Source organism: Solea solea, chromosome 12, assembly GCF_958295425.1.
Source record: "Solea solea chromosome 12, fSolSol10.1, whole genome shotgun sequence".
Taxonomy (NCBI): Eukaryota; Metazoa; Chordata; class Actinopteri; order Pleuronectiformes; family Soleidae; genus Solea; species Solea solea.
In genome coordinates, this window is record NC_081145.1 from 2,707,819 (window position 1) to 2,779,487 (window position 71,669).

Sequence of the window (71,669 nt, forward strand, 5' to 3'; positions counted from 1 at the left end):
GACACTGCAAAGCCAGGAGTGTTAACCACTACACCAACCGTGTGGCCCGCTCATCATCATCATCATCATCATCATCTTCTGTCCCTCAGTCCTGGGACAGACCCTGAACTCTGTGTGTCCTTCAGTCCAGGACAAAGTGTTTATTTACCATCATAAAGAGAGATGAATTGAATGTTGCTCAGAGAAGCCACTAACCTCAACATTGAGACTGCAACACAACAGATAAGATACTTTCACTACTTTTACTACTTCACCCCACGGAGTGAAGTGACCCTGACGTGGATTTGAACACACAACTGTCTAATGGACACATGCAGTTGTCCATTAGGTCTCTTATGTCTCTGGAAGTGTCTCACATGTTGTAACTCCAGTTCACTGACACGACCTAAAGACACTGTGTATCGATGTAAAAACCTCTATAATAAGTGAACACATATTCAACAGCTGTACTTTTCATTAGATGTAAATGTCCACACAGTTCCACTGTTACATAATAAATATGCATGAGAGGAATCAGAGAGCTTATCATGAACATATGTCACTCATACTGTTCAATGATTGTAATCACAGTGTTCTGTGTGATGTCTTTGCTGGTCAAACACCAGCTGCTGTCACTGATACATGCTTTTGTCGTCCTTGTGTAATCAGTGTGAGGCTCCGCCCCCTTTTATAAACCACGTTGCCTTTCTCTCTCCACTGCTGGAAGCTTCACTCTCACTCAGTACCTCACACAGCTGCAAGTCAGTGTCACATTTCACTACCAGACCACGCCCCTCGACCCTCCCCCCCCCCCCTTCCTCACTCAGCTCTCAGCCTACTTCTTTGCATTTTTCAAAATGACTGGGCGGAGTTAGGCTCAGAAGAGACGGTTTATTTACAAAGGTTCTATATGAACAGCTATACAAACCTGAACAGGAGCATCAAATCATTACATCCTGCAAAGAAACAGGAAGTTGCTTTGGGCCCCAAGATGCAGGGGCCTCAAAGAGCAGTTTTTTCAGAGGGTGACGTACTGAGGGCTGTAGTAACCAAGGACTTAGCTGAATAATATAGTCTTTTTTATTTGTTATCTTGGCCCTAAACCTAACCTCACTTCCTCTCCATGCCTAACCCTAAACCCCTGAGTTGTTTCTTGTACGTGATAAACTTAGAAGCCTGCTCTTCTTCCACTTTTATGAGATTTCTCTCAAAATCCTCTATTGTAGTGAAAACGTCAGACTTCTAGCTCGGGGAATAGTTGCCAGCGCCGGCTTTTCATTAGCAGCTGGTCCTCAGTACGTCACATCCAGCAACACAGACCTTCCAAAAATCCTCAACCCAGTTGCAATGACATCATACCATGGATGTATTATAACAACTGGATGTAGCTCCGCCCCCTCTGCCTTGAAGACAATGTTGTCATGGTGGCCACTCGTGGTACTGCAACAAAAAATACTCATGCTGCCCAAAAAGCAATTTTCCCATTGAGCACAATAGTAAAATAAACATGTGTCAAAGTGTCCACAGGACACCTGGAGACATGGACACAGGCATGTATAGATGTTTATATTCTTTATATATATATATATATATCTATATATATATATGTATATATATGTAAAGGCCCAGTAAAAATCTTATTTCCCAGAGTGACGTCACAGCTGTGTGGTCATGTGACGTCTCTGTATGGCTGCTGTCAGGGAACCGCATGAAAACTTTATGACAAAATGTGAATAAATGAAGGCGATGAGCGGTTTTCTTTTATATTTTTAAAAATATTACGACAAAGCTGGTTTTAGTTATTTATTCGTGGATGTATTAACGAGCTGCTGAGTGGATTGATTGATGGGAGGAGACTTTGTTCACTGTGACACTGATGACGGTGTGATGACCTGACACCTGCGCTCACTTCACCCCTGATGTCTTATCGTCTGATAAATGTGATGAACACATGAATTAGAGTTGAAGATGAACATGTTGAGTGAAAGAATCTGGAGTTATAAAACTACTTTGAACACGTCAGTATTGTTCTTAATAATATCATCCTGACTTTATTTTAATATTTTATGATTATTATATTCACCATAATAGTAATTATACGATAAGTTAGCTTTATTTGTAAACCAACTACAAAAACAGTTAAACATTTGAACTTTGAAATTTAAACCAAAATACAAAGCATAAAAGTGGTGAATGTTGTCAGTATTTTCTTGGACATTAATATTCTGAGTTCTGTGACAGTTATTATCATACAGTTTATGAGTGAATGGAAGAAAACAACACATATAAACTAATATTCACAGTCAATGAAATGAACCATTGAAGTCATCATTTGAACCTGTAATGACGTCATTATACTTTATTCACTGTCGTTGACATTCATTAATAAATCCATGGTTTAAAGAAGCTAACGTCACATCGGTATTCATGAAGTCCGCTACTACTTTACTCGTCACTGTGTGTGTGTGTGTGTGTAAAACGGAATTCACAGCAGTTTCATGTGCAGTAATGACTCCGCCCACTTTGAGGAGGTACTATATTGTAGTGGAAAACCAACCGAACCATGCTGTGCAGTGAGGAGACGAGCTGGGACTGAGGTGGAAAAGTGGCTCTTGTTGTGTGTGTGTGAATGTAATGTTGTTTTTGTCAGGCTTCCTTCTTCTTCTGAACGATAGGTGATGAGTTGATGATGCAGGAGAAGACCCCACTGACACAGGACTCGTACCGAACAAAGGGATTTTATTTAGTCACAAGTCAGGCGTCAGAACCAAGCTCTGCAGCAGCTCAGGAGAATGTGTTCTTGCCGAATCTCCGAACAATTCTGCCTCAGAAAAGCAAAACTAACATTATATAGATTCTCTAGCCTTCCTATTTGCGGGAATCACATGTTTGGACCCCCGCCTTTCTCCTGTTTCCATAATGCAACAGACTTGTAGAACAAGTCGGGTCCAGATATACCATACTGTCCCATGATCTTTAAATTGGACAATATCACCATTTAGTCAAACAAGAGACATCTATATTTCCTAACTAACCATATATCCAAGACAGACCCTCACGCTTCCTGTCCTATACAGGATGCCTATTGTACAACGTATGGTCTGACTTGTCATGTGTCCCAGAGACCCTCTTGTCTCATGTTTACTTATTAATGTCAATCATCAATACATTTAAGTATTAAACTTTAGCTGTGTTAATATGTTCTTCTTAGTTCATATACTTCAACAACAAACAAACAAACAAATAAACAAACAAACAAACACTGCTCATCGAAACTGTTATAGCTTGACTTTGTGCTCGGACAGTAAACCTGTCTGTCTCACTCACACCGGGGTGCAGATGGAGAGTCTGGCCGGACGCTGCTCCTTTAAGACCTCGCGTGGTCAGCAGCTCCTCATCCCGCTCTCCGTCTGCCAGCGTCTGTCAGTGCACGCGTTCAAACTTTGACTGGGGAACACAGAGGCAGCAGTGGAAGAGGCTGCTGCAGCTGCTGCGCCCCGCCGGGAAACACGAGACGGAGGAGCGGCGCGGAGCAGCGTGGACCAGCGCGGTGCGGAGCGGTGCGGAGCGGAGCGGAGCGGCGAGCATCATCTGCAGGCGGCGGCGGCAGCGGTGGGGGGGAGTGTTCGGCTTCTGATCACAAGATGAGAACAAAAGGAAAAGATGAGTTAGCAACTTAGATATAAGCAGGTGAATGTAACACAGTGGGGAACGGCTGCAGCCTCCTCCTCCTCCTCCTCCTCCTCTTCTTCAGCCATGCCGCTTGTCATGCGCACGCTGCTGTTCGGCTTTGTTACACTGGTTCTGGTTCTGATCATTGATGATATCGCACAAGTGGAGGAAGAAACAGCGTGAGTACAAATGTAGTCCTTACTTATGTGTGTGTGTGTGTGTGTGTGTGTGTGTTTGATGACTTCTCTTTTCTTCTGTCTGTGAAGAGAAAATAAATGTGATTTCATTTTAAACTTTCGGCCTGAATGTGTGTGTCTGTGTGTGTGTAGGTAGGTGTGTGTGTGTGTGTGTGTGTTCCACGTATAACATTATAACACTGTGGTACTGCAGTAGCAGCTGTTCAGGCTGTAGCCTCTCCAGAGTCTCCAAGGAATAGACTGATTACACTGAGAGGGGGGAGAGGGGGGGGGGGGGGGGCAACAACAACAACAACAAAAGAGAACAAAAGATGTTTAGATGTTTCTTTTCTTTTTGTTTAAACACATTCAAATGTTGACCAGAAACACACACACACACACACACACACAGAGGTTTGAACAGCCTAAACAAAGCGTTATTTCTAACCAGTTCATGTCCAACCATAACCTTACCCTAACCTAAAGTAAAATCTTAGCCCTGAACTTAACTGAACCAGTTCCTCAGAAATACGGTTCTGAGTTTTGGTCTGTCTGTGGTCTCATCCTGGTCTGGTCTGGTCCTGACAAGGTCAGTGTGTTTATTAACCTACATAACACGTAAGAACATACAGAAGTTAATTTGACCCACAAACAGTAGCAGTAAAATACCGACACAGAAACAGCTTTCATGTATCATACTGTTACCTGTGGGTCTCTCTAATGAGGTCACATTGCTCTGTGATTCACCGTGAGGGAAGAACAACAGCCAACTGCAACACAAATTAAACTATATATCCACATGTAAGCAGGTCTGCAGAATAAAGGAGAGTAGCATAGCTGTCCATTAGAGCAGCTTCTCATGAGTCCATCAGAGTGAACATAAGTGAATAAGTGACTGATGCTCACCTGCATGTGAAAGGAAACACTCTTGAATAATGGGGCTTCATTAGGCCACATTTCTCCTCATGACATCAGCAAATGGCCCACAGTGGATTGCTCTAAAATACCTCCATGGATGCCGTTCACCTTCATTGTTTATTTAAAGAAGGACGTGCAGCATGTATTTGTTATTAAGTTTTATTTAGTAAATATATGATTACAGCAAGGGTTTCAAGCTGAATTGTGTGATTCGTAATTATGTCTAAATCCTTTCTTCCAGGAATACTGGACATTCAAAGCACTCACAGAGGCCGATGCCCAAACCACACAGGTCTGAAATCCAATTATCTTCACACACACACAGAGTACATAGAGCCCACCAGTGGGGAGATAACTGGTTCCTCCAGTTGCTACTGGTCATTAGCTTCCTTTGTAGCCTTGATAGCACAATGAGTCATTCACAGTCAATGTATAGCTGCTATAAATACACATGATTGTGGTGGTATCATGTCACAGGAACACTTGCCATGAGAATACAGTTACAATTAGGGATGTCCCGACTTTTTCACTTCCGATACAATACCGATATTACAGCCTTGAGTATTGGCCGATACCGATATCGATCTGATACGATATCAGCACGAATCATACATACTTTAATTACATATTTATAATAGTATGAGAAAAACTGAACAATTTATTATTAACCAATGGTTACATCAATTTTAACCTTCAACAGAAGAATATTGGATTTTTTGCCATGTTCATTTCATACAGTCTATGGTTCATTTCATCAGGAGGAAAGTACCAAGTGCTAATGGGGGTGTTTTCAGAGCAGCCGTGTTTCACAGGTAACAGCGTGTCTTCAGAGAACACCCCCCCCTTGTTTTCACTATTTTGGATTAGCCCAGCCCACACAGAGTGAGTGACTCTGGTTTATGAAATAATGTTGTTTTAGCAGATCGCCTCAGGATGGGCTAGCATGGTGCTAATGGCTAGCTTAGCCTCTGATTTTAGAGGTTAAATAAAAAGGTTTAACCTCTGAAATAGCAGTTGTTGTGATCATGTGATCTACATGCATCCAACACGCAGAGCCCACGTGATCACAACGGGCGCTGCTGGATGGAAGAGCTGGAGCGGAATGGACTGGAGATTTTAGAGGCAGTCCAATATAATCCGATACTGTTTTTTGGCCGATATCGGACTGATATCAATATCAATATCAGATCGGGACATCCCTAGTTACATTAAAAATGTCTGCATCAAATGATCACTGTCTTTATTAAATGTAAATCAGTTCATACTTCACTCATGTCCAGACCATGAAAGTCATACTGTGTCTTCATCTTTTCAGAAAGGCTGCAGCTCATGTGGAAACCACAGCTTTGACAAGTGTGAGCACAAAGAAAAATCCTCACCGTCCATCGTACAGGAACACTGCCAACCTCTCATCAAGCACCTGGACCTTCAACAAGACTCTCTCCAACGTCATCAGGCACAGTCCCATTTCTCTACAGTCGTCTATGATGCAGGTCATCACTCTGTCATATTTAGTCTTCAGCTTGTGTTTCTACAGGAAAAACATCCTGAGATTCCTGGACCCAGAGAGAGACATCTCAATACTGAAGGGCACTCTGAAGCCAGGAGACGTCATCCACTATGTTTTTGATCGACAAAGCACAACAACCATCTCTGAAAACCTCTACCGTCTGTTGCCAGCTGTCTCTCCCATGAAGAACCAACATCATGGACGTTGTGCCATTGTGGGAAATTCTGGGATCCTTCTGAACAGCAGCTGTGGACCCGAGATTGACTCGCATGACTTTGTTATCAGGTATTTCTTTTTATTCCTCCATAGAAAGAGCAAACGTAATGTTAGGGTCAGGACGGTTATTTCTCAGCACATTTTTTCAAAAATACTTCCCTCTATTCCAGTAATACAAAGCTAAATGCTAATCCGTGAAGTGTTCCTTTAAGTGGAATGAAATGATGGTACATCAGTTTCACTTAAGCTTTATTTCACTGTCAGCAATAGTTCTAACAATTCTAACATTGGAATGACAATCACTTTAGATTCATTCATGTTAGGACTTAATAGAATAGAATAGAATAGAAATACTTTATTCATCCCTAAGGGGAAATTGTTTTAACATAGCAGCAATACAAACAAATATTATAAACATAAAATGTCAAATGTGCAACAGTGGGGAAAAAAAATGGCATACCGTATGTCACGAAGAGAAAAATGTGCATTGTGCAAATGAGCATTTTTTTTTTGTTTGTTTTCTTAATGCTAATGAATTGATATCACTTTTCCACTTGATCATTTTAAGTTGAAAGCAAACTCCCAGAAGAAGAGCAATTAAATGCTCTTTAATTAAAATGTAGATTCATTGACATGAGCCACAGAGTTGATGTGGTGGTTAGCGTGTTCTCTGTGTGTGTGTGTGTGTGTGTGTGTGTGGGTTCTCCAGTTTCCTCCCACAGTCCAAAAACATGCAGAGGTTAATCAGACACTCTAAATCAACCATAGGTGTGAGAGTGTGTTTGTCTCTGTGAGGCCTGGCGATGGTTTCAGATGGGATTAGACCAGTGGCCCCGCGACCCTCATGTGGATTAAGTGGTAGAAGATGGATGTGTGTGTGTGTGTGTGTTTTCAAACGTGTTTGGTTGTTGCGATGCCGCAGTAGCAGTCTGTGGCGGCACCTCGTCCAGCTGATGGATGGATCACTGAACAGACTTCAGGGTGGTGCTGTCTCTGTGTCACAGTGCAAGCTCATGCTGATGAGCAGAGGTCAGGATTTATAGACCTGAGTTGGGCCACAGCGCTAATGTTTGGGTGAAGTGAGACAACAGGGGATGTGGCATTTTGAGAAGTGGAGGAATTTGCTGTGGCATTCACGTACGTGATGGGGAGATAATGTCTCAGCTAAATATAGTTCTCTGCCTTGTGCTCGGTTTCCACAAAGACAGTGTGTGCTGCAATTATAGATGATTTTGAGCTCAGTGCCACAATAATGTCAAAAATGTGGGCTAATGGTGATTTGTCCCAGTTTCAACTCAATGTTTCCTCGTTGAATACAGGCTGCTTGACTTTGATGCTGAGGAGTTGCTAGTTTAATATTACATTTCTCTTTTTCATTGACATTCCATACACTGCTGTATAACACCATAGTGGGATTAAGACATACATGTTTATTCTTAATGGTTTCGCCACAGCTGATCATCTGCCCTGTCCCTCATGTCCTCTTCTGTTACACTAACTGTCCTCATGTCCTCCTTCACAACATCCATGAGCCTTCTCTGTGGGCGTCCTCATTCCCTCTTCACCATCCTCTGACCATCTCAACCTTGACTCTCTTCATTTATTTCCATACTGTTCAGCCTGAGCTGTCATTTCTAAGCCTGTCCATCCTGGTCACACCCAATGAAAATCTCAGCATCTTCAGCTCCTCCTCCTGTTTTTGAGACAGTGTCACCGTCTCAAAGCCATACATCACAGCAGGTCTCACTATCGTCTTTAGGGATGTCCCGATCCAATATTGATATCGGATATCGGTCCGAAAAAAGTAACGGATTATATTGGACTGCCTCTAAAATCTCCAGTCCATTCCGCTCCAGCTCTTCCATCCAGCAGCACCCGTTGTGATCACGTGGGCTCTGCGTGTTGGATCACATGATCACAACAACATGGTTAAACGTAGCCTCTGAACTCAGAGGCTACGAAACCACACAGCGAGCACGAGCTAGCCGTTAGCACCATGCTAGCTCATCCTGAGGCAAGTTGTGAAAACAACATTATTTCATAAACCAGCGCCACCTGTTGACGAGTCACTCACCCTGTGTGGGTTGGGCTAATCCAAAATAGTGAAAACAAGGGGGGTGTTCTCTGAAGACACGCTGTTACCTGTGAAACATGGCTGCTCTGAAAACACCCCCATTAGCACTTGGTACTTTCCTCCTGATGAAATGAACCATAGACTGTATGAAATGAACATGGCAAAAAATCCAATATTCTTATGTTGAAGGTTAAAATTGATGTTACCATTCGTTAATAATAAATGGGTCAGTTTGTCTCATACTATTGTTCTCTGTTGAAGTAATATCACTTGATCAAGCCTATTCTAACGTTCCACACTACAAAATAAGTCATTAAAGTATGTATGATGTGTGCTGATATCGTATCAGATCGATATCGGTATCGGCCAATACTCCAGGCTAACCGTCTTGTAGACATTCCCTTGTTTTTCAAAAAACAATGTTGCGTGGTGGTGATTCAGCTTCTCTCTGAGCTGAAACTTAATGACGCTGGAGTCCTGTGTGGATTTGTCGGCCATTTTCATGTGTACATACACACTGTAACTAAAACACCATTTTACATAATGATCGTGTTTCCTTGTTCAGAATCGATGTAACTGAGCCTGAAATGCAGGTGATTCAATATTCATAACTTTATTGTTTTATGAAATGTCTATATTTGCAATTGATTCCAATGTAATTGAAATAGAACAAAAGTGCTAAATGAATTATACATTATATTCATTAATGATATGATATATTACACCTGAGCTGCTTTGAATGATTAAAAAGAATCTATGTCAGTATCAACATTTGGGATTGTTGTTCTGGTTGAAACTCATCTTTACATCTTTACCCCTCGTTTCTACAAAAAAAGGCAAAGGAAACAGATTCTACTCTTTGTGTTTAGACTCTTACATTTATTGGGGCTCCAGTCTGCTGTAAAAGGCACAAATGTTCTTCTAATTGTTTTAAATTAGCACAGAGAAATGTCAGGCTCTGCATTTTCATGTGTCTTAATTAAGTTCACTCAATAAATAAAAACCTGGAGTAGAGTTAGGATCGTAAAAGTCTTTAATGGCGTCCAGTAGTGACCTCACAACTAAAAGAAGAAGGTCCCTGGTTCAAAGGATAAAGCGCTTCTTACAATTGAAATCATGTCATGATCCGTGTGTAATTACCGTGGCAGTGGTCTAAAGTGTCTGTAGGTGTGATTGTTTGTTTCTGTATGAGACTGACGGCAGCTTCCCTCATAAGCAGAAGACAGTAGATTAAGATCCTTTGTCCCAAATAGTCTTAACTATGAATGAATATGGATAATTATGTAGTTGAGCTGTTGTCACTAATAATAAAATAGTTGTCCGTGCGTCAGACGGTTTAAAGCTGAGTTGGCTGAGGAAACTCAGTAACCAACGCTTGTTCTTCCTCAGGTGTAATCTGGCTCCAGTGGAGGAATTCTCTCAGGATGTGGGGACACAGACCAACCTGGTGACCATGAACCCCTCGGTAGTGCAGCGGGCCTTCCAGGACCTGGTCAGTAAAGAGTGGAGGGATCGCTTCCTGCGTCGGCTGCAGAGCCTCCGTGGCAGCGTGCTGTGGATCCCAGCCTTCATGGCCAAGGGGGGGGAGGAGCGCGTGGAGTGGGCCCTCCGTCTCATCCTGCTGCACACTGTGGACGTACGCACCGCCTTTCCCTCACTGCGCCTTCTCCATGCTGTCAGAGGGTAAGATTTAAGCTCAGGCTGACAGCCGCAGCTGTGACAGGCTTAACCGAGGGTCTGCAGCGCAAGTGGCTATTTTTAAAAGGAGAATTAGAGCTAATCACCGGAGGCAGCCAGCGCCGGGAAGCTGCTCTCGTCTTCCTGCTCCACTTATTTCATTTAATATAGTAGTTTTTCTAAAATGAATGCTTTTGTTTGCAGACCACGATCATTTATCTCTCTTTAAGGACCAGTGTGACATTTTGAAAAACAAACTTATTCATTATAGTAGAAAATGAGATGAAGAGACCAACACAACTAACCATTGCTTTAAGGGAAAAACAGGCCGGACGTGTTGTAAGTCCTCGTGTTTCACGTTAGTTACAAGCTAACTTCTTCAAATAACCTCAAGCACGTTTCCATGGTTACTCACACCTTCATTGTCTCTTTTGACAAAAACAAGAGCGCCACCAACAGGTGATAGACGATGGATCCGTCTGGAACTCGTTCCCCAAGTTTTCCCCGTCAACGTCCGACAAAATAATTGTAAATATGAGATTATAGATTTGTGAGATTATAAACGTTAGATATTTACAATTATTTTGTCGGACGTCGACTCCAAGCCTGTGACGACTTCTGGCCGTTGAACTGTCACTCTAAAACTGCAGCCAATCAGCAGGCAGCTTCCCAAGGCCCGCCCACAAACAAAAAACAACAGTGCAAAGAAAGTGTATTTTCAAACAATAAAATACAATATTCTTGAATCATTAAATCGATATTTTTTGCTTCTTAAAAAGTTTTTGAAAATATTGACACAAATCTAATTCCATACGTGCTTTAGCTGTTTAGTTAATTACATTATCATATACATTAAAAGCCCAGTGTACAGACACCGTCTCATGTCTCTAATCACAAGAAGAAAATGAATAGTCAATAAAGTTCAAGTAATAATTCAATAAATAACCGATAAATAAATCCAGAGGAAATAGTAGCACTGTCTGAGGGGAGGTATGAGAGGAGGCTGCGAGCATCGTGCTGACTCTCCTGTTGGAGTAGACGTGGTTACCTGTGGTGATCTGATGATTTCACAGACGCCGCTGTGAGACCAGCAGAGGGAGTCAGAGATATGTTAAACTCTGATGATGAAGGTCACCAGTCGGTACGTCTCTCCTGGTACTCCGGCCTCCCACAGCCCTTAAACATGCACACATGAGATTTGGTTCATGTGACTAAACTGACCGCAGGTGTGAGAGTGAAAAGGATTATTTTCATAATCAATTCATTTGCCGATTATTTTCCTGATTAATCAGTTGAAAATGTTGAAAAATGTGGATCAGACCCTGAAATGATGAGTTGTTTTGTCCACGAAGCAAACAGTGTTCATGATTTTGTAGTTCCACGGAGCAGAGAGCTCATTTTAATGATAACAAACATGGTGACCAACATAGTGATCAATTAATCATGGATTATTTGAGTAACTCAGGGATTGTTGTTTCTTTTCCTGTTGTCCTTGAATCTTTATCTGCTTTGTATCTGCTGGACAGCGTTGGCCTGTGAATCACCTGCTGGTTAGAGACCTGCTCAGTATGTGTGTCACATGACACATGAGCAGCTTTAAATAGAACAACCTCTGCATCTCAGCACTGAACACAGAAGAGCCTGAGGAACAGCAGCACACTGCATCAACACAGCATTTGTGATGATTCTGTGGCATATCGAATATTTATTATTGCATAATTATGAAAATCTTAGTCTTTGATTCATTAGATTAGAAATTAACCGATCGTTTGAGTTGAGATGTTTTTCCTTGAATTCTTTCTTTGTTCCTGAGATGTTTGAAGTGCATTTTGACTTATTATCACACGTTATCGTAAACTCTTGACAAAGTCTGTATTACTTTCATATTTCATACAAAAGTGAAATGTTTGTTTTTCTGATGAACTGTTTCATGTTTATTCTGTAAATGCATGATTGTATGACGTGCACCACACTGCAGCTTAGATTAGATTATTAAACTGTACACAAACAGATCAGATGTGGACCGGGGAAAACTCCCTTCCCATGTAGTTAACGCTCTGTTCTTGTCTGGTCTGGTCTCAGGTACTGGTTAACCAACGATGTCCACATCAAGCGTCCGACCACAGGCCTCCTCATGTACACGCTGGCCACTCGTTTCTGTGACGAGATCCATCTTTATGGTTTCTGGCCCTTTTCTCTCGACCCCGATGGGAAACCTGTCAAATATCACTACTACGATGCTCTGAAATACGAGTACACGTCCAGGTCGAGTCCACACACTATGCCTTTAGAGTTCAGAACGCTGAGCACGTTGCATAGACAGGGGGCGCTGCAGCTCCACACCGGCAGCTGTGGTGCAGACAGGAAACCTCAGGACTAACAGCAGGAAGCCTCAGTCCTGGGTGGTCGACTGAGACGTTTCTCTACTTTTATAAAACTTGAAGTAACTTCTCTTTTTGTCGATTTCAAACTCATTTCTCATGATGAAATTTCTATGGCAAATATTGCAGCCAGTTTTTGAATAAGTACTCTTATAGTGTTTTATAAGATTTGAGGATAAAAGCCCAGATTTCTGTTTTTAGATTTGTTATCAAACACTGGAAACTGTTTTTTCATTTTATTTTTTGTTTTTATGCAGAATGTCAGCGTTTAGAGCTCCTGAATGTAAAAAGCTTAATGTGAGTCAGCATTTAATCCAGGGACAGAATTAAATGTGGCTCAGCTTTTTAAACCATTTAACTTTAATATGATGAACCCTTTTGAATGTGCTCTTTTTGTTAGAGCTGATGATACTGATGATACTGATGATACTAATGATACTGATGATACTGATGATACTAATGATACTGATGATACTGGTGATACTGATGATACTGATGATACTGGTGATACTAATGATACTGATGATACTAATGATACTGATGATACTAATGATAATGATGATACTGGTGATACTGATGATACTAATGATAATGATGATACTGATGATACTGGTGATACTAATGATACTGATGATACTAATGATACTGGTGATACTAATGATACTGGTGATACTGATGATACTGGTGATACTGGTGATACTAATGATACTGATGATACTGGTGATACTGATGATACTAATGATACTGGTGATACTGGTGATACTAATGATACTGGTGATACTAATGATACTGGTGATACTGATGCTACTAATGATACTGGTGATACTAATGATACTGGTGATACTGATGATACTGGTGATACTAATGATACTGGTGATACTGGTGATACTAATGATACTGGTGATACTAATGATACTGATGATACTGGTGATACTAATGATACTGGTGATACTAATGATACTGATGATACTGAGGATACTAATGATACTGGTGATACTGATGATACTGGTGATACTGGTGATACTGATGATACTAATGATACTGATGATAATGATGATACGGGTGATACTAATGATACTGATGATACTGATACTAATGATAATGATGATACTGGTGATACTAATGATACTGATGATACTGGTGATACTGATACTGGTGATACTAATGATAATGATGATACTGGTGATACAGATGATACCGATTATACTGGTGATAATGATGATAATGATACTTTTTCACTGACTGAGAAAATTGGACCAGGTTATTCATGAGTGAAAAAGTCCAGTACAACAGTGTTGCCATGTGATAATGTCAGGTTTCCAGGGCAGCTGAAGGAAGAAATGGAACTATGTTTAAGTGTCCTGGATGTTAAGTATGTTTATATAGACTTAGCAAACTTTGTGCACTGGAAATGTTAATGCTATGGTGGTAGTAAGAACTGAATGTACGTTCATGTGCTTCAAATTTGTTTCAGTAGTCGCTCTTAGCAATGCTTTCAGTGCAATACTTAGAGGAGGAGGAGCTTGTATACCATGATTCATACTTGTAGAGTTTGTTTAGGTTCATGTTTGTAGATTTGGAAAAAGAAAAGTAAATCTTGTTAATAATTGTAATAACTTATAGCGACCCATAAAGAAACCTAAAGACAATGTGGAAAAAGACTTGTTTTGTGTAAATGTGCCTTTATTATCGATTATCAGTTTAACACTGGTTTATATTTCTGTACGTTTGTCAGTTCAGTTGATTCTTCAACTATTGTAGGTTTGTGAAAAATAAAAACACATTTCTTAATGTTTTACTTTTGTCACACTTACCTGACACCCACAGGAACATAGAAAAAATTAATTAGAGGTCAATCATCATTTTCATTATCTAACACATGGCCTTTCATGTATGGTTTTTGCTATATTTCCAGATGTTTCTGGTGGAGTCATCACTGCACAGCTGCATGAAACTGCCCGACTTCCTTTTACACACACACACACACACACACACAAACGAGTGACTAGTGACTTGTAAAGCAGTTGTTTTCAGTTAGAATCAGTTCATTAAAAACATTTGTTCAGTTCTTCCTCCAGGACCGGAGTCACTGGACAGAAATACAGCGTCAGGGTTTGTGTGACATTGTTTCCTGTGACCAGCTCCTCATTGAAGCAGCAGCTGCTCCTGTGAGCCGAGGTGCACGATCAAATAACAGAAGGTCACCTACAAAACACACACTCACAATCTACATGCACTCAGTGCTGTTCTGTAATCACGTGTGAGTGCACACAACGTTTGTGGATTGTTGGTGGGTTTTTTAAAGCACATGAAAGAATGACATTCTTTGACTTTTTACTTGTGCTATATTCTTTGTGAGGGTTTGTCAGGCTGCTTTCACAGCTTCTAAAGTAAAGTAAAACATTCAATATATACAAACCGAGAATAATCACGGTTGATGAAAATGACGTGGTGGTTTCTTTTAATATTCAAAGTTGCACCAAATGACTGGAGAGACTCTTTACCACACGTGTGTAACAGGGATCATGTTAAATATGATGGGGATGTTCTGTCATTGAGTGTTTTGACAGCACATGCTGTTGATACACTGCAGCATTCACATTCACAGCATGTTTGGCTTACCAATAATTTAATAATAATAATACTTTACACTTGTATACAATAGAAATATATACTGATGATGAAGTTTTTATCAACATTTGAAAAATGACCAGAGATCGCAGCAAAATAGGAAAGTAAAACGACACAGAAAGACTTCCCACAACAAAGTGCTTAGTAGATGAAGATACTGTATATCTGCTGTTACGTTGTAATGATCCATGTTTACACTGGAAAACGGTCTTTTCACAATATTTATTGCATGTTTTTGCTCAACTGACGACTGATTTCCGAGGCCACAGAGAGGCGGATCACAGGCTACAGAAACTGTACAGACCAACATACTTTTTGGCTTAAGCTCAAAAGAAAACAATATTTGGAACATGAACCTTGAGAAAGTCTAAAGAATAAAATGTTAAATGAATTCTTGTGAAGACGAGTGAACTCCACCGTAACAGCTGAATGACTTTGGAGAAGTCACGACAGGAAACAGCAAACGATGACATCCATGCGGCTCAAAGGCATGCACGTGTAGCATTTCATGTCACTGAATACAGGAGATCACACAGATGTTGACGTCAACGCTGGAATTCACCTGCAAAAAACAAACTCGGCGTTACTCTACAAAGATAAATCAGCTTTAAGTTGAGGAAACAGTCAAGACAGTCGAGTTCAACAGGACAGAAAATGCTTGTGTGTCGAAGAACAACTGAAAACCTAGCGTCAATATTTACCACATTCAGGTTTTAAAAGCTCACTAAAATGCTATTATTCCTATTCTATCTATAATTCTATCTACAATACAATCAGTGGGGTTTCATAGTCAAAACAGTACACATGTGTTTTCATAAGCAAATGAAGGTTTCGTTTCAAACTGTCAGACTTGTAATAAAATATCATTAAAGGTTGTTTCTACACAAACAGACAAATATGAGAACATTCATGTGAAAGTGTGAATTCCAGGATCTCCACTGTTAACTGAACGCACAGGGAATGTTGTCAGGTAGGTGTCGAGGCGTCTCAGTACTGTCTAAGTCATGGTCACTGTCACACCAATGAAAAGACAAACCTGTATTTGACATCAAACAGAACGGAGTCATCCTCATCGTCATGCTCCTCATTCAGTGGAGCCATCTCAACGCGCTCTGCTGGTGTTGTTATGATGTCATATTTCCGTGTTTTTCTGATCTTTCTCCCAGATCTGTGGGGATTAAAGACAAGAAAGAGAAGCATTAGTCGCTTTAAAACAGTTATTTACTCGTCAACTACTTATCAATCAATCGTTGAAGACTTAGTTATATTACATTACTCAATGTGGCTGCAACCTGTGTTCTCTGATTTCAGCTTTTCAAATGTAAGAGTGTCATTTTTTTGTATTACATTTTGTTTTATAAATTAATAAAATAAAATACTTTTTTTCTGGGAAGGACGTTCTCTAATCCGAATGGATACAATGAGTCCTGATATACAACGAGTCTGTGTTCTCTCACACTTCACCTCACATACGACACAAAAACACAATCAAATAGAACGGAATAAATGACAGTGGACAGTGCTGTGTGGTCATTGGGAGGTCAGGGGTCAGAGGTCAGAGGTGATGATGCTCCATGAGTGACAGTGAGCTGCATCTGAGGGTGAAAGGAGCCGTGGAGCTGCTGTGGGAGCGGCGGGATGTGATGGATGGAGTTCGTGAGATGAGTTCTGAACCAGCTGCAGTTTATGGAGGGTCATGGTGTCATGGTGTCACGTGATCATCGATAAAAACATGGGATTAAACAGGATTGTCTCTCATCGCGAGGCCCAGACTTTTGCGTCACATAACAACCAAACCAAAACACAACAAATTCACTGACCACAGTGACGTCACTGCACGATGATGATGATGATGATGATATTATTTGGTCGTGTGTTTACCTGAGCACTCTGGTGAGCAGACACGTGATGAGAGCAGCTGTTAACACGCAGATGAAGAGCACGATGTTTTTCAGCGCGGGCAGATGCGTCATGAAGGATGATGACACGTGAGATCCCAGCGCAGCAGCATCTGTCACGTTCGTGCCTTCGCGGTCACTGATGATGGAGGAGGACGGTGTGGAGCTCACGTGCAGCGCGACAGAGGGAAGAGTCTGCGGCTCCCCGATGATCCGAGAAACTACCGCGAGAATCAAACTTAAAACCAGAGTGCACTTCAACATGGTGATGCAGATAAACATGGAAGTAACAGAGAAACAAAGGCTGGATCTTCAGTTTGTCCAAACACGACGACAGCTGTCACATGACACAACTATCCATGTCTGTCCTCGTGCTTCTCCTCTGCTCAGGTGACCAAAGCTGCGCCTTCCTGAGAGCAGATGGAGGATTATGAGCTTACTTTGCTGCTCTGCTGCTCCGCTCTTCCTTCCTTCATCCTGCGGTTGTGTGTGTGTGTGTGTGTGTGAGGCTGCTGTTGCCTTCATGCAGCCTCGTAATTCCTACCATTCCCACCAGTACAGCTTGAAGCCATGGTTCTCAAACTGTGGTACACGTGTACCACTAGTGTTACGTGAGCTTCCTCTGGTGGTACTGAAATGGAAAATCAGAAATAGTGTTGTACTGTATGAACCAGGACATGTGATCATGTGGAGTGGAGCTGAGAAATGAAACAAATAAAAAAATGAAATAAGAAAAGTCACCTTATGTCTCGCTCCATCTTCATCTCATGTCACTGCACCATATGTGAGGAAGAGGAGGATGAGAGTGAGGAACAGATCTGTCTGCTGTGAAAAGTCGGCATGGATGGACGAATGGACGAATGGATGGATGGATGATGGATGATGGATGAATGGATGGATGGGTGGATGGGTGGATGGGTCTGCAGCGGCACAAAAGTATAGGAAAACAAATGTGTGCCTTTACAAACACATTTACACTTGAGGCCGTCAGGCAGTGCATAAGATTGTTGTTGTTCTTCTTTGTAAAGAGAAACAATGTGAGACTTTGGTGCTACACAAATAAAATTAGGCTCTGTCAGGCAATACTATCAGGCTTGAATGAGGGAGCATTAGAGTGTGTACAGTGGCAGAGCAGGAGCATTTATCTATATAGTTTGTAACATTCAGATGAAACTCTTCATGAACGAGTCTTCGATCATAACTCAGCCTGATTTCAGTCATCTTGCATCTCAACTAGCAGTGGAGAAATTTCCAACAGCATTTGAAGGTAGCATTTCCCATGGACCAGCAGATAATTATGAGCTCTGAAATGATCAGTGAAAGTTTTACTCATTCAACAAATACAAACCCTGCTCTCTCTCTCTCTCTCTCTCTCTTCATTAAACATTATAGATTTATCCTTGTCACTCGATATAATGGCTTTATATTTTCCAGAAGCATAGATTAAAAAGTATACAAACACATAGTTATGCATTTACAACACTGTAATCCATTTGGCCAGTGAGTTAGTCAACGTGCCTTTATAACCATGTCAGACTAAATCATCCTTTAATGCAATGTTAACCTGCTTGTTAGTGTTGACCTTCAACTGCTATTTATTTGGATTATAAAGACCGATATGGTTTGATGAAAGGCCACCAGATGGCAGCACTAAATAACAGTAGAGGCGAAACATAGAGTTTGAAAAAGGTCTGTGACTGTTTGACTGTAGATGTGTAAAACTGCAGCTAACCCTTGTTCTGTTGAACGTATCCTCTTTCAGTCGTGAGCTTGCAGATTGATGAGATATTTCCACGTCTGCGTTGAGCTTAAGTGCAAACAGTGGAGATTTTCCCTCTGTAAGTCATGAGTTTGTTGACACATTATCCTGCAAGTCTTTAGCTAAAGGGGGTTTGCCACATTCTGAGAGGACGGGCTGACCTTTATGCAGAGAAACAGCTCCGACTATGATCAAGTTACTCTGGTTTCCACAGGCTGACATAGCGCCATTTGCTTTTCATGCTTCAGGCTCAGTTTACTTATGCAAATCTACATTTTAAAATGAGTTTAGACTTGGAATTCAAATGTAAACATCTCATAATTTGGTCACATTGGATATGTTGAGTGGAATGTGCGAGCATTTTCTCTTCAAAATACAAACGGTAGAGACTTAAATCTAAAGTCACGGTGAAGGTAAATATCAGGACACAGTCTTTGTGTGCTTGTGTCAACCATCGGCTTATTTTCACTTCAGCATGATGTTGAGTGAATGGGTGAATGTAAACCTACCGGTTGTCGGTGCTATCTCAGCGTTGTGTTACGGCACACCCTGAGGCACACCCTTGAACAACATCGTTGTTTGCTCTTCGCCTTTAAAGGAAAAAACATGGCTGAACTTCTTCCTTCCTAATCTGACTGACACATTGCATCATACAATAGACAGACTGTCTTGCAGCGCAGGGCTTTGGTCCACACATCAACAATAACACAATAACACAATAACACAATAACTCAAACATCAACAGACAAAACCAACATTTCTATAAGCAGCTGCGGACTGACAGAGGGTGACATGTGACTTTTGATTCAGAACTGCTGATCATCCTCATTTTACTGCATGTTTAACCATGCTTACAGAGTTGAGGGGGGTTTGTTTATAAAAGAGAGGGGGTATCATGTCTGTGAAGGGGGTCAAATGTTGACTAGAGGGAACTATTTCTAATGAGGAGGTAAGATAAGGTAAGATAATGCCAACAGTTCACTGGCAGTTGTCTTTGTTGATGATGTCGCGACACACAAAAACTCTTTCAATCAAAATCACAAAGTACTTTATGAGTTATTTTGGATTGCATGGTGTCTTGTTACAAATATATAAATCATCCTGAATCCACTGTCATAATAAGTGCGTGTGATAGTGCAGCATACACAGAGGCCATATTCTGTAAATAAACAACACTTTTGTTTACGTGTATTTAGCACATGCAGAAATGAACTGTTTTTCCTTGCATGGAACACCATGAACAGCTGATGCACAACGGTGCTGTTCATATGTTGATGTTTTGAAACAACATGAATCTGATGTACAAGCGCTTCCTTATTCAAACCTGTTCAGTATCATGTTATGCCTGCACTTGAAGGCCACTCCTGTTGCTAGGCTGAGGATCTTTTTAAAGAAACCTTCCACTGCACTGCGCAGGCGCTGCTTTGGCAAGCACCTCATTGAATCATGATGAGGGTGGAGTGCAGAGCACATACTTACCACAGAGGCTCCATACAGACAATGTGGAACAACAGCTGCTGCGTTTGAATAAGCTCATACTGGCAAATCTGCTGGCCCCCAACAGATTTATGTTTCTATTTTCTCACCTACGGTAAATAATAGGAGATAAACAATATCATTTTAAGAGTCATTTAGCCTTCTTGATGTCTTGGACAGGACAAGGTAATCCTTTATTAGGGGAAGTTGCCAGATTATACCTGGAAGAAAGAAATATAAAAACATTAAATATTAGACATAATACAATTTAATAACATGTATAGAAACATTTTATGTTAGAAAGCTTCTCTGCTTTAATTTGAAAAGTAAACACTATATTAACATTAATTGAATACAAAAAATATTTGTGCATGAACAAGGTTGTCCATTTATTTACATATAATAGCAAACACTACACATCATATCATAGATACAAACGTACAAACTTTTGTATTTTATCTTAAACTAAATTGGGATTAGTGAATCCTGCACAGAACAAAATGTCATGATGACATTTAATATGAACATGAAATACAGAAACATTAAATATTAGACAGAATACAATTTAATAACGTGTATAGAAACATTTTATGTTAGAAAGCTTCTCTGCTTTAATTTGAAAAGTAAACACTATATTAACATTAATTGAATACAAAAAATATTTGTGCATGAACAAGGTTGTCCATTTATTTACATATAATAGCAAACACTACATATCATATCATAGATACAAACGTACAAACTTTGTATTTTATCTAAATTGTCAAAACCAAGGGATTAGTGAATCCTGCACAGAACAAAATGTCATAAGGACATTTAAAATGAACATGAAATACAGAAACATTAAATATTAGACATAATACAATTTAATAACGTGTATAATGTGCATATATGTACAACATGATATTATGTACACAGTGAACAGAGTAAGAGTTAGAGCACTAATTTCATAAAGAAGCATTAATACAAGCACACACTGGTTAAAATTTGAAATACTGCAGTAATAACAGTTTGTATCACTATGTTGTTTTAATTGCACATACTTATTTTAGTAAACTATTTTCTTTCGTGCGGAATTTTCAGCACAGTAATCTAAAAAAAATTGTCTTTTATTCTTTGGTGCAACAATATTGAAGTTCACGAGTATATTCCTCATTATGAATGTCTCAAAACATGTTCAATATAAATGTGTACAAACAGTTCGACACACGCAGTATGTAGCACTGTGTTATTGCTGTTTGATTGAATTGTACACACTTATTTTCCTTAACTTTCCGTTCACCAACATTCATTAACCTCAACATCACAATGTTCGTCGGCTGCTAACGTTAGCTCAGCGTTAGCTCTAATATGGGGCTGGAGAGGAAGTGGAGAGGAGGGCTTACGTGGAGACGAAAGTGGGCAGAGCCGCTGAAGGATATGAGCGGAGGCACAAGCAGCGAGGAAGGAGAAGAGGGCGAACACCGCGGACGGAGAACACTGATGTCGAGAGAACGGAGAGCCGGGAGGATGAAAGCGCCACCAAAACGGCCAAAACCCAGCAAAAACACCATGTCCAGCACCGCAGACGACGGGGGATAGACACGGCGTGCACCCTGGGTAAGAAACTGCGAGTAATCATACGTTAAGAGCTTTTAAATAGAATTCGGGACGGAGTCAATATGGTGGAAAGAACGACAGTAAGACGCAGCGTTGTAAAAATGGCCATGGTGTGATGTCAGCGAAAAAAGGAAAACGGCTTTCGGAGCGTAAAATGTATGAATTTGTGTTCAACTTGATGGATTTCACTTGTTTGCTGCCTTTGTTTCGATTTAGCTTGGTTTATGTGTGAAGAAGTACATTTGTTCCCGACCCTTTAAGGAGATATTTCTACCTACGCATTTAAAATGTGCTTTGTCCTTGAAAGGACAAATGCCCCTGTCTGAATTTGTTCGACAAAAACGACTAAACTAAACAAATGATTCGTTTTTAAGGGATGTTTTGACATTGTATAATATCACCACCTTAAACTTGAGCATATTTTATTCAATTATCACTATATTCATTTATGTGGCTTTTCACTAAATTATAAATTCAAAAATGTATTAAAAAGCTGTTTAAGTTCCATCATTACTCCACTCCAGTGTGCAGATGTAGGCAATTACACACTTTAGTGAAATGTACATTAAAACCTTTGACTTTTAAAAAAATAATGTTAAATTAAATGTGACAAATTGTTAAAATGCTAAAATGTGACTGTTTTCAATTATTCTTGCACCATAGACTTAAGATTCAAACTATACAACTATTATTTGTCAATTAAAAGAAATATATGTTACATAAGGTTAGATATACTTCGAAAAACATTTTAGGGTGTTGGCTTTTAACCCTATGAGGTACTGAGTGGAGGACACATTTAAATGCGTGCATTGTTGTTTTTCCATGTTACATTAAGTATAGATGTACATGTATAGAAACATTATGTTAGAAAGCTTCTCTGCTTTCATTTGAAAAGTAAACACTATATTAACATTAATTGAATACAAAAAAATTCATAATATCAAAGTGTCATGAACAAGGTTGTCCATTTATTTACATATAATGGCAAACACTACACTACACATCATATCATAGATACAAACTTACAAACTTTTGTATTTTATCTTAAACTAAATTGTCAAAACCAAGAGATTAGTGAATCCTGCACAGAACAAAATGTCCTCTCTACGCTATACTCAATCGGATGTTTCTGTTAAACATTAGTTTATTTGCACTTTGAGTTGCCGAAACATGCAAAAAGATAAATAAATCTAGACTTATTACACAACTAATTTCACATTCTCTTAATATATTAATAAACTCTCAAATGTAGTCTGACTACTCACGAAACCAACCCATTAACATCTGTCATCATTCCAGTAAAAAATTTGCATTTCTTGTATGACTTAAGAAATGACGATTTCTCAAAAAATATTTTGCAGGAATTCCCGTCGATGTTTCTCAGATTTCGTCTAAGAAGATTGGAGATCAACTTACGCTTAAATGGTATGTCTTTATATCAACCAATCTTGTATATTTTACACTCTTACTAGCTTGCCTGTCATACATATGTCGCCAGTAGGATGTGCTGTTGTCATGTTTTTTTCTCTTAAACTTAACTTTTCTGTTTTTAAAGGGTTGACATTTAGTCGTTGTGGTGTCATGAAGTGTCTGATTCGGACGACTCTACTGCATTGGGGATATGTAAGTATATTTCTTGAGATATCGTTAAAGTCAACACATTAGCTTAGTATTGAACTCTTTCAATGAGTCTAATCGAATTATCCGTTTTACTGACAACACAAACATAGCAGTTAAAAAAAAAAAGCAGAGTTAATAGTATATTATCTCACTGCTATGTCCTTTTTGATGATGGTCTGCCCCCTACTGTGTAATATTGTAACATGCCGAAATATGCTAATGCATAACTTGAGGTAAGATGATATGTAAAGTTAAAAGTCTCTGGGCCCGTACAAACGCAATAACACGTGAAAGAGTATCCGCTAACTTTTTGTATCCTTTCAGATTTTTATCCACACAAAATTGGCATTTCAGGAGCCTTAAAATGCTATTTTGGGAAAACGGAATCCCTGCGTTTTTGGGTGTACAACCAATACTTATTATTAATATTTCCATTATTAAAATGATGATGTCATAGCCCCACCTATCTCGCATTCGCTGTTGCTGTTTTGTCATCGTGTTCTTGTGGTTTATAATTTGTCTAATCGCGTTATTAAAGATTGGCATTTTAAGAAAAAATGCTTTTCAAGTACTCATTAGGATTATCCGCTGAATATTCTTAGCTTCAGTGCATGAGAGCTAATGGAAATAATACAGGGTTCTTATTGTGTTGAGCTACAAGGCTAACAGGATGCATTCAAAGACCCTAGTACATTTCCTGTTCCACCTCTGTGGGATCTACTGCGTGTTGAGTTTAGATGAGCAGCTTCAAGATGCATTCAAGGAACCTCTCAAACAAATGCTGCTGCTGCCACCTCATAGTAATAGATGCACCACCAATTGAGCAGTCATTGCTGACTCGCTGTCTTTTTAATTAGTAATTTATGTGCTTGTATACATATTCAAATAAAGCTTTATTTAAAAAAAAAAAAAAAAAAAAAGAAAGGAAAAAATAGTGTGTACACAGTGCACATGGTCCATGTCTTCTTCATTTATGTATTTCTGTGGCAGCGTTATAGCACCACATACGGGCCTGACATATGTACTACAGCGTTAAGAGTTGTTTTAGTTACATGTTAATGAAGACATTTCTTGTAGTGACGCTGTGTTTGTAGAAGACTCATTGTGCAGGTAAAGTTCTGCTTTCATATGGATAATGCTGTAGTTGCCACATGGGCTATGTTCCATCAGGTTCAGCTCCAACAAAACAGGTGTTCCATCACCCAAGAAATTTTTACTTTGCAATTCCTTCATTAGCAAGTTTTATTAAATAATGACAAGTTGGCATACCGTGAGACCCATACTTATAAGGGGTTCTCATATGGAAACCTCTTGTGAATGAGTATTCCTTCATTAATATAGATATTGACATTCCGAATAGAATTTTTTAGGTTGAGCGATTTAAAAACATTCAAAGGTGTGTTTTGGTTTGTTTATTTGTAGAGCACATTTCTCTCACATTAACATTTGGATTTGTTGTGTCTTTCTAGCTAGCTAGCTAGCCATTTCCAAATGCTTACAAGCCATACAGAAATATTTAAAATCGGAGAAACTTTTCAGTCATTCATGGAACTAGCATTTGGTAGTTTATTATCCTTAAATATAGTATCTGTTATTTTTATGTCCTAGCGAGTCCTTTTGTTCAAACTGACTTTTTGCGACTTAGATGTTGTGTGTCCTTTCTTAATGAGAGTCCAACTTCTAGAGTTGCACTTTTCCAAAAAAAAATTAAAATAGAAGTCTTAAGTCAAACAAAACGGTTAGGAACACGATTCGTAATTTACATTTCTTGTGATTTGTGTTCTAGAAATATGACCATCATCAGACCCATTTAGCACTGCTAAATTTTGATACCCCCTTCCGTACTAGGCGTCAGGCATGGCCACTGTTAAAAGGTATGCATAGATGTGAGGGCACGGGTTGAGACTTACCCATTATCAATATTGTTCTGCGACCTTTTTTGCTTTACACGTTCTCCCAAATATTGTTAATCCACTGATGGTATAAAACATGAGACTTCTAATAATCTGAATACAGTGTTCAGTGCAAAGGACATGAGCCACTAATCAATTGTTATAGCTTAAGGTTTGAAAATGAATTTATGAAAGCAGCCATACTGTAACTCAAAGGGATTGTCTGCTGGAATCAGTCCTCTCGTCAGCTGTTTGCTGCATTGAAAATAAGCTGTCTCGGGCACTTAATACGAGATAAATCTACCCAAACTGAGTGGTCAATTTGTTTATTTTTTTGTGGGTCTAATGTTGTATTATCTCTTTACAGTGCGGACATGCATCTGCGAAACAAAGATTTTCAATTTATGATGGGAGAGAAGACAGCTCTGTAAGTTTTTTTGTACATTTGACCACAAGTATTTACTTACCTCCTTTCTGAGCCTGTAATGTATAACTTTATAGAGATTATATGTTATGTTTATGCCAAATGGTTTGCTAAATGGATGGAATATTTCTCTTTCCTATTTTTTTATATTACTTAAATGATGTATTCACTTGGAATATTAATTGCTGACATTTGCAGCTAGGTGTAAAACCTAGCTGAAGAGTTAGATGTTAGCAAGTTAAGGGTAAGTTTGGAAAACGAATCGCAACAATTTCAAAGAGTAGCAATTTTCGTTATATGGATTTGATACAAAACACAGTGTGTGATTATATGGACATTGGCCAGATTGTTATATTACAGCAATTACAAAATACATGTTTTTCAAGAATTGGTATATTTTCCATTTTAAGCTGTAAATCTCTTACATTTTGGCCTCTGACATAGAGCTCAATTTATGTATAACTCTCGGCAATACCAATCACACTGTCCTTATCTGTCATATTGCAACTCTTAAAGACCTATGACAATTCTCTGGCTGTTCAGTAAATTACCATTGAGGATTTGCGGTAATGGATTGTAGCATTTATATTGTTCGTTTGTGGGTCCGTCTTGCCTTGGAAACCGGTAATTTGTTTAAGGCGATGGATTTTGTTTTGGATTCAGCAGTGTTTGTTCACATGTCTGTGTTTTGTTCTCAATTTTGTGACATCACTACTAGACGTTTTAACATTACACATAATCTGAATTAAGATAACTGGACTCAACATACCTCTGGTGGTCGGCTTTAAGACAATATTTACATGCCTTTGATCCTAAAATAAGAAAGATACAACGTTGATTGCAGTCATTGTTGGTTTGATATTAACTTGGTAATGAATGTTAATAGCAACTTGGCTAAAAAAAAAAACGTTTCTAAAATCTTTTCAAACAATTGTGTACTTATTATCAGTGTTCAAAACAGTGCTAGCTAGCTAACACAAGCATAGACTAGCTTTATATGTCACAAAATTGTGTTAATTTTAGTCTAGCTTAGCATGCCTTATCTGCTGGACAGTTATTACCGATTACCGTTACGTTGTGGGCTTACAAATTTTCCTTCTTTTTTTTATCCTATCAAGACCCCATTGAACCGGATATTGCTGAAGTGGAGACAACGTTGTTTAACGTGAAGATGGCAAGCAATGTGGCATTTTGGCAAATTTTGACAAGATGAAACTCCTTTTTTGTGAATGGACTTTGGATTTTATTTTTAACAACATGGACACTGGAACACCATCGTCGGACTTGTTAAAAGTTACAGTGTTTTTTGGGAAACAAAACCAGCTTCTGTACATTTGATATTCAAATGTTATTTTTAAATAAAGTGTATGTACTCATATTATTTTTCCACTGGCTTTGTGTCATTAGCTAATTAACCAAAGAGCAAATTTGGCCAAATCGGTTCTACAGCCCTGCAGCTGGGTTTTATTATTTTACAGATGTTTTGGATTGCATTGATTTGGTGTCACTAATCATGTGTTTGCCCATGTAATTGTACGCTAGCTTAAGTTCTTACGCTATTCATTGGTTTTGGTGAAATGTCAATATTTCTCCCTGTATGGGGTTTTGCTCCTCAAAGATATGATGAAACAATACTTTGCTTTCGAAAATATTTTGCGGTTTAATCCGTATAATCGAAAACTCAGGTCCAACTCGGGTCCACGCTGTCGGATAACACATTAATTGTGCATATGTGGTGATTTCAGTGTGGCCGAAATGGTTTCCAAATGGTTTCCAAAGGCTTTCTAAAATGGCTTCTGGTTGTCCTTCTTCCTGTCTGAGCAGGAAGTGATGCAATTGCTACAATAACTATACTTTTAACACTTCTACTTGGTCCAAAGTAATTTCTGACTTGGAAAATACGGGTTCACTGTTGTGTTGGTGTCCTTGGACTGATAACATTTGTTGGTTAATTTAAAGTAATTTTGAAACATAATAAAAGGGGAGGGACTTAGCATCACCTGAGTGTGGAGTAAATGGAAATAACGTCAATCAAAGGCAAAGCTTTCAGAGCTAGGAAGGAGCTCTAGATGGCGGCTGAACCTCAGGAAGGGAGCCGTTGGCTGTCGTTAGACCGTCTGTGTTGCTTGTTTTTCGGCTGAGATCGCTTGAATTTGATAGAAATTGAGCAGCTGTGGTCGCGGGATCGTTGTTTTAAATGGTATTTAGTCGTTTTGTGTGGTTTTCGGGCTGATTTGTCGAGTTTATGGAGCCGTCTGTGGCCGGGGAGTGCTTGTCGTTGTTTTCTATACTGGGCACTGGCAGCCATGGAGCGCCTCCATTTTTAGTGCTGCTCGCCTCTGTCGCTCTTGAGACTGACAGTAGAGGAAGACTTTAAGGGCCTGGAAGCTTTTTCAAACTAAATATTTTTTGTTATTAACTGTTAAATTTGTATTTTGTCTGTAGTTTGTTCCTATTTGAGTCAGATACACGTTTTAAATACTATTGCGAACGTGAATCTAATCTTTCATTTTTAGGCTTCCACCTTTATTCAGCTGGAATTGGCATGTTTACATTATGTATTTCATGAGCAAGTGCTTTTGTCATCTTTAAATCTTATTTTCCTTATCGTCTTTCTGATGACGCAGTTAGAATTAATTGTATGCGGCTTGATCCGTGGACTGTATTGAAAAGCATGCGTTGGATATTAAAGCTATTGTAACAATACCGGATAGTTTTCTCGCGTATATCGAAATTAGCGATGTTTTTTATGGTATCAAAGTCTTAAGATTTAATGCCCTTTTCCTTCATCGTGTCGCATCGCCTGGGTTTTAACTGCCACCTGAGCAATATTGCTGGACCTTTATGATAGTTCATGCATCCCGTAACTTTTTGACAGTGAATACCAGGACAAAAACAACATCTCATCAGCGACTTTCAGGATAATACAATGATGAAGAATAAAAGTAAAAAAGAGGATGAAGGATCGACTCAAAGCAATGCATCAAGGTATGGTCTTTATGCTCTTTTGCACCTTTTGCTTATGTGTTTCGATTGTTTTCCTTGTCAGGCATGGTTGATCACTTGTGCATTTATTAGAGACCTGTGTGTTTTTAAAGAAGTACAACGCTGTCATGAATGACCTTGCTTTTGTTTAATAGCCACACCCTGATTTTCCTTCCATTTCTTAACTCGATGCTAAGGTTTCAGGCCTCTGTTTAGAAATCATTTCCCACAAGAAGCGTGTGTTCTATCACAGACAAGTGTCGTTTATTTTGCATTATGTTCTAAATGAATGGTCTCGAAGGATTCATGTGTTGTCGCTGTAATGTAACATGACCTTGTCTTTACTAGTTGGTACTGCATTGCACCATTTTATCAACGTTGTTGTTTTGGTTTTATTGTAAATGAAAACATTGATTTTCATTTAATTTCATTTAGTTAGTAATATGTAAAGCTGTTTAATTGTGTTACAGACACACACACAATACCGTTGGTTCTTTAACCTGACAGCACTTCAAAAATAAACAAGTCTTTTTTGCTATTTTTAAATTTGTGACCACGTTATCAGAGACTGTAGTCCAATCAAACTCCTAATCCCTGCTCTTTAAAAACCTCAAGATTTGAATGCCTTGTCATTACATGTTTGTGGCATTAGATGCTTAATTAAACCTTCTGAAAACTATTATTTTGTGTGTATTAACTATGTCAGTGTTTTACATGAAATATTGTTGTCTTTCAGCTTTGCTTTTGTGGTCAAGCAGTTTATTTCTTTCTTACTTTCCATTGTGAAGGCTGCACATTTACTTGAATATTCCCTTGGTTGCCTTAACCTTTCAAGCAGTATTTATCAGCATTTAAAAGAACGGTGACCTCGGTCACATACATTTACCATCATCAGAGGTTAAATATGTACTTTTTGTTAATCACATTTGGGCTATATGGTGATTGGAGATGAAGTATTTCTTATGATCTGAATAAATGAATATTATATTTTGGCCACATTTGTATGACATATCAGGTCAATTATAAAGCTCATATGGCCTCGAATTTGCACACTTGACATGTGGTTTGTTGACAGTTTGAACATGTCTGCCTCTCTAATGAAATGTTAACATGTGTATGTCATCCTCATTGTTTTGATCAATAAAGATGAATTACAACTTACATCAGACAATTTGCATGGTGTGAGGACAATGCAGGAATGCATAAGCAAGTAGCTGACAAAAAACAAACATGTTCTAATGCACTAATGCTGCTCATAGTATTATTTTTACAAAAAGATAAAACAGCCTTGATCTATGGACTGTGATTGTAGAGACATTAGAGCACTCTCCCCACACATGAGTGCTTTCTCTGCATGCAGAGGGTTACATCACACTTGTCTGGTCTTATGGCAGCCATTTTAGTGTTTTTAGCTTGGAGTGGAATATGTCCGTCGCCACTGACGGCACCACTACTTATTTAATTTTTTTTATTTTTTTTACAGAGTATGATGAGCAAAGTGAGCATGCAGCGCAGAATGAGCGTCAGTAAATGTGAGGAGTCTGTGAAACGCCACATGTTGTACATGTTGTAGTTTACACACTCGCTCTCCCGAGTCGCAAAATGGCCCTGGCGTTGTTTGCCCAGCGTGTTCACGGCTCTGTATTAAAGCTCCGCTCAGAAACACGCGGAGGAGGAGGAACACGAAGCATTTAGACCTCGGAGAGACAGCAGCTGCACTCATAGGCTACATGTCAACACAGCCGCTGCACTCATAGGCTACATGTCAACACAGCAACATGTCGACCAATAGTAATGCCAGGTCATTCACACGCCCCGCCCACATTTGACCTCACTTAAAGAGAAACGAACCAGTTACTTCCGAGTTTGGTCGTTGAACCTGTGGTGTCAGCAGAGCGGAAATATTATGTCTCTTTATCAAATGTTATGTTACTGTATGAAAGAAGTGTTCAATAAAATAAAAGTATTATTTTACAATAGACATAATATTTATACAGTTGTGTAAATACATACATTTAATGAGGCAATTCACATATATATATATATATATATATATATATATATATATATATATATATATATATATATATATATATATATATGTGTATATAATTTAACCTTTACCCTGAAAGTAATGTTCACAACACTGCTTATGAATTAGTAAAGTGACAAAGACACAAACCACTATGTCTCTGTAAGCAGTGATTTCTGGATCTTCATTTCATGTTGATGTAGCGCCCTCATGGGCACAGACTGAGAAGTGCATGCAGAAAAGGCCAGAGGAGATGTCCCCACAATCAAGATATTTAAGCCACACATGTTGTTTATACAGAGTTCATTGCATTGAATTTAATTGATTTACCAATTTGTTTTTTAAATGGTGGCAAAAATGTTTCTGTGCCACTATGACATGTGGCAATTGTTCCAAACCAGGTTGAATTAGACAAATCTAATCTGAGGAGATTAAAAGATTATTCAACTGATTTAGTTTACCTGCTTGGACATTACTTCCTGTCTCACCTTTGGTGGTGTTGCTATTGCAAGTGTTTTAATCTCTAGTTATTGATTATAAGAGTCACTCCTCCAAAAATGTGTTTGTTTGTTTTTTTAAGCTTAATGTGAATATTTGTTTGCTTTCTTTTTGAAGTCTACGTGTGTGGCATTCATTTATTATGACTACATTGTAGTATTTTCTTATTTTTTTTCAGTTCTTAAATTTGAAAGTTATTCAAAATGACTGAGTCAAGATTTAGCCGAGTCAGGAACATGGTGCGTGATGTAATGAGGTTTCAGATTCCTCTCAGTCATGATTTACTTGTTTATGAAGCTCCTGTAGTTTCTCTGTGACTGATAGAGCGCATGTACACTGTTATTACTGATGTATTTATTTGTCAACTCACATTTTGTAGTTGGGTGTATGGCATTGCATAAGCATTAGCATTAGAATAAAAAGAAAAATGAAAATGTTCTTGTTTCTGTAGCAATTCAGCTTCTGAGGAATTCAACCACTCTGCATCGGAGTCGGGGAGTCAGTCAGAGAGCGAGCATGGCAGCGAGAGGAGGAGATCCCACAACTCTGAGTCCAACAGCTCCTCAGAGTCAGAGAGTCACTCAGGGTCAGAGAGTGAATCTGCCAGATCTCAGCAAACCACAGCAGAGGTCAAAGACAAGCCAGTCAGGAAGAAAGAACGTTTGGCAGATGTAAAGAAGGTAAAGGTCGCCGAAGCAGCTTCCAACGCAGCTTCAAAGACTTTCTTTAATCTTAATGTTATTTACTGGGGTTTAACATGTGGGACAGTGATAGTCCCACATCCACACTTACGCAGCATTGACTTAAACCATTGTTTAATTGCACAATGGCAAAATACATATCCAGCAAACAAAAGCATCTATTATATAAAATAAACATTAAATCCCACATATATTGCAGAACAAAATACTTCACTCTCGTTGAAGTAAGACACCAAAAAAGTCATCTAAAGAAAAGAATCTGCAGAATAATTGATAATAAAAATGATCTAATTATTGCCCTGGAGCACATAGGGATAATGAAATCTGTGGTAATCTGAAAACAGCTTCTCTTTGCAGATGTGGGAAGAACATCCAGATGTGTACGGTGTCAGGAGGTCAAATCGCAGCAGACAGGAGCCAGCTCGTTTGAACATAGGAGCTGGGGTAAGCACATGAGCCTCACGTTCACACACTGACGCAAACAAAGGCTTTGTTTTTAGCAGCTTCTTTAAAACCAGTATCGAGTGCCATCTAGTGGACATTTGGTGGAAGTGCTGGTGCGTTTGAAAAGTAAACGGCAGTTCTTTCTCGTGTGCTGACTGTTCACAGGGCAGCAGTGAGTCTGAGAGTGAAAGTCCCAAGAGGAAAAGTTCTCGTACTAAGAAAAAGGAGTAAGTATGAAAGAGAAGAATATTGTTGTGGACTTTTTGTTATTTTCTCATTGTTATTATATTCATTTCTAATTTATTTGGTGGTTAATTTCTGACATGCTTGGAAAGTCGATGCATGCAGTAGTCTCTCACTGTTCATATTAGTGTCATGTGGTGTACATTGTGTTTTCATGTTCACATCATGTACAGCTTGTTTTTAAATGGGTATCTGTTTGGCTCAGAATAGGCTCAGCCAGGTGTTACTCAAACAAAGTCCATGGGTCAGATCAGTGGCTTCTCCCTGATTGAACTGGGTTGTGCTCAGCACCCTCTGGCCAGCATGAAATCATGATACGTTATAGCAGTGATGGGCCCTGAGGGTGAACTTGTGGCATTTCTTTGTTGTAAGAAATATCTGGAAAGATGATGACTCAAATGAAGACGAGGAGGAGGAGGAGGAGGCTTCCGACAGTACAGACAGTGAGCAGGAAGAGAAAAAAGTTAGATCCAGACGACTTCCTGCTAGAAGGTAAGAGTGTAGCGAAGCCTGGCCATCAGACAGCTACCCACTGGTCATCCCCAAAACATTCTATATTGTTTGATCATTAGTTTGATGACATTTTTCAATTTACTCTTGTGTGACAATGATGCTGGAGAGGGTTCTTTAATAGTTTGAATGTGCGCGCGCTCGTCTGTGTGTTTTACAGACCTCAGACCAAATCATCTACGGTCAAAAAGCAGGTTTCCCAGAAAGCAAGAAAGTCCAGGAAACCAGAGTCATCAGCTGACGACGATGATGACGACGAAGACGACGATGACGACGACGACGGCGACGGCGACGACACTCCAAAGAGGCAGACCCGAAGAAGGGGTGCAACAAAAGTCAAAAGGTCAAAAGGTTTTTGGATGAATGAGTGAATTTAGTGTCAGGATTTCAAGCATCAGCTCACCTGTAGCTCACCTGCAGCTCACCTGTAGCTCACCTGTCCCGCCCTTGTCATGATGTTGTGTTACAGTTACAAAGAGGACCAACACGACTTTGAAACGGACTCTGATGACTTGATTGAAATGACAGGGGACGCAGGCGAGGAGCTGCAGAACGACGACGCGGAGACCATCGAGAAGGTCATGGACAACAGAATAGGCAAAAAAGAAGGTGATGCATTTTTTCAGAGTTTTATTATCAAAATATATTGAGGCTCAATCAAATAAAAGAAATGTTTCTGCTGTTTTAGCCATTGGGGCTTCCACTACTGGGTATGCTGTAGAAGAGAATGGAGACCCATGTGAAGGCTTTGACCCAGAGAACCACGAGGGGGAGACTCAGTATCTCATCAAATGGAAGGGCTGGTCCTACATTCACAACACGTGGGAGAGCATGGACTCTCTGAACCTGCAGAAGGTCAAGGGACTGAAGAAACTGGACAATTACAAGAAGAAAAATGACGAGCTCACTTCATGGTGAACATCGCTGTCTCTGCATCAACTTTTTATTTGCACATTTAAAGTCTTTTGAGGAAGTCTGACTGTTTCTTCCACCTCTGTTTTCAGGCTGAATAAAGCGTCTCCTGAGGATGTAGAATATCATAACTGCCAGCAGGAGCTCATCTCAGATTTGAACAAGCAGTTTCAAATTGTGGAACGTATCATCGGTAATGAAATATGTTTATATTTGCTGTCAGTGCTGCAGATATTCATACAGTTCTTTGAAGATGTACTAAAACATGTCAATGTCAACAGCAACAAAAACAGGAAAAACACCAGGAACCTCTGACTTCCCCTGTGAGTCCCTCTCTCATGCATGCGTGTGTGTGTGTGTGTTCTTACTGTCATCATCATGTTCTCATCATTTGTCTGTGTTTTTTTTCAACAGCTCACAGTCACAAGACCCCATCGTCCAATGAGCCAGAGTATCTATGTAAGTGGATGGGCTTACCGTATTCAGAGTGTAGCTGGGAAGATGGAGCTTTGGTGAGGAAGAAGTTTCAGCACTGCATCGACAGCTTCATGTACCGCAACTCAAGCAAAACTGTTCCTTCTAAAGAGTGCAAGGTAAAATCCATTGAATTCCACACACCGTGAGGTGCTTCTGCTCATAACTGAACAAATGTCTCACCACTCATCATTTCAGGTGTTAAAGCAAAGGCCGAGGTTTGTGGCTCTGAAGAAACAACCCTCATACATTGGAGACGAGCACCTTCAGCTGAGAGATTATCAGTTGGATGGAGTAAACTGGTTGGCTCACTCCTGGTGCAGGTACCACATTAACAAGTCAAATAATCTGAGTTGTTAGAATGGCTTTAGACCGTAAAGCCACCGTCACCGTCTCTCTCCTCAGGTGTAACAGCGTCATCCTCGCTGATGAGATGGGACTGGGAAAAACCATCCAGACCATCTCCTTCCTGTCCTATGTTTTCCACCAGCATCAGCTGTACGGACCCTTCTTACTGGTCGTTCCTCTGTCCACGCTCACCTCTTGGCAGAGAGAGTTTGAAATTTGGGCCCCAGATATGAACGTGGTCGTTTACCTCGGCGATGTCATGAGCAGGAAAACAGTAAGTTGGAGATTTCCTTTTTTGACTATTTTATGCCAGTCACAGACACTTCTGGGTTGACTATGTCTCAAGGGAATTCTTTTACATTTGAAAATGTAACAATTAAGCATTTAGCTTTTATCCAGAGTGACTTACAAGAGAGGAATAAACTACATAGAAGAACTCCGCTCGATAGGAACAGTGGACTGATAGAGAAAGAGAGTGCTGAGGTGGATGCAAGTGCAGAGGAGGGGCTGGGGTTGTTTTCGTTTTGTGCCATTTTCTTTCTGCAGCTCTGAGGCTGGTGCACAGCGACCGGAGGGTATCAGGAAACCATGGGTGGAGATAGTCAGTGGCATCATTAACCTCCAGGGAGGAGAATGTGCTGGAGGGTTGAAGAGTGGAGGCTACAAGGGAGGAGACTTGGGTGGGAGACAGGTTGCGGTGGAAGAAAACCATGGGGGTAGAAGCAGAACTTTGTTCTGGGAGACCCACAGTGAACTGAATGACGTAGTGTAAAGGTGTGACCGTGAGGGTAGAATGAGATCAAGCTCTCTCACAGCAACGTGGAGCATCTTTGCAGTCTCTTGTGCGTACCATAAACTGGTCCTCCAGTGTTCCCAGGCATTGCAAACATGTTCTGATGTCTGCGTTGTGCTGCAGACACACACGCACACACTGCCTGTAATAATGTAAATAATGATACAGGAATGCAGCGTGTTGAATCTCTGGCAAAAACCTTTCATATCTGCTATATGAGGGGCCTCACTTACTTGAAGGGCTGGAGTTTAACCAGCTCTCAGTGTAATTTATCAAGCATATTTCTGGCTTTATGATATTCAAGAATGGCATTAGTGACACATTTTATAATGAAATAAAATGATATGAAACAATTCTACTCTGTGCAGAGTTAGTAACATAACTTGCTTCTGTTTTCTTCAGATTCGTGACTATGAGTGGGTGAACCATCAAACTAAAAGAATTCGTTTCAGCGCACTATTAACCACTTATGAGATTTTACTTAAAGATAAGGTAAGTGAAAATGATACATTATTTCTTTATTAAAGTGTATTTTTATGACAGTCTTTATGAAAGAGAATGAGTAGCTAATAATTCCTGGTCATTTGTCTCCAGGGTGTGCTGGGGAACATAAACTGGGCCTTCCTGGGTGTGGATGAAGCTCACAGGCTGAAGAATGACGACTCTCTGCTGTATAAAACCTTAATGGAGTTCAGGTCCAACCACAGACTCCTTATAACTGGCACTCCGCTGCAGAACTCCCTGAAAGAGCTGTGGTCCCTGTTGCATTTCCTCATGCCTGATAAGTATGTCTTGGTTTAGTTGTAGAAAGTGACGCAGAAACGAAAGCATCAGTGTGATGGGAGCCATGTGTCGTGTTCCCGCCAGGTTTGACTCCTGGGAGAATTTTGAGGACGAACACGGGAAAGGGAGGGACAATGGTTATCAGAGTCTTCACAAGGTCCTCGAACCGTTCCTCCTGCGACGTGTTAAGAAAGATGTGGAGAAATCTCTGCCTGCCAAGGTGGAACAAATCCTCCGCGTAGACATGAGTGCACAGCAGAAACAATTTTACAAGTATGAGCTCATTTCTGCTTTTTTAAAATAACCATTTAATGATTGCTTCTCCTTTTTTTAAAACAAGCCACTCGTGCAGTGGCTGAATTTCTTCTTTCTTTTAATTTAATTTAATTTGTTCCTAAACATTTTTAGGTGGATTTTAACAAGGAACTACCGAGCTCTTTCCAAAGGCACTCGCGGCAGCTCCTCCGGCTTCCTGAACATAGTTATGGAGCTGAAAAAGTGTTGCAACCACAGTTTCCTCATTAAACATCCTGAGGAGGGAGACAGTGAAACACAACAGGAACACTTGCAGGTAAGAATCACCGTGAAGCATCACCTCAGGAAACTCAGAGGACTTAAAGTTATGACTTAAAGGAATACCATGCAATCAAAGTGGTGCCTTTGTTATTCTTTGATTGGAAACGGGACTGGTGAGCGGACAGGAACACAGTGACAAGCGTGACAATGAATGATTGTGTCCAGCAGAAGCCACATACAAGAAAACATCGTCGTTCCAACATCAGTTCCATGGTTGTACATCTTTGCTTGTTACAGAATCTCGTGCGAGGCAGCGGGAAGCTGGTCCTGCTCGACAAACTCCTGACCAGACTCCGAGAGAGAGGCAGCCGAGTCCTCATCTTCTCCCAGATGGTCAGGATGTTGGACATTCTGGCTGAATACCTGGCCAACAAGCGCTACACGTTCCAGGTCAGTTTTATTCACTCATTCCTGTTTCATTACAGATCATCTAAGTGATGCTGAGACTCCCAACTAATGACTTTAACGTTGTCTCTGTGTTAGCAGAGTGTGACATGTGACATTTCATGGTTATTGAGGTCAACAAGGCAGTTGATGTGGACTCTGAGTATCTCTCTCGCCTAGTTCATCATAAAAACATGTAGAGCTAAAACAATTAATTAACTATTTAGATAATCGATTAATCAGTTTGAAGCTTTTTTCATGATTAAAATAAGATTTCCGATTGTTTAAGCTCCTTAAATGCGAGTATTTTCTTCATTTCTTTGCTCTGGAGAACAAAGAAATCATTAAAAGTCAATCATTTTGGTTTGAGGACAAAACAAGACATTTGAGAACATCATCATTTCCAAGTTTGATGAACACCGATCAACATTTTCTAAGGTTTTCTGACATTTTATGAACCAAACGATTAATCGATCATGAAAATAGTCGTTAGTTGCAGCTCTAAAAACATGTGTATCTGGCCTCATCCTTTCCCTGTCAGGACATTTTCATACGTGGGCTGTAATACAATTCACGGAAGATACTTTTTTATTATAAAAACTACAAATTACAGCGAGAACATGCGTGTTATAGATAATGTGATGCAGATGAGAATGCTGAGCCAGCAGAGTTCTCATGTCGCTGCATTGACGTGTGATGTCCACTTGTTCATAGGTCAGAGAAGACAGAGACGCTGAGACTCATCTGTTGTGATGCATGTTGTCAGTAAAGCGAGCATCTTAAAACGTTCCTGCCTCAGGATTTGATGTGTCAGCCCCGTCAGTGTGTGTGAGTTTGCTGTGTCACAGCCACAGAAACACTGTGTGAAAGAGGCTGACAGTGAAAACGAGTTCTCATGCTGTTAGTGTGATCTGTCGCCTCCATGTTTATTCATGTCATTCGTCATAGGTCGTTCATCATTACACCTCCAGTGTTGTTCAAATGAAGGGGACTTTGGGGTGGTCATGTTGGGCGGGAGTGAGTCCAGTGAGGATCAGGTGTCAGTGTTGATGAACACAGAGTTCATGTGGTTATTTTTATCAACTTTTTTTTCCAAATGAAGAGCAGCTTGACTCCTGAAGTCACTCTCCTGAGGTTGTTTTTGCTGACGTAGCGCTGGGATCAGTCTTAGCATATGGACATATTTATATGGACAGTATAGAATGGCATGTTAAGCAGAGAGGTGCCAAATTAATGGCAGACATTTACTCAGGAAATCTTTTGAATGTTAAATCTCTCTCCTCCTCAGCGACTAGATGGTTCCATAAAGGGAGAAATCCGAAAGCAAGCACTTGACCACTTTAATGCAGAAGGCTCAGAGGTATGTATTATTATTATTATTATTATTTTTATTATTATTATTATCATTATTGTTATTATTGTTATTATTATCATTGTTATTATTATTGTTAATATCATTATTATAATAATAATAATAATTAATTAATGCTACTAACTGATACTAACAGTTAGTAGCAAGTCTGGTTCTAAGTATTATTTAAGTTTGCACAAATTAAATTATGTTACTTATTAATTACTATTAATATCTTTAAATTAATTTCCATAGTTTTATGTTTTTTGCAACGTTAAAAATACATGATACGTGATAATCAAAGCTAAAGGCTGTTAGTGTGTGTGTGTAAAGTGTATAAAGAATTGCTCAACATGAGGATAAATGTACAGCACATCACATCAGACATGGCAGTTCTACACATCCTCCTGTTCCCTCTGTTTTGTAGGACTTCTGCTTCCTCTTGTCCACCAGAGCTGGAGGATTAGGGATTAACTTGGCGTCAGCTGACACTGTGGTCATCTTTGACTCTGACTGGAACCCTCAGAACGACCTGCAGGCACAAGCCAGAGCTCATAGGATTGGCCAGAAAAAGCAGGTGAGCTCATGTCCGTGTCACTCATCATAGATATGCTGCCTAATTAGTGAGATTCACGAGTTCAGTTTTTCTTTTCATAGGTGAACATATATCGGCTGGTCACCAAAGGCACAGTGGAGGAGGACATCATTGAGAGGGCAAAGAAGAAGATGGTTTTGGACCATCTTGTCATTCAGAGAATGGACACCACTGGTAGAACGGTATTGGACAGCAACTCAGGGACCACCAAGTAAGAAGTCACAGATATATATATATATATATATATATATATATATATATATATATATACATATAAGTACATTTGATATTGTTTAAGGGGGCGTTGTGTTCAGTTTTCGTTTATTCTTCACAGTTCAAACCCATTCAACAAAGAAGAGCTGACTGCTATTCTTAAGTTTGGTGCAGAGGAGCTTTTCAAAGAGGCAGAGGGGGAGGAGTCTGAACCACAGGTATGAAGAGGAGTCAAAATACTCGTTTAGTGAGAAGAACTTTGGATTAAGAACGTGGAACAGTGACGGACCTCTTAGAGAACAGCCTGCCAGGAATGACTGTTATTTCTTTGTTTCTGTAGGAGATGGATATCGATGAGATCCTGAGGTTGGCTGAAACCAGAGAAAGTGACCCGGGCTCAAGTGCAACGGACGAACTTCTTTCTCAGTTTAAGGTTAGTACACATTTACTTATGTGTTCAATGACAGTTCACTATCTAAAATCCAGTCTCTGACATCCTCCTCATTCCTTTCACTCTGTGCCTCTGAAGGTGGCTAACTTCTCCAGCATGGAGGAGAGTAATCCAGAGTTAGAGGAGAAACAAATTCAGGAATGGGAGGAAATCATCCCTCAGGAGCAGCGACGCAAAATTGAGGAGGAGGAGAAGCAGCGTGAGATGGAGGGTATCTTCATGCTTCCTAGAAGCAGGAGCTCCAACAAGAGGGTGAGAGGAGAATGAACAGCTGATGTGAGAGTGAGATGAAACAGTGAAAATGTGCTGGTGACTCAGTGCAGGTGTCTGTGCCTTTCAGGCTCAGGCCAATGACAGTGACAGTGATGTGGGCTCGAAGCTGAAGAACCGCTCGTCAGGCTCTGAGAGTGAGACGGACGACAGCGACGACGATAAGAAGCCGAAGAAGAGGGGCAGACCTCGAGCTCGCAAAAACAACGTGGAGGGCTTTACTGACGCTGAGATCCGCAGGTGAAGTTTGCCTCTGCTTTAATGAAGCACTCTTGCATTTCTTATACTGTCATTTTATAAGTCATTATTATAATCAACAGGTTTGTCAAGGCGTACAAGAAATTTGGCTCTCCACTTGAAAGGTAGGAATATTAGATTTATATGAATAAAAACACTGTTCCATGGGGGACGCATTACACTGCTGCACCGCGCACACACACACACACACACACACACACACACACACACAGCACTTATCGTTTGATTGAGCGTGTTTGACGCGTGATGATGATTTGAACGATGGTCGTTCTGTCCTCAGGTTAGAAGCGATTGCCCGAGACTCTGAGCTGGTGGACAAATCCATCGCAGACCTGAAGAGACTCGGGGAGCTGATTCACAGCAGCTGTGTGACTGCAGTGCAGGAGCACGAGGAACACCTCAAAGAGAACCCCGTTGAAGGTTCGTTCATGTCACTTGTTGCCTGCAGTTCTCTGATCTTTGTCATTTTCGCGGCCCAAGAACGTGACACGTGTGGTTCTTTCAGCCAAAGGTCCTGGGAAACGAAGAGGAATCAACATCAAGATCTCAGGAGTGCAGGTCAATGCAAAGTCCATCATCCAGCACGAGGAAGAGTTTGAGCCTCTGCACAAAGCCGTGCCCTCCAACCCCGCGGAGAGAAACAAGTAAGACACTTCTTTAGATGGCAGTGTTGATCACATGCTCAGGATAAGTCTGACGATGCGCGCTTTCCCACAGGTTCAGGTTGACATGCAGGGTCAAGGTGGCCCACTTTGATGTGGACTGGGATCTGGAGGATGACATCCAGCTGTTGCTTGGCACCTATGAGCACGGCTTTGGCAACTGGGATCTGATTAAGACAGACAATGACCTTAAACTGTCTGAGAAGGTCATTATTTATCGTCTGACACTTAGATGAAGAAATAAAACACTACAGATTTAAATGTTGGACTAAACTTATCTGTAAATCTGCTCCATGACTAACCAAACTTGACTTGTCTCTGTGCAGATTCTCCCCGACGACCCGAGCAAGAAACCTCAGGCCAAGCAGTTGCAGGCGAGAGCCGAGTATCTCCTGAAACTGCTGAAAAAAGAGCAAGACAACAGTGATGCTTCTAAAACAGGGCAGGAGGTACAGTAGCCTGCTGTCAGTGATGACGTCGTCCTTTCACACCACATCACATCGACTAAACTCACGTCCTCTGTTCTTCTGCAGATCAAAGTGAAAAAGAGAAAACCTCGGACGAAAAAGGACAAGATGCTGAAGGACGAGCAGGGCAACAGCATCTCCTCCCCCCGCCTGTCTGACAACCCTTCAGAGGAGGGGGAAGTCAAGGTCAGACATTAGAGGAGGAGTTCTTCTTCTGTGGAAGCTCTATTTTATTTCTTAGGCCTTTCTTATGCTTCACCTGAAAATGCCTACGGTGTATATTCAAGTGCAAGAGATCAATAATGTCCTGATAGTGTTGTGTTGTGTTGTGTTGTGTATGTGCAGGACGATGGGAAGGATAAGTCCCCAACCAAAAAGAGACAAAAGAAAAAGGACAACAAAGAAAACAAAGACAGACAGGCAACGTCGAAAAAGGAGAAGGATGGGGACAAAGAAAAGAAGGGCACTAAGGTCAGAAAAGAAAAGGTATTTTTATCATAGTGAGACCCTGCACAGCAACATAATCATCATCATAATAATAATGATAATAATAATAATAAGAATAAGAAGAAGAAGAAGAAAAAGAATGAATAGAAAGTCAAGGACTTGTGTTGTATTTGTACCTGTCAGTAACACAGGTGTGCGTTACCTCTGTTGTGTCAGGCTAAAGGAGTCAAAGGGAAGAAAACACAAGGTCCAGTTCACATCACAGCTGGTTCTGAGCCCGTTCCCATCGAAGGAAAGGAGGACGACGAGCTGGACCAGGAAACCTTCAGTATTGTGAGTTTCTCATCTCATGCCAGTCTCTCTGTGTGTGTGTGTGTTATTTAACCTGGCGTGTGTGTGTGTGTTATTTAACCTTGTGTGTGTGTGTGTTGTTTAACCTGGTGTGTGTGTGTGTGTTGTTTAACCTGGTGTGTGTGTTGTTTAACCTGGTGTGTGTGTGTGTGTGTGTGATTTAACCTGGTGTGTGTGTGTGTGTGTGTGTGTGTGTGTGTGCGTGTGTGTGTGTGTTATTTAACCTGGTGTGTGTGTGTGTGTATTATTTAACCTGTTGTGTGCGTGTGTGTGTGTTATTTAACCTGGTGTGTGTGTGTGTGTGTGTGTGCGTGTGTGTGTGTTATTTAACCTGGTGTGTGTGTGTGTGTGTGTGTGTGTGTGTGTGTGTGTGTGTGTGTGTGTGTGCGTGTGTGTGTGTGTTATTTAACCTGGTGTGTGTGTGTGTGTATTATTTAACCTGGTGTGTGTGTGTGTGTGTGTTATTTAACCTGGTGTGTGTGTGTGTGTATTATTTAACCTGTTGTGTGCGTGTGTGTGTGTTATTTAACCTGGTGTGTGTGTGTGTGTGTGTTATTTAACCTGGTGTGTGTGTGTGTGTTGTTTAACCTGGTGTGTGTGTTGTTTAACCTGGTGTGTGTGTGTGTGTGTGTGTGTGTGTGTGTGTGTTATTTAACCTGGTGTGTGTGTGTGTGTGTGTGTGTGTGTGTGTTATTTAACCTGGTGTGTGTGTGTGTTGTTTAACCTGGTGTGTGTGTGTGTGTGTGTGTGTGTTATTTAACCTGGTATGTGTGTGTGTGTGTGTGTGTGTGTGTGTTATTTAACCTGGTGTGTGTGTGTGTGTGTTGTTTAACCTGGTGTGTGTGTGTGTGTGTGTGTGTGTGTGTGTTGTTTAACCTGGTGTGTGTGTGTTGTTTAACCTGGTGTGTGTGTGTGTGTGTGTGTGTGTGTGTGTTGTTTAGTGTAAGGAGCGCATGAGGCCGGTGAAGAAGGCCCTGAAACAGCTGGATAAACCCGATGAGGGTCTGTCTGACCAGGAGCAGCTCCAGCACACACGCACATGTCTGCTGAAGATCGGAGACCGGATCACAGAGTGCCTTAAAGTCTACAGTGATCCTGAGCACGTCAAGATCTGGCGCAGGTGACGTGATTTCCTCTGATCTTTGAGAAGTGAATCATGATGGAAACATTGTTCCCATTGGCTCATTTTGACTTTGTGCACTTTTTGCGCAGAAACCTCTGGATTTTTGTGTCGAAGTTCACAGAGTTTGGTGCGAGGAAGCTTCACAAGCTTTATAAAATGGCACAGAAGAAACGATTGCACGAGGAAGAGGCAAGTTTGACCTCGTCACAGTCTCGTCTACGATTCCTTTGTTTGTCATCGACATGGAAATAATCCCGTTGTTTTACAGAAGGAGCAGAAGAAGAAAGATGATTCTGGAGGGAGGGTCAAATCTTTCAGGCCAGAACCTTCCGGGTCCAGTCGAGACTCCATGGGCACACAGCTGTCCTCCAAAGGTGCGTCTCACCCGTCTCAGTCGGGGCCCCATGGACACCACAGAGAGCCGTACAATTCATCCAGTAAACGGCACTTTGGCAATGATGGTACGTGGAAATACAACATAAATGAGATTATTTAGAAACACTGTTAAACATCTTCAGTATCTGTCATTTTACTTTTTCATATTTTTGAACGACAGATCGAGGAGACTGGCAGAGAGACCGCAAATACAGTTACCCTGGCAACAGCAACCAGTCGTGGCAGGGAGACCGACATCATCCGTACGACTCGCATCGCTACAAGGACTCCTATGGTGACCGGCGTCCACATGGAGACATGTATCGCAGCTCTAACAGTTACCGTAACAACAGCTCTCCACGGAAACGCCCGTATGAGCAGTACAGCAACGACCGGGACCACCGAGGCCACAGACCCTACTACGACAGGTCAGGCTGCGTCACTCCTGCTCACTCCTGCTCACACCTGCTCGCACCTGCTCACTCCTGCTCACTCCTGCTCACACCTGCTCACTCCTACTCACTCCTGCTCGCACCTGCTCACTCCTGCTCACTCCTGCTCACACCTGCTCACTCCTACTCACTCCTGCTCACACCTACTCACTCCTGCTCACACCTGCTCGCACCTGCTCACACCTACTCACTCCTACTCACACCTACTCACACCTGCTCACTCCTGCTCACACCTACTCACACCTGCTCACTCCTGCTCACACCTACTCACACCTGCTCACACCTACTCACTCCTACTCACACCTACTCACTCCTGCTCACACCTGCTCACTCCTGCTCACACCTACTCACTCCTGCTCACTCCTGCTCTCTCCTGCTCGCACCTGCTCACACCTGCTCACACCTACTCACTCCTACTCACACCTGCTAACACCTGCTCACTCCTGCTCACACCTACTCACTCCTGCTCTCTCCTGCTCGCACCTGCTCACACCTGCTCACACCTACTCACTCCTACTCACACCTGCTAACACCTGCTCACTCCTGCTCACACCTGCTCACACCTGCTCACACCTGCTCTCTCCTGCTCGCACCTGCTCACTCCTACTCACACCTGCTAACACCTGCTCACACCTACTCACACCTGCTCACACCTGCTCTCTCCTGCTCGCACCTGCTCACTCCTACTCACACCTGCTAACACCTGCTCACACCTGCTCGCACCTGCTCGCACCTACTCGCACCTGCTCGCTCCTGCTCGCTCCTGCTCACACCTGCTCACTCCTGCTTACACCTGCTCACTCCTGCTAACACCTGCTCACACCTGCTCGCTCCTGCTCACACCTGCTCACACCTGCTCACTCCTGCTTACACCTGCTCACTCCTGCTAACACCTGCTCACACCTGCTCACTCCTACTCACACCTGCTTACACCTGCTCGCACCTGCTCGCACCTGCTCGCTCCTGCTCGCTCCTGCTCACATCTGCTAACACCTACTCGCACCTGCTAACACCTGCTAACACCTGCTCACTCCTGCTCACTCCTGCTCACACCTACTCTCTCCTGCTCACACTTGCTCACTCCTGCTCACACTTGCTCACTCCTGCTCACACCTGCTGGCACCTGCTCACTCCTGCTCACACCTGCTGGCACCTTTGGATTCTGTTGTCGTTCATTGTTTGAAATACTTTTGTTTCAGGCATTCAGACCCAAAAAGAAGGCGCCCTGATGAATTCCGTCCCAACTACCATCAGGGACGAGAAGGCCCACTTCAGGACTTCAGGAGGATGCCGGAGCACAGGCCGGCAGGTCCGCCTGGATCAGATCACTACAGCAGACCCTTTCACCCGGACAAACCTCCTCCCCTCTTAGACCCCCGCTCCCCACAGGCTCAGAAGTCTCCGCAGGACTCTCGATCACCGCTGGAGCGACCGGCAGAGCTGAATGCTGTGGCTGACCCAAACTGGAGCAACAGGAAAACATAAAGTGTGATCTGGGTCAAAGCCACGTTCTGCTGCTGATGGACAAGTGTGGACTTGCCAATCATAAGCTCACAGTTGGAATGAACACAAACCCTGTTTTCCAACAGAACCAAGCTCTTTATCTCCATGTTCCCTTCCTCCTCTCATCGTCACCATAACTTAATACTACAAGCATCTTTATTTAAATGTATTGACTCCATCAGTCAGCCATGGCCGGGCTGAGTGCAGTGATCATGGATGCTTAGTCCCGTGGACTAAAGTGTAAGTGTTTAGGATCCATGAACTGATGACTGATCGCTATCCTAAAAGTGCCTGAAGGTTTTGGCCTTTTTGAACGGTAAGTGTATGGGATTATTCCCAAAGGAACCGTGACACAGACGTTGTTGTTGTTGTTATTATTATTATTATTATTATTATTATACATAATAATATTTTGTGTTAAGCTTTACGTCTTGCAAATGATGTCAAGGAAGATTTGTGTACAGAGGAATGTTTAAACATGATATCATTAAATGTTAGTCTTGACTCATGGAGCGTATCAGCATCAGTGGAGCATCAGCCAGAATGTTTCCCTGAAACTTTCTACAGGTCGTAGTTTTAAGCAAATTCACATGACTCGTGTAAAATCTCTTGCTTTGTTCACTTTAATCACTTTTCCTCTCAGTAGGTCCAATGAAATGAAAGAAGGCAGTATTTATTACAGCTTATTGAAAGGTTCTTAACACTATGACTTAAATGATTGTCCTTTCAGTGTTATGATGTTAAAGAAAATAATGCAGTGTTGTTTCATTCACTCATTTTAACAACTCGGTTATCTCTGAAATAACACGTGGATGTAGCTGATGACATTTGATGTGATTTTTCCAAATCTGTGCCAAACGTGGCCCTGCTCTGGTCTTTTGTTTAATGCTTCTCCATTTGTGCCTTATTTATGTGTGTGTTACTGTTGTGTTTGCTGGTTCATTGGTTGTTGACAGCACTGGGCTCAAGAACAGGCAGGATGTAGTATTAAAATCATATTTCAGTGAATGCTGGTGAAGGGACCACATCTCCTGGTCATTTATAATGTGATTCTATGATTTAGAAAAAGAAAAGACGACAATATGAACGGAAATATGCTTTAAAATCTACTATTAAAAAGACAAGTCACAGGCCCTCGGTGACCTGTGACCTGTGACAGTGATCGGCCGGCACATCTCTTCTTCCATGTTCTGCAAGCTATAGTTCCTGTATCATATGTTCTTTAAGAAGGTCTAAATAATTTATATTTGTGACAAAACCACTCTTCATGAGAAATGTCCTGTACATATGTTTGGACATATGTAATAAAACATTTGTTACACAATCAAACGTTTTCATATCCTGACTTTGTGTGTTCAGAAACATTCCGATGAGTGTCAATCAGCTGTTTTTCATTTTGTGATATTTCATGTCATGTTGCTCCGGGCCACTAGGGGGCTGTGTTTACTGTGTGGCTCAGTTGACCTGGAGTCAGCCAACTGATGCCATTTAACCTCAAGTTAACCTCAGGAAACCTGAACACAGGTGTTGCTGATTTGGGAAGCAAAGTTTTTCGACTGTGTCTTTTGGTTTAAAGTAGTGAGCAGTTTGGTTGGTTGTTTTTGTTACATGTATTATGAGTTAAAGTTATTCCTGCTGTATAATTATGAAGGAAAATAAACCTGCGAGATAATTGTAACTTTACTGAAATTTCACTTTTTGCTGAAACTAAATCCTCCGTATTAGCAACCAGCACTGCTTCATTTAGGACTGAGTCAGTACATTTAGGTCGAAAAACTGCTTCCATTTGAAATACAGTATCTCCAGGTCTGATTCCCCCCGACAGGGTCGTGGATCTGTTAGATTGTGGATTCACTTGTTCGTTTGGAAACCACGGACCGGAGCGAGCTCCAGGGCCAGCGGAATACCAGCATCATCACACCATTAACACCATTCATCAAAGCCGGCCAACGCTCGATTGGGGTATGTGTTGATCAGAGCCAATGATCATTAGTGTGAACACATTTTTGTAAACCCGTAAAAAAAAACGTCTGAAAATAACTGCGCGCCGGGACGAGTTTTTGCGCAACACAAACTATTTTCCGGTGTATTGATTAAAACTCATGCTGCCATTGACGGCTACACACGTCAATTCGGCCACTGCTCTGAAAATGGCCGCCAGTTCACGTTACGTGGTCATTATAGCTGAAGAGGGAAAATGAGACTGAGGTAAAATCTGCAACTGAAAAACGTGATTAAATGAACACCAAAGGTTTAGTGGAAACAATAAGCATTTTAGAAAAGGAAAGAAAGTCTAACTTTGGTAAACTGTCGAAAGTAAAAGAATATATTGCTAATTTGACTGCGTTCATATCAGCCGCATGTTTTTTTCTAGTGCGCGAATCTACTGACGTTTACGGTAATCGTAATGAAACTGCACTGAAGACCTGGGAGTGGCTACGAGGAGTCCAAGATTCATACACTACTGAACTAAGTATTTCCTAGACTACCTGCATTGGTCATATGAAGTAGTTTTACTGTGTACTTTTTGAGTAATCCTCTGTCAAAATCCTTTATTAAGTCTATTCCGCCCAACTTTGACATGGAATAAAAAACTTATTTTCCATAAGTCGTCCAAGATTCATACACTAGTAAACTAAGTACTTCCCAGACTACCTGCATTGATAATATGAAGTAGTTTTACTGTGTACTTTTTGAGTAATCCTCTGCCAAATCCTTAATTAAGTCTGTTTCGCCCAATTTTGACATGGAATAAAAAACTTATTTTCCATAAGTAGTCCAAGATTCATACACTAGTGAACTAAGTACTTCCCAGACTACCTGCATTGATAATATGAAGTAGTTTTACTGTGTACTTTTTGAGTAATCCTCTGCCAAATCCTTGATTAAGTCTATTTCGCCCAACTTTGACATGGAATAAAAAACTTATTTTCCATAAGTAGTCCAAGATTCATACACTACTGAACTAAGTACTTCCCAGACTACCTGCATTGATAATATGAAGTAGTTTTACTGTGTACTTCTGAGTAATCCTCTGTCAAAATCCTTAATTAAGTCTATTCCACCCAACTTTGACATGGAATAAAAAACGTATTTTCCATAAGTAGTCCAAGATTCATACACTAGTGAACTAAGTACTTCCCAGACTACCTGCATTGATAATATGAAGTAGTTTTACTGTGTACTTTTTGAGTAATCCTCTGTCAAAATCCTTAATTAAGTCTATTTCGCCCAACTTTGACATGGAATAAAAAACTTGTTTTCCATAAGTAGTCCAAGATTCATACACTAGTGAACAAAGTACTTCCCAGACTACCTGCATTGATAATATGAAGTACTTTTACTGTGTACTTTCTGAGTAATCCTCTGTCAAAATCCTTAATGAAGTCTATTTCGCCCAACTTTGACATGGAATAAAAAACTTGTTTTCCATAAGTAGTCCAAGATTCATACACTACTGAACTAAGTACTTCCCAGACTACCTGCATTGATCATATGAAGTAGTTTTACTGTGTACTTTTTGAGTAATCCTCTGTCAAAATCCTTAATTAAGTCTATTCCGCCCAACTTTGACATGGATTAAAAAACGTATTTTCCATAAGTAGTCGAAGATTCATACACTACTGAACTAAGTACTTCCCAGACTACCTGCATTCATAATATGAAGTAGTTTTACTGTGTACTTTTTGAGTAATCCTGTCAAAATCCTTAATTAAGTCTATTTCGCGTATAAGATATATTATAATCTTGTCCTCTAACAGAGGACAAGATTTAGTCTATTTTGCCTAACTGACGTGGAATAAAAACTTATTTTCCATAAGTAGTCCAAGATTCATACACTACTGAACTAAGTACTTCCCAGACTACCTGCATTGATCATATAAAGTAGTTTTACTGTGTACTTTTTGAGTAATCCTCTGTCAAAATCCTTTATTAAGTCTATTCCGCCCAACTTTGACATGGAATAAAAAACTTATTTTCCATAAGTCGTCCAAGATTCATACACTAGTAAACTAAGTACTTCCCAGACTACCTGCATTGATAATATGAAGTAGTTTTACTGTGTACTTTTTGAGTAATCCTCTGCCAAATCCTTAATTAAGTCTGTTTCGCCCAATTTTGACATGGAATAAAAAACTTATTTTCCATAAGTAGTCCAAGATTCATACACTAGTGAACTAAGTACTTCCCAGACTACCTGCATTGATAATATGAAGTAGTTTTACTGTGTACTTTTTGAGTAATCCTCTGCCAAATCCTTAATTAAGTCTATTCCGCCCAACTTTGACATGGAATAAAAAACTTATTTTCCATAGGTAGTCCAAGATTCATACACTACTGAACTAAGTACTTCCCAGACTACCTGCATTGATAATATGAAGTAGTTTTACTGTGTACTTTTTGAGTAATCCTCTGTCAAAATCCTTAATTAAGTCTATTTCGCCCAACTTTGACATGGAATAAAAAACTTATTTTCCATAAGTAGTCCAAGATTCATACACTAGTGAACTAAGTACTTCCCAGACTACCTGCATTGATAATATGAAGTAGTTTTACTGTGTACTTTTTGAGTAATCCTCTGCCAAATCCTTAATTAAGTCTATTTCGCCCAATTTTGACATGGAATAAAAAACTTATTTTCCATAAGTAGTCCAAGATTCATACACTAGTGAACTAAGTACTTCCCAGACTACCTGCATTGATAATATGAAGTAGTTTTACTGTGTACTTTTTGAGTAATCCTCTGCCAAATCCTTGATTAAGTCTATTTCGCCCAACTTTGACATGGAATAAAAAACTTATTTTCCATAAGTAGTCCAAGATTCATACACTACTGAACTAAGTACTTCCCAGACTACCTGCATTGATAATATGAAGTAGTTTTACTGTGTACTTCTGAGTAATCCTCTGTCAAAATCCTTAATTAAGTCTATTCCACCCAACTTTGACATGGAATAAAAAACGTATTTTCCATAAGTAGTCCAAGATTCATACACTAGTGAACTAAGTACTTCCCAGACTACCTGCATTGATAATATGAAGTAGTTTTACTGTGTACTTTTTGAGTAATCCTCTGTCAAAATCCTTAATTAAGTCTATTTCGCCCAACTTTGACATGGAATAAAAAACTTGTTTTCCATAAGTAGTCCAAGATTCATACACTAGTGAACAAAGTACTTCCCAGACTACCTGCATTGATAATATGAAGTACTTTTACTGTGTACTTTCTGAGTAATCCTCTGTCAAAATCCTTAATGAAGTCTATTTCGCCCAACTTTGACATGGAATAAAAAACTTGTTTTCCATAAGTAGTCCAAGATTCATACACTACTGAACTAAGTACTTCCCAGACTACCTGCATTGATCATATGAAGTAGTTTTACTGTGTACTTTTTGAGTAATCCTCTGTCAAAATCCTTAATTAAGTCTATTCCGCCCAACTTTGACATGGATTAAAAAACGTATTTTCCATAAGTAGTCGAAGATTCATACACTACTGAACTAAGTACTTCCCAGACTACCTGCATTCATAATATGAAGTAGTTTTACTGTGTACTTTTTGAGTAATCCTGTCAAAATCCTTAATTAAGTCTATTTCGCGTATAAGATATATTATAATCTTGTCCTCTAACAGAGGACAAGATTTAGTCTATTTTGCCTAACTGACGTGGAATAAAAACTTATTTTCCATAAGTAGTCCAAGATTCATACACTACTGAACTAAGTACTTCCCAGACTACCTGCATTGATCATATAAAGTAGTTTTACTGTGTACTTTTTGAGTTATCCTGTCAAAATCCTTAATTAAGTCTATTCCGCCCAACTTTGACATGGAATAAAATATGTATTTTCCATAAGTAGTCCAAGATTCATACACTACTGAACTAAATACTTCCCAGACTACCTGCATTCATAATATGAAGTAGTTTTACTGTGTACTTTTTGAGTAAACCTCTGTCAAAATCCTTAAATAAGTCTATTCCGCCCAACTTTGACATGGAATAAAAAACTTGTTTTCCATAGGTAGTCCAAGATTCATACACTACTGAACTAAGTACTTCCCAGACTACCTGCATTGATAATATGAAGTAGTTTTACTGTGTACTTTTTGAGTAATCCTCTGTCAAAATCCTTAATTAAGTCTATTCCGCCCAACTTTGACATGGAATAAAAAACTTATTTTCCATAAGTCGTCCAAGATTCATACACTAGTAAACTAAGTACTTCCCAGACTACCTGCATTGATAATATGAAGTAGTTTTACTGTGTACTTTTTGAGTAATCCTCTGCCAAATCCTTAATTAAGTCTGTTTCGCCCAATTTTGACATGGAATAAAAAACTTATTTTCCATAAGTAGTCCAAGATTCATACACTAGTGAACTAAGTACTTCCCAGACTACCTGCATTGATAATATGAAGTAGTTTTACTGTGTACTTTTTGAGTAATCCTCTGCCAAATCCTTAATTAAGTCTATTCCGCCCAACTTTGACATGGAATAAAAAACTTATTTTCCATAGGTAGTCCAAGATTCATACACTACTGAACTAAGTACTTCCCAGACTACCTGCATTGATAATATGAAGTAGTTTTACTGTGTACTTTTTGAGTAATCCTCTGTCAAAATCCTTAATTAAGTCTATTCCGCCCAACTTTGACATGGAATAAAAAACGTATTTTCCATAAGTAGTCCAAGATTCATACACTAGTGAACTAAGTACTTCCCAGACTACCTGCATTGATAATATGAAGTAGTTTTACTGTGTACTTTTTGAGTAATCCTCTGCCAAATCCTTAATTAAGTCTATTTCGCCCAATTTTGACATGGAATAAAAAACTTATTTTCCATAAGTAGTCCAAGATTCATACACTAGTGAACTAAGTACTTCCCAGACTACCTGTATTGATAATATGAAGTAGTTTTACTGTGTACTTTTTGAGTAATCCTCTGCCAAATCCTTGATTAAGTCTATTTCGCCCAACTTTGACATGGAATAAAAAACTTATTTTCCATAAGTAGTCCAAGATTCATACACTACTGAACTAAGTACTTCCCAGACTACCTGCATTGATAATATGAAGTAGTTTTACTGTGTACTTTTTGAGTAATCCTCTGTCAAAATCCTTAATTAAGTCTATTCCGCCCAACTTTGACATGGAATAAAAAACGTATTTTCCATAAGCAGTCCAAGATTCATACACTACTGAACTAAGTACTTCCCAGACTACCTGCATTGATAATATGAAGTAGTTTTACTGTGTACTTTTTGAGTAATCCTCTGTCAAAATCCTTAATTAAGTCTATTCCGCCCAACTTTGACATGGAATAAAAATCTTATTTTCCATAGGTAGTCCAAGATTCATACACTACTGAACTAAGTACTTCCCAGACTACCTGCATTGATAATATGAAGTAGTTTTACTGTGTACTTTTTGAGTAATCCTCTGTCAAAATCCTTAATTAAGTCTATTCCGCCCAACTTTGACATGGAATAAAAAACGTATTTTCCATAAGTAGTCCAAGATTCATACACTAGTGAACTAAGTACTTCCCAGACTACCTGCATTGATAATATGAAGTAGTTTTACTGTGTACTTTTTGAGTAATCCTCTGTCAAAATCCTTAATTAAGTCTATTCCGCCCAACTTTGACATGGAATAAAAAACGTATTTTCCATAAGTAGTCCAAGATTCATACACTAGTGAACTAAGTACTTCCCAGACTACCTGCATTGATAATATGAAGTAGTTTTACTGTGTACTTTTTGAGTAATCCTCTGCCAAATCCTTAATTAAGTCTATTTCGCCCAACTTTGACATGGAATAAAAAACTTATTTTCCATAAGTAGTCCAAGATTCATACACTAGTGACCTAAGTACTTCCCAGACTACCTGCATTGATAATATGAAGTAGTTTTACTGTGTACTTTTTGAGTAATCCTCTGCCAAATCCTTAATTAAGTCTATTTCGCCCAACTTTGACATGGAATAAAATATGTATTTTCCATAAGTAGTCCAAGATTCATACACTAGTGAACTAAGTACTTCCCAGACTACCTGCATTGATAATATGAAGTAGTTTTACTGTGTACTTTTTGTGTAATCCTCTGTCAAAATCCTTAATTAAGTCTATTTCGCCCAACTTTGACATGGAATAAAAAACTTATTTTCCATAAGTAGTCCAAGATTCATACACTACTGAACTAAATACTTCCCAGACTACCTGCATTGATAATATGAAGTAGTTTTACTGTGTACTTTTTGAGTAATCCTCTGCCAAATCCTTAATTAAGTCTATTTCGCCCAACTTTGACATGGAATAAAAAACTTGTTTTCCATAAGTAGTCCAAGATTCATACACTAGTGAACTAAGTACTTCCAAGACTACCTGCATTGATAATATGAAGTACTTTTACTGTGTACTTTCTGAGTAATCCTCTGTCAAAATCCTTAATGAAGTCTATTTCGCCCAACTTTGACATGGAATAAAAAACGTATTTTCCATAAGTAGTCCAAGATTCATACACTAGTAAACTAAGTACTTCCCAGACTACCTGCATTGATCATATGAAGTAGTTTTACTGTGTACTTTTTGAGTAATCCTGTCAAAATCCTTAATTAAGTCTATTTTGCGTATAAGATATATTATAATCTTGTCCTCCAACAGAGGACAACATTTAGTCTATTTCGCCTAACTGACGTGGAATTAAAACTTATTTTCCATAAGTTGTCCAAGATTCATACATCTTGTCCTCTTTTAAGGATTTTGGATTTTAGGATTTCATAGGATTACTTGCTGTGGATGATCTTCAGTACTTGGAGGAACTTAACATGCAGCAAACAAAGATTCTAAGTCAGAAGCTTCCGTATAAACTCAGAGATGAGTGGAGAGCAAAGGCATGTGAGATACTGGAGAAAACTGGTCAAAGAGCACGATTCTCAGACGTTGTGAAGTTCATTGAGCGCCAGGTCAGAATCACTTCAGATCCAGTCTTTGGTGACATACAGGACACTTCACCTGTTATCAAAGGAGCTACAAGAGCAAGTAAGTTACAGGGGAAACTGTCACAGGGGAAACCACAGCTTTGCAACACAGGTGGTCATTGAGGATGGATGCAGCAAACCAGATGGTGACAAGAAGGAAAAGGCGCAGAACTAAGTGACATCATTTATCAAGACTGATTCTATTTCCTGCCTGTGTTGTGATGCTGGTGGTCATGTTTTGGAACAATGTTTTAAACCAGGAAGAAAGACACACAGAGAGAAACTGGACTATCTAAAGGAGAAAGGTCTGTGTTTCAGTTGCTTGTGCACAGGACACTTGAGCAAGAATTGCGACAGATGCATCTCTGGCAAAAAGTGCAACTGAACGCATCCCAGTGTTTTGCACATTGAAGAGAAGGAAAGGGTTTCTCAGAAGGATCAGAAGAATACTGAGCAGTCAAAGACTTCTGACAGCTGTACAACTTGCTCCGTCTGTGATTTTACAGGGGCTAAACACTGCAATGGAGTTCTTCCCATTTTGCCTGTTAAGTGCTCAAAGGGAAACAAGGTTATTGAAACCTATGCTTTTCTGGACCCAGGGAGTACAGGAACTTTCTGCACCAGGAAGCTCATTGACAAGTTGAAAGTGGAAGGACACATTCAAGATTCATATCTGCATCAACACATTGTGTAGGACAACTCTCACACTTGAGATCTGACAATGGCACCAACTTTGTGGGTGCAGAAAGAGAGCTGCGAGAAGCCTTAGCCTCTTTGAATCATGACCGCATTGAAAGAACCTTGTCCAAGAAAGGAATCTTCCAGCTGGGTCCCATCACAATCGCGCTTGGGAGTGCATGATACGGATGATCAGGAAGATTTTGTGCTCTGTACTCCGTCAGCAAACCTTGGAGGACGAAGGGTTCCATGAAGCTATACTCAACGATCGCCCCATCACAAGGCTGTCAGACGACCCCAATGACCATCTGTTACCCCTCAAAGGAAAACCAGTTCTCCCACCAGGACTGGAAAACAAGGTGGAAACAAACCCATTACATCTCGGATCTCTTTTGAAAGAGGTGGATCCGTGAGTACTTACCGCTTTTACAGGAGTGTCAAAAATGGAACCAGGAGAACAGGAGCTTTGTTCCTGGAGACCTGGTCATGGTTGCGGACTCCACAGCACCACGTGGACCATGGATGCTAGGAAGAGTCCTGGAAACCTTCCCTGATAAGAGAGGTCTGGTGCGTGTGGTTCATTTAAAGACCAAGACAAACATCATTGAACGACCCATAAACAAAATATGCTTCTTAATGAAGCTAAAGAGTAATTGGTTCTATTTTTGTTGGTATTTGTCTCATTTCAATTTGGTGTAATTGGAGTGTGTGAGCCATATTCATTTTGTATTGTATAATTTAGTTTGTTGTTTTTGTTACGTGTTATGAGTTAAAGTTATTCCTGCTGTATGATATATGAAGGAAAATAAACCTGCAAGATAATTGTAACGTTACTGAAATTTCTGTTTTTGCTATGTTCTAAAACTAAAACTAAAATCCTCCGTATTAGCAACCAGCACTGCTTCGTTTAGGACTGAGTCAGAACAGAGTGATTTATTATTCTGAGCTGTTTGATGATTGTAATCCCAGTAGAGCTGTGATATACGATAACGATCCTGAAGTTCAAATGATGTTAAATCTTGAAAGTTATGTATAAAGAAGGTCAAAGTAAAATAGAAATGTGCATTCAACATTTAACTTTTACCTCAAAAATAATTTTCAATGTCACCATCTCTACACTAGGGGGCAGTCACACACTTTAAAAAAAATTATGCTCTCACCAAGAGTAACTGAGACAACCACACACGTCATCATTTAACAAGACATTTTCTTTTATTCAATAAATAATTTACATTATAAACAGCTGGTGTGGCACCACATTTACTTTACTAACATATAAACACAGTTTGATCTTTCTGCTGAAGTGTGTTTTAAACCATTACAAATATGAACGATTTCAAACAAAAGAAGAGTTAATCAATGAAAGAAAAAAACCCATAAAGTGCTTTCAACTCAAAAACATCAACACCCCAGAAAATAAAAAAAAACAGCTTTTCCTTTTCTACCATAAGAAGCAGAAGAAGAAGAAGCACTTAATGTTTTACTTCATCTGCAAACACACACACACGCAAAAACTGAGGGTGCCGAAGTCTGTGTGTGTTTGATGAACCTGTTTTTCACCAAAACATCAGATGTACAAAAACTGGGCTGATAAATTCAAAACACAACTGGTAATATACAAATGTAAAACTCCACAACTCACAAAAAAACATATGTACAATCTTACACTACACAATACAAATGACATCTATTAACACAAGATTCCATTTTACAATCATTTGTTTGTTTCTTTGTTTCTGCACCAGCAGCAGTAACGGCTGCCGAATACTTCAGTGTAAATGATGAACGACGGTCAAACTGAGCTCCAGTAGTAACAGCAACATGTGTACGGATGAGTCACATCACAGGTGAACGCAGAAACCTCTCACAGCACGAGTGTCCGGGAGAATCCCAGGAAAACACGAGGAAAGCTGAGAATCAAATTCTGTCACTGTCACTTTCACACACAAATACTAACTATATACCATTAAATACTGCATCTCCCCAGTGTGAACGGTTGGCACAAGGGCTCGTTGTGAAGCCACAGAATCACGTCTACAAACATATGCTGATCATTGAGTCGGGCGGCAGCAGCACGCTGGCCCAGCTGTGACGAGCACGATCTACACCACGGTCACTGTGTTCAACGCTGTTCCTGCCCTGAAACTACGTTTGTTCTTTTTATTTTTTTAAGCAACATTCACATCAAATACTTAAAAAACATACACATTGTGGGCTCCAACAATGACACTGGATATGATGTAGAGATGAAGACATTATTCCTAACTGTTCCATTTTGGGTTTTTCCACTCGGCTGATCAGAGTCCAGTCCTGAAATCTTGGGTGCAACAAAGACGTGGGACATATTCTCCCAATGGAGGTTTGTGATCTCATTTCTGGGAACTCCAGCAACCACAAACACACTAAATTAACCACAGACACTTTGTTCTAACGCACACACGCACAACGCACACATAACCCAACAATATGACCCATTAATCTCTAAAGCAGACAACTGGGCATTCTGACCTGATCCTTTTGGCTCGAGTGCTTCCTCCACAAGGTTCAAGCTTTTCCAAAGTTGGAAACTAATCAAACATAGACTGCTTCTGGCCTTAGGTTAACAAAAGACCCTGTCAGGTCCTCTCGCTTCGCCACATGAGCCACAGGGAGCTTCAGTGGCTCGGCACCAATGAGACGGATCGGGGGGAGGGAGGATCAGCAAACTCCTCTTTCTGCAGAAGATCATCTTGTCTGGTTTCCCATAGGCACGCAGCCTCAGTGAGAATGTGGGATTTAATCCCAGGTGGATATCCTGAGCTCTGTGACGGCCGGGCTCTCTCACCGCTGCGCTCTTCAAAGACCAGTCGTATGAAGCAGTGAAACACATGTGATGATAGGTGGACTCCCCGCGTCTTTAGAATGAAGTCGAGACAAACGACACTGAGACGAGTCAGAGAAGTGTCTCTCACACACACCAGGACGTCGTCGGAACACAAAACTCAGTCCATAATAAGACGCTGAGGAGGTTGATGAAGAGGAGAGAAAGCGCACATGTGCCTCTCTGTGCTGCGCTGCCCATCAAAGTATCCTTTTCAAAGATGTGGTACCGCTCGCTGTTTGAATGCAGCATTTTTACATCCTCAAAGGCGTAGTAGGCTGCCATGGTGAAGTTAACGTCACCAGAGGAGAGGAGGTCAAACACGCACGACTGAAAGTACAGATCCTCCACCGGGAGCCGCTCTTTACACCTTGCCTTGGCAGACTGGTAGGTGAAGCCCTGTGCTCCGGTGCTGCTGCTGCTGCTCCTGGTTCTGGCTGCGCTGTGAGGCTCCGCTTCTCCAACCCTGAGGTTCCTCAAGTCAATGCGCTGGTTTGCAGGACAGCCATGAAGACACAGGTACAAGTCCTGGTTATCGCCGTCCTCCACAGAGTTCACTACTTCCTCCGGCATCCGGACAGCAAAGGTTAGGTAGTGGCCCACCTGCCGCACGACTATGGTTGTCCCAATGTACCGGGCCTGAATCTCCACGTGCTGCCCGGGAACCTTCTCCACCACACGCAGGGTGTTGGCTCCGTGGCGATCGCCTCCGTTCTTTGAGCCGTCGGCAAACGCAGCAGGCAGCTCACCGGTCTCTGCGTGGAACATCTTCTGGTCCACACACTCCTGGAAATTCTTAAAGATGATTGTCAGCTGCAGAAGGAAAGAAACGAGAGAACCGTCAGAAAACCTGGGAGACACTTGCAGCTCTGCAGCTCAGACAAGCCTGTGTCCACCGAGCCGCTCAGTCTAGTTCAGCTTGTCACAATAAACTCTGATCTAGGACTACAGAGTGTAGCCTGTCGAAGAAGAAGAAGAAGAAGAAGAAAGCAACACACTAAACAAAGGGTAACAACAAGGGTTTTCTCTACCTTTGCATGGATTTGTTGTGTCTAATGAAAGACAACACTTTTATTTTGGTGCTTTTCTTGATACTTTACAAAACAGACACAAATACTTGACATAATATACTAAACTGAACCAAACCGAATCCTAGGAAACCAGATTCAAAAGCAAAGTGCTTATACTTGAGCATTAAGAGCATGTTTGTGCAGTATGTGCCATCTACCCCTACTTTAGTGTCACATTTCAGCATTGGCTCAACACAGGGGAGGCCAAGGTAAACGCCCTCAAATAACATGAGTCTGGGCCATGTAAAATTAGACCTCAGTTTGCAGACACAAAGACGATCTATTCATAGCTGAAAAACCTGCCTGTGAACCCCAGAACTATGCTCCAGGGAATGGCTTCAGGCCAGGACACAGTCATGTACTCAGCAGCTAATTAAGTGAGACTGATCAGCACTGTGACAGAGCAGAGACTCTGAAGTCTTCCAGAATAACCTGAGCTTCACTGAAATGTCTTCATTCCCAGCTGACAAGTCCCACCTGCATCACTTCTTGTTTTTGTTTTCTACAGCTTTTAATAAAAAAATGCTTCCATTATCCCTTGAACAGAATAAAGGCTGAAATAAGCAGACAGATTTATTTGCTGTAGCAAGAAGCAATTTACCAACACAGAGCTCTGCAAATGCAGATCTGAGCAGAAGGCCATGTTTGCACAGGTGGCACTGGCAGCTGCTTTGTTTTCCCTTTGTCCAGAATCAAGAGCTTTTATGAAAAAAAAAAGAAAATTGCTTCCAAAACCAACAATATAAAAATGTCATTAGTCTAAAAGCTAAAAACCACATGAGTGCGTTTGAGTGTATCATTAAGCAACCCAGATTACTGCAAATGATTCTCTCTACAAATGTGATAAAGGACCAAGTCCTTAAAACTCGCTCTCTAAATACTTTACATACAATTCTGTGTAAAGGCCACAATCACTGCTGCACACTTTGTGTGAATGAGTTAAACCAAAGCTCATGTATGTGTTTTAAAGGTCTTCAAGTCGTATTAGAGACAGTTGTCTGAACTAAACCAGAAACTAAACAACACTGGACTCGAAGACTCCAAGCTGCACAACACTTCACTCATTTACACCGTGTTTCATACACTGTGTGCACCACACTCTTCTACTCACACACCAGTGCATTCTACACATAAGACCACAACGATTAATCGACTTTAAAAAATGAATCTTCAATTATGATTTTGCTCGTTGTTCACCATGTTTTTTTTCTTCTTAAAAATGTACATTTTCTGGTTTCTGAAATCATCAAAACAAATGAACATTTAAGAACATCAGCAACACAGATGAGCATTTCTCTAGACCAAACAACTCATCGATCAACAGATGAATGGGTTAGGAAGGAGGAACTTGTCCAAACACAAACCAGAGAGCACATTCTGACTTTCACACTCACAGAAACATGAAAACCTTACAGCGACACGACCTCTGTCAAACCTTTGAGCCGCAGGGTTAAAAACTAGACCAGTTTTTATTTATATATGGTTTTCATTTGTAATAGTTTGACTTCACCTGGTCTGAAGACCAATGTTTGTTTAAATCTGAGTTCACTCAGATCGTTGGCCTCTCAATAAATGCACATTACTGCGACATGTAGGCGGAGCCTGAGAGCAAACCCTCCTTTTTTTTCAAGATGTAACAAACGAAAACTGAACCCACAAAAAAATGACAAAAGAACGATTGTGCTTTAGTTTGCATAGCTTACATTTAACTTATATAACCTACTGCTGATTGTATGCACAAGAGGTTTGAGTCACTTTATCATTATGAACAAGATTTACGTGAGGACAAGATGACAAAAAGCTGTAAACTGACAACAGTGGAATTAATCCACATTACACAAAATCATCTACAATCTTTAAGGGATGAGCAGATATGAGTATATCAGTATCAGTATTGATCTGATTCTGGTCAAAATCACTGGATTGAATATGCTAAAAAAATAGAAAATCCAATAAATCCAAAACCTCTAAATATCACATAAATGCTGCGGAGAGACGTGTGTTAGGTGTCAACTACACCACAGTGATTGTGTTTGTGTTGTGCACAAAAGATCAAAGAATTAAAAAAAACAGTACAGTATTATCATTATTATTATTAGGGCTGTCAATCGATAAAAAAAATAATTTAAAAAAATGAATTAATCGCACAATTTTCTGTAATTAAGTATTATCATTATTATTATTAGGGCTGTCAATCGATAAAAAAAATAATTTAAAAAAATGAATTAATCGCACAATTTTCTGTAATTATTAACCTGAAGCTTATAACAGATATTTATTCACACACACACACACACACACAGAAGTCTCCTGCACACGTGACCATGTCACAACCGGAAGTAAACAAACAACGTAGACAGTGTTTTTTTTTTTTACGCGTTAAATTATTTAAGGCGTTTACGTTGACAGAACTGAAACAATTAATCAATGAATCGATTATTAATCTATTACTAAATTACTCGACAACCATATAGATAATCGATGAACAAGATTTCCGATTGTTTAAGCTTCTTAAATGTGAATATTTTCTTCATGTCTTTGCTCTGGATAAGAAGAAGAGGAAATCATTAAAAGCATTAAAAACATTTTTTAAGGTTTTCTGATACGAAAATAATTGTTAGTTGAAAGCGCTAATTGTTATATAATGGAAAAAAAGGCTGTGATATCAATATTGGTCTGGAGATCATGAGAGACGCCGTGATATGGTATTATCCTGAGCGATATACTCAGCTCTTCTAGTGGACTGAAACGTCCATGGATGTTTTTTATACTAATGCACAAAAAGAATAATGTTTATTTGTAGCATCAGTTAAAAAAATCAACACATGGCATCAATATTGCAATATTTCACTGTATCGCTTTTTCCCTCCGCCCCTAGTATCAGACATTAAAACGTGACATTTAGCCATGCTGCACACTTTTCACAATCCTTTTTGGTCCCATTTTCTGTGATGTAAGAGATGATAAATTCAACATTTAAGGCTCCTGGATACTTGACACAAGATCCTCACCTTGCTTGTAGCTGTGGCCAAAGAGCCCGGCACCACAGGGGTGTTGGTCACCTGGACAGACAGGTATTTGTTATGTATAAGCGGCCACGCCCCTTCCACCTTGCACGTTTGGAAGTCGTCTCCAAAAGTTCTGAGGTGTGGATCTCCAAAGAAGCCACAGTGGGTGTAGTTGGGCGGCGCAGTGTTGCGTGGAAGACTGCGCTCGTAGTGGCACACTTCTGGGCCATCGGAGCGTTCCTGGCTGTCAGGCGGGAGTGGAGGAGGCGGAGGAGGGAGCGGGGTCCGGGCCCGTGGCTGGGACGTCGGCCCCTCTTTGGAGCAGTTGTGTTGACTCATTAGATCCTCGACGCCATGCTGGGCAGAGTGGTACGCCAAGTCGCCTCTGCAGGTCCGTGCGGTCCGGCGTACGCAGCTGTTGTACACTCGCAGCGCCGTGCAGAACTCCTCCTCCGGTCCAGAGTTTGACGTCGACGCCCAGAATTCTGAATTACACTTGAGGATCTTGCACTGCAGACTCACTGTCAGGGAAACACAAGACACTGGCGGTTAGTGTCAAATTCAAATCAAATCAGTAGCACAGATGAAGCCAAAATAACCGAACCAAACCAAATAGGCATCGTTGTTTGACATAAAGGCTGCGGTACCACATATCATCTGATCCAGCAACAGAGGCAGATGCTGCAGATCTCTGCTTCTGACGCAGTTTCTCTCAATAACACGGTCACATATCTGGCTTACTGTGGGCCTTTTCTGCTATTTTACGTCATATTATTGCATTAAAAAAGCTGTAATTATCATTTTTGCTACATTCCTTTGAATATTTTAACCTCACATCTGCAAAATAATTATTTCATTTATCAGCCAATTGTTAAAAAATTACAACTTTTTCTTCTCAGAAACTTGGATTTTTGATTATCAGTTTCATGGGTTTCATTTTTAGTTGATGCATTATTTTAGTCGTGTGTGTGTGTGTGTGTGTGTGTGTGTGTGCACTGCAGTGCAGACAAGAGTGTTGTGTAGTAACAACACAATTACCATTTTTCAAACTGATTTGAAACTTTGTGGTTGTGCTTCTGTCCAACCCGAGCAGTAAGTGAGCGGGAAAGATCTCTCCCAGGGTCAATGACCTCTGTTTATTGTAGGGAAGGTGACTTCCTTTTCACACATAAAAGTGATAATACCACCAATCCTAATCCTAATCTACGCCCTTTAAGATCAACGCTGCAGACTATAGATGGTTGTCTCCTGTTTTAATGCCACAATGCTTTAGTTAACCTCGACTCAAAGAGCTGTGAGATGTTTGTGCCGCTGCAGCAGCCACACTTCACTCCTCCTCAGCTTTTATCACCCAAACTCATCTCATCATCATGTTGTTGTTTGATGGTGAGTAACTTAAGAGGAAAACCTGCAGGGTTCTTTCAGTCTACTTAAACAACAAGGAATTCTTTGATTCAAAATGTTGACTGTTATTTTCCAAACATCAAAAAGTCCTTTTTTTTGGTTTGGATTTATTGACATTTAAGAAGATGAAATCTGAGAACTGTTCTTCTGTTTAAAAAAAATCCCACTCAAAGTCATAGTAGATTATCAAAATAGATGGTGATGAATGGATTCATTGTAGCAGCCTTAAGATGAAAAACTTTGATTTTGCGGTCGTAACACAAGTTGCCTCAGATTCATTGTATTGAATAATATAATATCATATAATAATTAATATAATATAATATTCCAGTGTTAAATTGACTTCTTTTGTATTTCCCAGCTGAACACAGCACTTTCTAAAACATGTCAACAGTCACATTGAAAAGCAACACAACCTCTACAGATGTCCGTTTCTTTACATTTCACTGGCATTAATATGAACATCGAGTTCCAGCCATGACTGAACCACAGGATGGAACAAAAGTGACTTTGAAGGAGCTGATGTGAAACCCTGAGACGATGATGCCCCATCCCCCCAAACACAGCAGCTCCTGTGTTTCAGCCTTTAATCGAACACATTCAAATAAAAATACGAAACACAAGAAAGAAATGACTACATGTTGTCACATGTTGCGCTTTAGTCACCAGTGCGTTCACTTTTAAGCCAGTTGTCATATTTTCCAAAGCCTCATCGTCTGTACGTCAGCACTTTGCACTAAATCTCTGTAGTCGAACACATTTCAATCATTTCATCCCTGAGTTTGGTGGAATTCTAACCGACTACTGCAGCGAAACCGAACCATTTGGCTACATTTATGACAGTTTGAAGTTTTGAGCGATCACTTCGTCTTATACAGGAACTAAGTCAACTCGAGTTTAGTTGAAAAATATCACTCGAATAATTCGGCTAATAAACAGTGACCCAAAAATACCGACTTAGTGGCTGAACGTTCAAAATTGTTTGATAATGTGTAACTATTCAAATAAATGAAGGTTCAGCATGTGCAGCGTGTCGATGTGTAAATAAATAAATAAACAAATAAACAAACAAATCAAATCTTACCGTGAGGGAAGAGTGAGAGAAACACGGCGAGGACTCTGCACACTTCACGCGCCGAGGCTCTTCCTCTTTTCCCCATAACCATCCATCCAGCTCGGGGTCGCACTTCACTCCTCTCCCTGGTCAAAGCGAAGGAGGGAAGGAGTTACAAACGCCGAGGACACGACACAAGTCCATCAAATAATGTGAGCGTCCTCTCATCACTGACAGCCAACGCGCTGTTCACTGTGTCCTCTTTACTGGGAGCTTTGCTGCTTTCACACACACACACACACACACACACACACACACGTGCGCGCGCGCAGGGAACACGCGAGCTTCCTTTTAGGGACTGTCGGGAAAGTGTAGCCTCTGCAGGACACGCAGACCCAATCACAGCTGCTGCCCCTAAACCCCCAACTCCTCAAGTTTCAGATTACACCTCAGAGTGCAGACTTTTCTACTACAACCGACTCTGCACGAGAACAACCACTGAACCGGATTGTTTCTGAGATGACGACAATAAGCACAATGTGCACTGACACAGACAATAAAAACACACACCACTAACATTGATTCTTCATATCACAGGTTACATAAACAAGCCAAGTTTACTAACCCACTACTTGTCAAAATTATACTAAAATTCACCTCCAGATATGTCAGGTTGAGTGTTATATGTGTTCTGAATGTTTTTGGTAATATTCAGTGACAGTTACAGCAGTAGAGCAAAACATCAGTACATGTTGATAATGTTTATGTGCCAAAATGTAAATGTTTATTTAAAATGATCTGATATTTATCACAATAACGATCGACATAGACGGATTCAAATGTTTTATTGTATCATGATTTGTGGCCATATACCTATTTACTATGTGTACATTAAAACATGGGAGTATTAATTATGTTCACGACAAATGTAGTTACCAGTATTCTTAATTCTTAATTCTTAATTCTTAATGAATGATTTCATCAATGTTTCATTTGGTAAGAGAAATGTGTTCTGTTTTTTTTATGGTTCAAGACGATGTGTTACAATGTGTGTGTTATCAGTTTAGTATCATAAAGAAAAGAAGCATCAAAGTTTCCATGTGTGCTTCACAGGTTATTGAAATGACTGTCTGTCTACAGTTCATTAGGTTATTCTGTTTGACATATGATCAATTAAATCACATCAAACTGAAATCATATAAACATAATATTGATTTGTGTAGGTGACGTATCACTTGACCAACTGAATTCCATACACAAAGATATTGGTTGCAATCATTTTGGAGATATTTCTCTCACAGTATGTATTCATTCAGCATTACGTTTGATTTTCTGTAAATGTTATGTGACTACATTATGATCTCTATGACCAGAACAAACCAGCAAATTCAAAAAAACTACGTCTAATGAAAAGGATTTTTGCTGCAATTATAACCTGTAAACATCCAGAGACTATTCATAAAACATCATCTTTTTCTGATAATACCTGGGTACCATATGTGAAGGTTTTTTTCATATGTTGCTTTAAATGACTTGAAGTCCTTCCCAGCAGCAGGCAGTGACCCCCCACCTCTCAAAGCAACGACACACCCTTCTTTCATTGCCTTTGTACAAATGGCACATTACTGGTGTCTTTTACAGCAAACGCAGCAGACAGATGGCAGAGTGCACTCAGGTTGTACAGTAGTTTTCCACAGAGCAGTGAAGTGTCTTTGTGACTGCTGTCCCTGTCGTGGATGATGGATATGAGGTCTGAGTCTCAGCATGTCTTCAACAAGGGTGGCCCTGTGCACAACAACTATCAAATGATCACTGCTGCTTAAAGGTAGACGCTGCTCTGACGCTGTTCTCCTTGAACATTGCTGCCTTTTAACACAAGCAGCAAAGTCAGGCTTTATGTGGATATACTGTATACATGTGACTGATTCAAGTGTTTTTATATATATATATATATATATATATATATATATATATATTTATGTGTATATATATATATACATATATGTATATGTGTGTGTGTAGTCCTTATTCTCATCATACATATATATACTGTATACATGTGACTGATTCAAGTGTTTTTATATATATATATATATATATATATATATATTTATGTATATATATATATATACATATATGTATATGTGTGTGTGTAGTCCTTATTCTCATCATACATATATATATACTGTATACATGTGACTGATTCAAGTGTTTTTATATATATATATGTGTGTATATATATATACACATATATGTATATGTGTGTGTGTGTAGTCCTTATTCTCATCATAAATATATATATATACATATATATATATATATGTATGTGTGTGTGTAGTCCTTATTCTTATCATACATATATATATATATACAGTATATATATATATATATATATATATATATATATATATATATATATACTGTATGTATGGTGAGAATAAGGACTACACACCACCTGTTGCTGTGACTGCAAATAATTGTATAATATCCCTTATACTATACTAGGGCTGAACGATTTTGAATAAATCTCGAATTGCGATTATTTTGACAGAAATTGCGGTACAATTTGCGATGTTACAGGGAATTGTCATTTTTACATCAGTCTTCTCGTTTTCATTTGAAAAACATGTTTAAAATGATTACTGTGTGATAAACTGTGAGAAACAAATCTGTTCTCTTCAGTGTGTAGAGTAAGATGTGTATACATCCAGACATAAATTCGCCTAAAATTATATATTTATTTATATTTTGACACACAGTTTGGCTTTTACAGATATTGATATTGATATTGATTTTGATAAAATTTCGATGAATTGTTCAACCCTATACTATACTATACTACTACTATACATACAGTCTAAACATTTTTTTTAACATGAATTGACAATGAAATGACTTGGTTACTTCTATGTTTGTGAGTAGCCTAATTTATTATATACTGTATGTATATATATATATATATATATATATATATATATATATATATATATATATATATATACTAACATATTTTCCTCACAAACACACAGTCACAATTCTGGAGTCTAATAAGCACTATAAAGATTTACGTTCCTCATTCTCAACAGAAAAACATGGTGTGGTTCCAGCTTCTATAAATCGCTGCCTTTTTATTTGAGCATTTTAAAGACATTTTACATTTCTCATATTGAGACCATGCAGTTCAATAAGGCTGTTTACCATTCAGACAACAACTCCATTCTAAATTACCTTTGCTGTTCTCAATATTTGGCATTAGTATTATTATATAATACTATTAGTATTAATGTAAATAATATAAATGTCTGTCAACAAATCATTTGGTGAGATTTCACATGTAACGAAGTGACCACGTTTATAAATGAGTGTTTACGTAAAAACCAAATATAGAAGCAGAGTCCATCTTCCGCGTGACGTCATGATGAAATGTGTCCATAAATGCACTGAGATAATAAAGTGTGCAGCTTCACATTTGCCTTGTCTGTTGTTATATTGTTGTTATATTTGGACATAATATGTCAAATATCTTACGTGTGTTTGATAACACAAAAACAGAGGCAGTTTTTTCCCGATAGATGGCGCTTGATATGACCTCTGATATGAAACCTGAAATCATGTCACAGACGCACATGGTACGACAACCAGACCTGTCATTACTGTTGGTAGTTCTGGTCTCAGGGCAGTCGACCCTCCTGACTGAGGAAGCAGCTTCGCCAGTGTTTTTGGTTTTGGTTTAATGTTTGTTGACGTTTTTTTTTTTTTGTTTTTTTTATCAATTACAAATGCAGTTTTAAAAACAATTCCTACAAATAGACATTAACAATTCAGAATGGAAGGTGTGACGTGACTCTGTCAACTCAACAATCAAAGTAAAAAACCCCAAAACATATTGTTTAAAATCCAAACGACGCGTGGATGAGAGGAGACAAACCAACCTTGGCGGCTGCATGAGCTCTGTGCGACTCTGGAGTTCGTTCTGCAGGAACCAGGAGACCGAGACCAGGAGCGAGAGAAATACACGGTGTAAAAAGAGAAACGCGTCCTGCGGCTCACACTAATCCAAAATCAAAGGCACTATGCGGCTCTCCGTGCGTAAAATCCGCCAGTCTGCACATGGTGTCCGACGATCGTTCAGCCGCTGGAAGTGTTCCGCAGTCTGTCTCCTCTCCTCTGTACTTTCACAACACTTAGATCTCCACATCCATGGCTAAACTCAGCCTTATCATCAGTCGATCGGGAAAGGAGACATTGTTATAGATTAAGTCCGTTAATTGCTCTCATCCGCGCGGTGAATCCAAGGTGTTAGTTCTGGTCGACGTCGGGGAGAAAAAAGCCCTGAGGCTGCTGCTGCTGCTGCTGCTGCTGATCCGCTGGCTGCATGTTGTGAAATGGTTAGTTAGAAAGTGTGAGAGACAATGATCGACTCTGCGTGACGCCGCTGGGAAGCCCCAAATCTCAGCTGTGGCCCCATCATTTCTGCTGTTTCCTCAGAGGCTTTGAGAGAACACGTTTCACAGAATCCACATCTCAGCTGCTGCAAACCAAAACTAATGATTTTTATCCACGAAAGCAAGAAATCCACGACACATTCTGTCTTCATTCAAACCTAATTCCCTTGATTTTATTCATTATTTTATTACAGTAGTGACTTTTGCATCTTCATATTCTAGAAAAGAAATCAGATTTTCAAATTGCTGCTTTATTCATTCTTCACAGTGAGTGCAGCTCCCTCCCTCCAGCAGCAGCAGCAGCAGCAGCAGCAGCAGCACTCCCTCATCTCTGCAAATCACAGGTTGGAAAAAGACAAATCCATAATAATCAGGATTTAATGGAGGATCAGGTGGACAAACACTTTGCAGCAGGCAGGCAGGAGAAGGGAGTGTGAAGAGGGGGCATGTGCTAAACCTAAAGCAGAGTGTGGCTTGCACCTGTGTTTTAGGATCAGACTGCTTGCAGGAAAATACCTCCCCCCTCTTCCTCTCCAGCTCTCACTCCTTCTCACTGACTGTCTGCTCCAGTTTCTGCAGGAGAATTCATCACTCCAGGGAAGAGACTTACTTAGTTATCTGAAAGAAGCCGCTCACTCTCAGTCTATTCACTGTCTGCTGAATGAGCCACAAACACAAGCCTGTCACACTCACACTCACACACGTGTGGCTGATTTTATTTTTCCACCTGTCACATCCCATCGTCCCTCTTTGTGTCCACAGAGAAAGTGACCCTCAGCTCAGAAGTGCTCTCTGCTGCACACCCAGCTGTGCTGAGTTTGCAGAAGTGATCCACTTATATATATATATATATATATATATATATATATATATATACATATGTCACTAGATGCATAAACAGTTCTATCTGTGTTTCATTTTACAGAACAAATTAATGAGATTTATATTTGTGCATTATAGCAACAAATGAAAGAAGAATTCCGTCCGTCAGCCAGCGGCTCTCTGCCGTTTCCTTTAGAACATGAAAACAGCCAAAATAACAGGAATAAAAATGGTTGTAACTGTTGCAAGATTTCTCCATCATTATTAGTCATGGGTCACAGAGCAGTGAACAGGACTTCTTTTTAAATCTTGCTTCACATCCTGGTGATTTCTTCACATGTCGTACTTCATCATAATTTCATCTGCTCACAGTTCACTTGGTTTCTCAGAACACATCAATTCACAATCGTCTGAATAGATGAGCACATGATAATGGTCATGTTTCTGGGAGTGTGGAGACGTCATGCTGACCTTGCTGCTGCCCTCTGAACGTCCGACCTGTAAGTTTATCACAGTCTCTGACTTCAGAGGTGCAGGTCAGTTTTCCCCTCGTGTTTTCATTGTTTGTCAGTAGTTTTTTCATCTGTTAATGTTTTGGATGTCCTTGTATGTTTGTTTTGCATCTTCTTGCCACTCATTCTTCTTCTACCGCTCCAATTTGCCTAATCCCCCCAAAATCTGCATGTTTTTGGACTGTGGGGGGAAACCAGAGAAGGTCTCACAAACACACACACAACACACACACACACAGTGAAAACCTGCAAACTCTATGCAGGTTCAGGAACCCGGGTCAGAGTGCTGACCACTACACCAACCCAGTTTAGACCAACCAACAATTATTGAAATAAATGTGACGATCAAAAAGTCCGTTCTGGGAAATTCTAATTGCTGCCAAAATATTCTTGATTAGATCTCTGTAGTTGTCAGGCTTTTATTTTCCTTGTGTGGAAAAAACTGAGCATTTTTGGGTTTTGCATTAACGTTTGAACAAAAACAGACTTTTCATGACATCACCTTAAGCTTTCATTTTTTTCTTCTTCAGTATTTCAGCCCCATGGTGTGTTGTATGTTAAAGAAAAACAACAGACTATCCAACAGACTCCTTTAACCAATTTATACTCTGTGAAGTACTATGTATATATATGTATATATATATGTACATATATATATATATATATATATACATCTATATATCTATATATATATAGATGTAGGAAAATATATATAGATATATATGTAGA

The 71,669-nt window shown here is 40.0% G+C and overlaps 4 protein-coding genes across 6 annotated transcripts; 2 read left to right on the forward strand and 2 right to left on the reverse strand.

Annotated features, from left to right (window-relative positions):
- The first annotated feature begins 2,480 nt into the window (after positions 1 to 2,480).
- st8sia2 (ST8 alpha-N-acetyl-neuraminide alpha-2,8-sialyltransferase 2) lies at positions 2,481 to 13,590 on the forward strand. Its single transcript, XM_058646634.1, has 6 exons — positions 2,481 to 3,830; positions 4,987 to 5,037; positions 6,061 to 6,201; positions 6,283 to 6,540; positions 9,935 to 10,228; positions 12,305 to 13,590. Exons 1-6 carry the CDS (start codon positions 3,736 to 3,738, stop codon positions 12,600 to 12,602), a joined length of 1,137 nt encoding a protein of 378 aa, XP_058502617.1. The 5' UTR covers positions 2,481 to 3,735; the 3' UTR covers positions 12,603 to 13,590.
- Positions 13,591 to 15,037: 1,447 nt separating this feature from the next.
- Positions 15,038 to 18,028, reverse strand: fam174b (family with sequence similarity 174 member B). The gene is made up of 4 exons (XM_058646073.1): positions 17,874 to 18,028; positions 17,116 to 17,763; positions 16,271 to 16,402; positions 15,038 to 15,796 (listed from the first exon to the last, which is right to left on the reverse strand). Exons 2-4 carry the CDS (start codon positions 17,412 to 17,414, stop codon positions 15,793 to 15,795), a joined length of 435 nt encoding a protein of 144 aa, XP_058502056.1. The 5' UTR covers positions 17,415 to 17,763; positions 17,874 to 18,028; the 3' UTR covers positions 15,038 to 15,792.
- Positions 18,029 to 21,806: 3,778 nt separating this feature from the next.
- Positions 21,807 to 47,432, forward strand: chd2 (chromodomain helicase DNA binding protein 2). 2 transcript variants are annotated; one of them, XM_058646071.1, is made up of 42 exons: positions 21,807 to 21,966; positions 23,328 to 23,391; positions 23,522 to 23,589; positions 25,846 to 25,905; positions 27,021 to 28,890; positions 31,869 to 32,097; positions 32,476 to 32,562; positions 32,728 to 32,789; positions 33,178 to 33,297; positions 33,476 to 33,658; positions 33,785 to 33,924; positions 34,004 to 34,229; positions 34,320 to 34,420; positions 34,509 to 34,550; positions 34,642 to 34,820; positions 34,900 to 35,024; positions 35,107 to 35,323; positions 36,245 to 36,334; positions 36,437 to 36,627; positions 36,710 to 36,898; positions 37,034 to 37,196; positions 37,439 to 37,591; positions 38,874 to 38,945; positions 39,364 to 39,513; positions 39,594 to 39,742; positions 39,866 to 39,962; positions 40,085 to 40,177; positions 40,274 to 40,447; positions 40,536 to 40,705; positions 40,786 to 40,827; positions 41,004 to 41,143; positions 41,229 to 41,367; positions 41,441 to 41,591; positions 41,712 to 41,834; positions 41,919 to 42,038; positions 42,198 to 42,338; positions 42,516 to 42,632; positions 43,592 to 43,770; positions 43,863 to 43,962; positions 44,042 to 44,234; positions 44,330 to 44,576; positions 45,800 to 47,432. In XM_058646071.1, exons 5-42 carry the CDS (start codon positions 28,832 to 28,834, stop codon positions 46,083 to 46,085), a joined length of 5,439 nt encoding a protein of 1,812 aa, XP_058502054.1. In that variant the 5' UTR covers positions 21,807 to 21,966; positions 23,328 to 23,391; positions 23,522 to 23,589; positions 25,846 to 25,905; positions 27,021 to 28,831; the 3' UTR covers positions 46,086 to 47,432. The 2 variants fall into 2 exon arrangements, with proteins under 2 accessions (XP_058502054.1, XP_058502055.1); XM_058646072.1 differs by having other exon boundaries at positions 42,198 to 42,323.
- Positions 47,433 to 56,954: 9,522 nt separating this feature from the next.
- rgma (repulsive guidance molecule BMP co-receptor a) lies at positions 56,955 to 70,041 on the reverse strand. Of its 2 annotated transcripts, none has more exons than XM_058646111.1 (4): positions 69,090 to 70,041; positions 65,192 to 65,303; positions 62,707 to 63,224; positions 56,955 to 59,438 (listed from the first exon to the last, which is right to left on the reverse strand). In XM_058646111.1, the coding sequence occupies exons 1-4, from the start codon at positions 69,105 to 69,107 to the stop codon at positions 58,713 to 58,715; spliced, it is 1,374 nt and encodes a 457-aa protein (XP_058502094.1). In that variant the 5' UTR covers positions 69,108 to 70,041; the 3' UTR covers positions 56,955 to 58,712. The 2 variants fall into 2 exon arrangements, with proteins under 2 accessions (XP_058502094.1, XP_058502093.1); XM_058646110.1 differs by having other exon boundaries at positions 65,192 to 65,307; positions 69,094 to 70,040.
- Between the last annotated feature and the right edge of the window lie 1,628 nt (positions 70,042 to 71,669).

What these genes read in the sequence shown, in the direction of transcription:
- rgma (XM_058646111.1), bottom strand. An exon ending in TCTCTCACTCTTCCCTCACG is followed by an intron (nt 63,225 to 65,191) that starts GTAAGATTTGAT and finishes TTTCCCTGACAG; the next exon opens with TGAGTCTGCAGTGCAAGATC. An exon ending in TGGCCACAGCTACAAGCAAG is followed by an intron (nt 59,439 to 62,706) that starts GTGAGGATCTTG and finishes TTCCTTCTGCAG; the next exon opens with CTGACAATCATCTTTAAGAA.
- fam174b (XM_058646073.1), bottom strand. Translation starts at nt 17,414, where the DNA reads ATGTTTATCTGCATCACCATGTTGAAGTGCACTCTGGTTTTAAGTTTG. An exon ending in CTGCTCACCAGAGTGCTCAG is followed by an intron (nt 16,403 to 17,115) that starts GTAAACACACGA and finishes TAATCCCCACAG; the next exon opens with ATCTGGGAGAAAGATCAGAA.
- chd2 (XM_058646071.1), top strand. Translation starts at nt 28,832, where the DNA reads ATGATGAAGAATAAAAGTAAAAAAGAGGATGAAGGATCGACTCAAAGC. An exon ending in ATGTCATGAGCAGGAAAACA is followed by an intron (nt 35,324 to 36,244) that starts GTAAGTTGGAGA and finishes TGTTTTCTTCAG; the next exon opens with ATTCGTGACTATGAGTGGGT. An exon ending in AACGATTGCACGAGGAAGAG is followed by an intron (nt 43,963 to 44,041) that starts GCAAGTTTGACC and finishes GTTGTTTTACAG; the next exon opens with AAGGAGCAGAAGAAGAAAGA.
- st8sia2 (XM_058646634.1), top strand. Translation starts at nt 3,736, where the DNA reads ATGCCGCTTGTCATGCGCACGCTGCTGTTCGGCTTTGTTACACTGGTT. An exon ending in CCGATGCCCAAACCACACAG is followed by an intron (nt 5,038 to 6,060) that starts GTCTGAAATCCA and finishes TCATCTTTTCAG; the next exon opens with AAAGGCTGCAGCTCATGTGG. An exon ending in CTTCTCCATGCTGTCAGAGG is followed by an intron (nt 10,229 to 12,304) that starts GTAAGATTTAAG and finishes GTCTGGTCTCAG; the next exon opens with GTACTGGTTAACCAACGATG.